Source organism: Helianthus annuus, chromosome 5 (assembly GCF_002127325.2).
Source record: "Helianthus annuus cultivar XRQ/B chromosome 5, HanXRQr2.0-SUNRISE, whole genome shotgun sequence".
In the NCBI taxonomy this organism is placed as follows: Eukaryota; Viridiplantae; Streptophyta; class Magnoliopsida; order Asterales; family Asteraceae; genus Helianthus; species Helianthus annuus.
This window is the reverse complement of record NC_035437.2, coordinates 85,673,612-85,745,700: the sequence shown is the minus strand read 5'-3', so window position 1 is coordinate 85,745,700 and position 72,089 is coordinate 85,673,612. Positions and strand designations below refer to the sequence as shown.

The 72,089-nt window shown below is 40.5% G+C and overlaps 1 protein-coding gene and 2 long non-coding RNA genes across 4 annotated transcripts; all 3 read right to left on the bottom strand.

The window, feature by feature from the left end:
• Positions 1-24,838: 24,838 nt before the first annotated feature.
• On the bottom strand, positions 24,839-27,468 carry LOC110938782. The gene is made up of 3 exons (XR_002591685.2): positions 27,325-27,468; positions 25,652-25,736; positions 24,839-25,007 (listed from the first exon to the last, which is right to left on the bottom strand). It is a non-coding gene; the product is annotated as an uncharacterized LOC110938782 (long non-coding RNA).
• Positions 27,469-39,485: 12,017 nt separating this feature from the next.
• On the bottom strand, positions 39,486-42,371 carry LOC110938783. Of its 2 annotated transcripts, none has more exons than XR_002591687.2 (3): positions 42,219-42,371; positions 40,547-40,631; positions 39,486-39,707 (listed from the first exon to the last, which is right to left on the bottom strand). It is a non-coding gene; the product is annotated as an uncharacterized LOC110938783 (long non-coding RNA). The 2 variants fall into 2 exon arrangements; XR_002591688.2 differs by lacking the exon at positions 39,486-39,707 and adding an exon at positions 39,774-39,885.
• A 22,536-nt stretch (positions 42,372-64,907) lies between these two features.
• On the bottom strand, positions 64,908-69,605 carry LOC110940490 (diacylglycerol kinase 5). Its single transcript, XM_022182025.1, has 12 exons — positions 69,398-69,605; positions 68,948-69,276; positions 68,281-68,409; positions 67,543-67,628; positions 67,339-67,456; positions 67,203-67,251; positions 67,042-67,124; positions 66,880-66,947; positions 66,607-66,681; positions 66,122-66,215; positions 65,487-65,606; positions 64,908-65,398 (listed from the first exon to the last, which is right to left on the bottom strand). The coding sequence occupies exons 1-12, from the start codon at positions 69,588-69,590 to the stop codon at positions 65,057-65,059; spliced, it is 1,686 nt and encodes a 561-aa protein (XP_022037717.1). The 5' UTR covers positions 69,591-69,605; the 3' UTR covers positions 64,908-65,056.
• Positions 69,606-72,089: the final 2,484 nt, after the last annotated feature.

Sequence of the window (72,089 nt, the reverse complement as noted above, 5' to 3'; positions counted from 1 at the left end):
TTGTCCCCAAACATCGCCCCAAAATGGCAAAGCTGAAAGGATGATTCGTCGTCTAAATAATATAGTTCAGGATCTCCTCATACACGCCCAACTACCTCCCGCCTTTTAGGTCGAAGCCCTACACACCACCGCCTATCTTCATAATATCGTTCCCACCACCAAACTAAAATACCTTACCCCCGCCTATGCCCTAGACCAATGTCATCGAGCCTATGCACACTTACGTGTTTTTGGATGTGCATGTTACCCAAATGCTTCCGCTACTCAACCAAAAAAACTCCTCCCTCACTCCACTCGATGCATTTTCCTCGGTTACCCCTAACTTTCGAGGTTATCGGTGCCTAGACCCCACCACAGGCACAATACATATCTCTCGTTATGTGATTTTTGACGAAAGTGATTTCCGGTCACACTTTTTGTCTACACCGCTCAATTTTAATTTCCTAGAGGATGAACCTTATTATTTTTCATATAACACACCACCAACCCACCAATAAATCCCAACCGAAAGCCCTACATCCCCAGCGGCCCACCTTGCCACTCCTCCAGTCCCATCCTCACTTCTGTTCCCGACTCCTCAGTCCACCTCTTCTGGCCCATCTCAACTTTTATCCCCACCCCGTCAGCCACCTACCTCTCCTATCCCTCCTACACAGATGGCCCCCACCTCTCCTTCACATGTACATAACCAACACCACATGTTTACTCGTGCTAAAACTGGTATTATTAAACCCAATCCCAAATTCAACCTTAAAACCACTGTTCCTAACATCTCACCTCTTCCCACATCCTACCAAAAGCCCTTCTAGATCCTAATTCGCAACAAGCTATGATCAATGAGTTTAGTGCTTTGTAGGACAACCAGACATGGGAGTTGGTTCCAAGTGTTAGATCTAGGTAAAAAAACCCCTTTAAAACTCGATTTTACACTAAAACGGACCTAAAATGACATGTATTTCATTCATTGGATAGTGGGACGAAGTAGCTTCGAAACCGCCTTAAATAGGACTCGAAAATACATCTGATTCAAGCGAAAACACCGCTCTGAACGCCAAGAACAGCGACAAATGCGAGCTGGACTGTTTTGTGCGAAGCCCGGCTTCATACGAACGCACTGACTTCGCGCATCACAGCCCGATTCCCATCCGTGACTCAGACACAGACCTCTCCGACTCTAAGTTTAATCAGTAGCTTAAGGTTGGAGGGATGAACACTCGATTTTCCGAAGACAGACGCGAAGAACACTCGATTTTGGACGACGGAAGCATCACTTGTGCGAAGACCCACACAGCTTCGTACGAAGCCTCTGTTTCCCACTGACACTTCGATTTTCGACCGTTTCAGCACTTTGGAGGACTTACGCTTCTGTTCCCATACGCATGCTGATCCGGCACTCCCTTCAGTCCATTTTCAGATCGTGTTTACTTGCTAGACACGCACTGTGAGTATACTCGAACCCATTTTCGTTTAATGCACTTTTGGGTGTTACATACGTTCTCTATAAAAAATACAACACCTAAACGATTTACAAACGCTAGCCGCACTCGCATGTTATACGCGATTAGTTGAATACTTGTTGCTATGTTATACAGTGATTACTTGCCTTCCGCCTTTAGCAACGATAGTACTATAGTTTGGACTTAGCACCTGTTTAGTCAGGGGTTGCTAAGGATCACACACTTTACTTCACTTGTTCGCTTCGGTGAACACGTGTCGCGCATACTCTACTCGCAGTCATGTGGATAGCTAGTATCATTGTGATAGTTACTTGATTCGCCCGTTATGTGTTACATGCTGGTGTCACACCCCGATTTCCACACGTTTTACCGGTGGGCCCGGTGGGGGATTACCGTGACGTAGTTGGAAACAATATAGTCAAACAACACAATATTTAAATGCACAGCGGAAGCATAAAGATAGATATATTTCAACCATCGAATGTAATATCCAAGTATCACAAGTAGTCGAAATAAATCCACAGGGGATCAAAATAAAAATAGAAATATTGTTCAACAGATAGTGGCATCCCAAGCTTGCGAGACTCTAACGATGCTAAGGAGTGGCCAGCCTATTTCGTGTAGAACCTACATTTAATCTTTTTGGGGAAAATACGTCAGTTTACACTGGTAAGTACATTCAACCGACACTTTTGTAAAAGGTTTATTAAAATTGATTTGAATGCACAAGGCACAAACTCTTTATAACTTGGGATAATTAATCAATTAAATCTTGTAAAAGAATTACATGTTCACTATGCGTTCAGTCGTCCGGGTCGTGCCGGGTTTAAGGTTAATTAACACACCACATAGCATAAAACCGTGGAGGGAAAACCAACGGTTATACCTTTATAAATATAGACACATTGTCGGGTGTACGCCTACACCCGCGTGTCAAGGTCGTGGCCATTTCGTAAAATGATGCCAAGGATATCCGGGACATGGTCATTAAGCTCCCAAAAGCGTAAAGCCAACAAAACCAATTTTTAAACGGGTCGCATTGATAATACCCAACTACTAATGAGTTAGGGTCAATTGCCCGACCAAGCGGTATTTTATATACGGTAACCCAAGCCCGTATAACGGAAAATAAGTTAAAAGTATTTACCTGAGCAAGTAATAACCTCAATAAACAAATGCAAGTATCTTTTACTGGTCTCCTATTCTGGAACGAAGGTTTATAACAACCTATTAGAATCCTAACGGGTCTTTAATTTAGCCTTAGCTTAGACCGGTCAGTTTTCGAATGATAAATACGGTTTAATCGCGTGAAAGGCGAAAACCGGGAATGGAATGTGGTTTGGACCCAACAAGTTTGAAGACTTGTTTTATATGGGTGATATAAACTGTCACACCCCAACCGATGGCGGAATCATCGGGGCGCGGCACTGAGCGAAACAGATTGTCCAGAAGTTTCCACAACAACTATAATATAAATTCAGTTTAAATGACACGTCCCATACCGTGTCCCAAATAAATAACAAGTTATCACAGAATGCAATAAGACAAGTAATTCCGTTCTGACAACTCAGATTTAATTATTACAGACAAGTGTTTATTGTTTCTAGACTCCCTAGCCTTGATTTCATCACCATGCACCTAAGCATCCTAGCAACTTAAGCACCTGTCACATACGTTAAAATAAGTCAATACATATAATGTAAAGGTGAGCATACAAGTTTAATAATAGCATATAGAGTTCGAATAGTTTACGCATAACCAGCACGTACACAGATAGCAATGATGCATGTAAATTATCGACATGGACCTATCAATACCAGTGACTGCGGGTTGACTGTCCGAGACAGTTCGCAATACATGATCACCACCGTAAATCATGCAAGTAGATTGTCCTTAACAACCCCCGTGCGAACGGGCGCTGAGTCCAAACTATAGTACTACGTTGCTAAGGCAGGTAGACAGCTTTCCACGTGTAAACATAATAACAAGCATACATTTAATCACGTAATACATGCAATCGGTTAGCGTTCAAATAGTTTGAATAGTGTGATCGATTGTGATTTTGATAAGTAACGTATGTAACACCCAAAAGTGCTAAAGCAAAAGGGGTTCGATTATACTCACAGTGATTGATTATGGATTGAAGGGAGCGCTGAGAGTAAGATTAGCCTGAATAGTTTGATAGCACAACAATGAGTAACGTGGAAAGTAAACAAGTGTGAATGGACCGAATATGCTGGTCGATCGAACGGCAGGTTCGATCGGACGGCCTGTTCGATCGGCTGGTATATCCGATTGGACAGTCCTGTTCGATCAGCCGGTTGGCTCGATCGGCTGGACCATTCGAGTGGATTGTTTCTTCCTCTGGTGTGTTTGTGTTTGAGGATTTGAACTTTTGAAGTTTTCGTTGCAGCATTTGAGAACACTGAAGTGTTCCTACCTTTCAAGTCGATCGATCGAGCGGTTCGCTCGATCGGCTAGCTCACTCGATCGGCTAGGAATTTCAGAAGTGGTCCTCCACTGAATGTCACTCGATCGAACAGTCTGTTCGATCGGCTGGCATTCCCTACTACAAACGAGTTGTGAAAACGATTAAGTGTTGAAGCATAGTATCTCATGATCCGAACAGTAATGTTCACTAATCGAGTGCCATGTTCGATCGAACACTACTTCGTCAATACAATACCTCATAAGATTTTGAAAGTGTGGGACCATGTGCTAGCCGATCGGTTGGCCCGGTCGATCGGCTGGCATGTCCGATCGGCTGGGCTGTTCGAACAGCATAGCCGTTCGGCCAGCATTTCTGACCTGGTCGGCCTTTCGTCTAACACTTGGCTGTTTGTTTATTTGTCATTCTTTCAAGGTATCTTGACAACGTGTTGAACTATGATAACCTTCGTTCCTACCTATTCCCTTGGCTCGAACAGGAATCACCCAAGTCCGGCCGGTGAACGGTTCAGAATGTCGGTTTAGAGTTTAACCCGAAATCGGTAACCTTGTTCATAGAACCCAAATCTTGAACCTTGTAACTATTTGAGTGATTAGTTAGCCGGTTCAAGCTCCGTTTCTATTAATTGAAGGCATTGAGTGTTAAAGAGTTGAAAGAAAGTTGGAGATTCCTTCTTTCAATCCTTCACACCATGGAAATGTTTAGATCTATGATAGATCTTAACTTATTTATGTGGAAATCGGTTAGATCTAAGCTATTCATGGTTGAATGATGCCAAAGTTTGATGTTCTTCAAGAACACCATGATGACATCACCCAAGAACACTTAGATCTTGGTGATTTCACGGTTAGAATCCAAGTTTTGAAAGATAGGAAGGTGTAGAATCAAGTAATGATAAAAAACGTACAAGAATTAGAGTGAAAACTTACCGGGATTGAGAGAAATCTGAGAAAAGGTGAAGAAGATAGCTGGTTCGGTCAGAGCTTTCCAAAAATGGAAAGTATGACAATGACAGCCCTATTTATAGGCTTCCAAAAGGGGAAAGTGGCAGCCGATCGGCTGGGAGCTCCGATCGAGTGGGCTGCTCGATCGGCTGGCAAGATGCTAGCCGATCGGCTGGCCTGTTCAATCAGGATGCTTCCTGTTCGATCCGCCACGCACTACGAGTATTTTGCGATGATTTTCGACGTTTTGATTTTGATGGACGATGATACGAATACGATAGAGTTCCTAGTCAAATTACTTTTAATCCCAACTACTATATCTAACATACAACCTCCTATAAGTCACGTTTCGATGTCGGTTTCGATTGAGTTCGATTGCTTTTCGAGTTTCGATTCGATTTTCGATTGATTTGCTTGAATACCACACCAAACATAAAGTAAACACGCACAAGTAACACATAAGGCACACACACACGTATAACAATACCACAATACCACAATTCGCATAATTCGAGTCTCGAGTTCGATTGATTGTTAGATCGGTTTGATTGCTGATTAGGTTAACTTTATCGCATTGTTACTTCCTATCATTCACAGTGGTAGATCGGTTCGCATTAAAACACATTCGATTACCTCGATTCTTGCTGATTACAACACTTACTCCACATAATACAACTAAAATATAAAATTGACTATCTACAGTCAAAGAAAGTCAAAGTTGACTTGGACTTGACTTTGACTTTGACATTCGAAAACACGGGGTGTTACAGCCTCCCCTTGTTTAGGGAATTTCATCCCGAAATTAGGCTCGAAGGCTACACAACACCGTGATTTACCAATTTGATGCTTCAGATCTATTTATTTAAACAACTGCGGGTACTTGGCCTTCATGTCGCTTTCGAGTTCCCAAGTGAACTCCGCGCCTCGTTTGCCTTCCCATCGGACCTTCACGATAGGGATGCGAGAGCGCCTGAGTTGCTTGGTTTGGCGATCCATGATTTCGACAGGCTTTTCCACGAAGTGTAACGTTTCGTTGACCTGAAGATCGTCGAGTGGTACGATTAGATCATGATCAGCAAGGCATTTTCGGAGGTTAGAGACGTGGAAAGTCGGGTGGACGTTACTAAGTTCCTCCTGTAATTCGAGTCTGTAGGCGACTTTTCCGATTCTTTCCAGAATCCTAAAAGGTCCAACATATCGAGGCGCGAGTTTCCCTTTCTTGCCGAATCGTACTACACCCTTCCAAGGTGATACCTTTAGGAGTACGTAGTCACCAACTTCGAATTCAAGGGGCTTGCGTCTTTTATCGCCGTAACTTTTCTGTCTGTTCCGAGCTTTCACCAAGTTGTCTCTAATCTGGTGGATTTTGTCAGTCATTTCTTGTAGAATCTCGGGACCGGTTAATTGTGAGTGACCGATCTCGTGCCACACAATAGGCGATCGACATCTTCTACCATACAAAGCCTCGAAAGGTGCCATTTGAATGCTGGCATGATAGCTGTTATTGTACGAGAATTCGACCAATGGCAGGTGTTTGTTCCAACTACCGCCAAAATCTATGACACACGCTCGGAGCATGTCTTCAAGAGTACGGATCGTTCTTTCAGTCTGTCCGTCGGTTTGAGGGTGGAATGCAGTACTCAGATTAAGCGACGTACCAAGGGCCGCTTGAAATGTTTCCCACAATCGCGAAGTGAACCGAGCGTCACGATCTAAAATGATGTCACAAGGCGTACCACGATTACGAATGATCTCGTCGGTGTAGATTTTGGCTAGTCGTTCCACCTTGTAGTCTTCTCGTATCGGCAAAAAGTGGGCTGATTTCGTTAGACGATCGACTATAACCCAAATACTGTCGTGACCAGATGGTGTGGGCGGGAGTTTTGTTATGAAATCCATAGCTATGCTCTCCCACTTCCATATAGGTATCGGCGGTTGTTCGAGTAAGCAGGAAGGTCTTTGATGTTCAGCCTTTACTCTTGCACAAGTTAAACAGCTTCCAACGTATAGAGCGATATCCCGTTTCATACCCGGCCACCAGTACTTATAACGAAGATCCTGGTACATCTTGTCCGCACCGGGATGAATAGAATATCGGGACTTGTGGGCTTCGTTCATGATAATCTTTCGCAAATCGGTCCGCTTGGGGATCCAAATTTGGTCCAGATAATAGAATATCCCATCTGATTTGCTTACTAACTGAGCTCCATCGTGATAGATCCTCTCTTTCTTCAATGTACGCTCGTTAAAGCAAGCATGTTGGGCTTCACGAATAAGGGTTCCGAGATTGTGCTGGGCTTGGATGTTTCGAGTACTGAGCACGTAACTTTTCCTGCTGAGCGCGTCAGCAACCACATTCGCCTTGCCTGGGTGATAACGAATCTCACAGTCGTAATCATTAAGAAGTTCTACCCATCGGCGTTGACGCATATTAAGCTCTCTCTGATTAAAGATGTGTTGTAAACTCCTATGATCAGTGTAGATCGTACACTTAGTGCCATACAGGTAGTGTCGCCAAATCATCAATGCAAAGACAACCGCGCCTAGCTGGAGGTCATGGGTTGTATAGTTCTTCTCGTGGATCTTGAGCTGACGAGATGCGTAGGCTATAACCTTGTCTCGCTGCATGAGAACACAGCCGAGGCCAAGGTTAGAAGCATCACAGTAGACAATGAAGTTGTCGCTTCCGTCAGGCAGTGTAAGAATCGGTGCGTTGCACAGCATATGCTTGAGGGTTTGAAAGGCAGTCTCTTGTGCGTTTCCCCACACAAAAGGCTTGTCCTTCTGCGTAAGAGCAGTAAGCAGCACAGCGAACTTGGAGAATCCCTCAATGAATCGTCGGTAATAGCCCGCTAGTCCGAGAAAAGAACAGACTTCTGACGGGTTCTTAGGCGTAATCCAGCTTTTGACAGCTTTAATCTTCGCAGGATCGACATGGATACCCCGACTATTCACTATGTGACCCAGAAACTGAACCTCCTCTAACCAGAATTCGCACTTGGAGAACTTGGCATAAAGTTGGTTCCCCTGGAGTAACTCGAGAACCAAACGTAGATGTTGCGCGTGTTCGGCTTTCGATTTGGAATAAATCAAGACATCGTCGATGAACACGATGACGAAACGGTCAAGGTATGGCTTACACACACGATTCATCAGGTCCATAAAGACCGCGGGTGCATTGGTTAAACCAAAGGGCATAACAACAAATTCGTAATGGCCATAACGGGTTCGAAAAGCGGTTTTAGGAATGTCTTCCTCCTGAATCCGTAGCTGATGATATCCTGAACGTAGATCGATCTTAGAGAAGCATGCTGCACCTTGTAGCTGATCAAACAAATCGTCAATTTGGGGCAAGGGGTATCGGTTTTTGATGGTTAGCTTATTCAATTCCCGATAGTCGATGCACATCCGGAACGACCAGTCCTTCTTTTTGATGAAAAGGACTGTTGCGCCCCAAGGAGAGGTGCTTGGGCGAATAAAGCCTTTTTCGAGTAATTCCTGGAGTTGGTTCGAGAGTTCCCGCATTTCGGATGGAGCGAGTCGATAAGGGGTTTTGGCAACGGGGTTAGCTCCAGGAATGAGGTCGATACGAAAGTCGATATCACGACTTGGTGGTAGTCCGGGAAGATCATCAGGGAACACCTGAGGAAATTCACGAACCACTGGGACATCTTTGACTTCAACTTTCTTTTTCTTTCCCTTCTCCGCTACTACGATGTTGGCCAGGAAGGCTCGGTATTCCTTGCGGAGATACTTGCTGGCTTGAATACACGACATAAGCTTGAGACCTTGCGACGCTGTTTCACCGTATACACATAGGAGATCACCATTCGTGAGCGAGAATCGAATCATCTTTTCAAAGCACACAACTTCAGCATGGTTTTCACGAAGAAAGTCCATGCCGATTATGACATCAAAACTTCCGAGTTGCATCGGAATAAGGTCGATTGGGAAAACGTGATTGTTGAGTTTGAGAGTACAATCGCGGAGTACTGAATTGACGGCAATAGTTCTTCCTGTAGCAACTTCGACTTCGAATGACGAGGATAGATAAGAGCGCTTACGACTAAGGAGCTTCTCGAATTCAAATGACACAAAGCAGTTATCAGCTCCAGTATCAAACAAACATGATGCATAAATACCATTCACAAGGAACGTACCATTAACCACGTTGTTATCCGCCTGAGCCTGGCAGGCATTGATGTTGAAAGTTCGGGCATGGGCTGCTTGCTGCTACTGCTGAGGCTGCTGTTGTTGCTGTTGCTGCTGGGGCTCTTGCTTGACTACCCTGTTCGGACATCTGTTGGCAAAGTGGTTAGGGTCACCACATGCAAAGCAGACTCGAGCATTAGCTGCAGGTGCTTGAGCTGCTTGTTGGCCTTGAGGGGCAGGGAGCAGAGCTTGGTTGGCAGTAGCTTGAACTGGGGCTTGACGGGGACCATAACGGCAGTTCGCAGTGAAATGACCGTACAGGTTGCAGTGAGCGCAAAAACGACAAGCTAGACCCACTGGATGGTGATACGAACATGTCGGGCAGAGTGGGTGGGGGCCTGTGTATGCATGCTTTGCTGGCGGTGCATTGATCACTGGAGCTGAGCGCTGGTGCTGCTGCTGTTGAGCTGGTACAGATTGTAGTGGAGTGGCGTTTGTCGCGGCAGTACAGCTCTTGTTGCTGGAGCCGCTGTTGTTCTTCTTCTTCTTCCTTCTTGAGGACTTGGAGGATTGAGCAGATGAGTCGGTGGGTGTTGCAGTGACTCGGTGCAGAGACTTGGTTTGCTTATCCCAGAAACCAGACTTGACTCGCTTATCGTTGATCTCAGCGGCGAGTAGGTAGGTTTCCTCGATCGTTGCTGGCTTGGCGGCGTGAACAAAGACGGCTACACAATCAGGTAGGGCTCGGATGTACTTCTTGATGGCTTGATCTGAGGTCTTGACTTGATCAGGACAGATAATGCTAAGCTGCTTGAAGCGAGCACTGAGAGCAGCGTTGTCTCCATCCTTCTGCTTGATTCCCCAGAACTCGTCCTCCAGCTTTTAGCGCTCATGAGGAGGGCAGAATTCTTCGATCATAATCGCTTTCAACTCCTTCCATGATAGCCCGTAAGCTGCATCATTTCCGCGCTTGTTTCGTTCGGCCGTCCACCAGTCTAGAGCACGGGACTGGAAGACGCCTGTAGCATTGAGAGTACGGAGATGCTTAGGACATCCGCTCTGGCGCAGAGTGACTTCGACCGAGTCGAACCAGTGAAACATGGCTGTTGGACCATCTTCGCCAGTGAACTCCTTTGGTCCGCATGCTTTGAACTGCTTAAAGCTGAAAGCAGCCTTGCTTGAATCCTTAGGGATTTCAGCTCGTGATTCTTCAGACGACTTGCTAGCGTTTTCATACACCTCACTCACAGCTTTCGCCACAGTTTTGGAGATGATGGCAGCGAGACGTCTGTCCCTCTTTTCCTGGCGGGTAAGTGGGGCTCGGGGTCGGGATCCAGACGATGACATGGTCTGCATTAGACATCGTCACGAGTCTCAACACAACGAAATCGAATCTCACCTCACACGTCTACTACTATCTAAAGCTTAGAATCACGTCGAAATATGTATCACATAAACACATAAGCACATAACCATAGATACACATAAGCACAGAAGCACCTAGAACACAGAAGCACAGAGCACAAAACACAGTCACACGTAAATTACCTAGGCATTTAATCACTGAGGTAGTCAGAAAACAGAAACCTATCCTTCAAAGTTCGCGTGTCGTTCAAATATCGTATCGAATAGCATCGTGTAGTATAGCCTAACTTAGTCGTACAGCATAGTATAGTATGATATCGTCTTAGAGTTGCGATAACTGGATGTCGAATTGAGATAGAACAACAATTGCGAGTCGTGTGTGTCGATAGCAAAATCGAATAATATCCCAAAACATAAGCGTAAAACAAGAAAGCACACATAAACATATAAAATCATCAAGTCATCAGAGTACACAGTTACGGTTCTCAGAATCGAAACACATAGAATCGAGAGATAGATTGTCTGCGGCTACTAGACATCGACTATCCAAGGCAACTCGACTATTCACAGTAGACTTGTCGTCACTTTCGACTCTAGAGGTCGTGTTTCTGCCTCGATTCTTGGGCATTCCACACGCGTTCCCTAGGTCATACTTGTGAGTTTAGGTCGATGGAGTCCGTCGTAGCCTTGGTGAGATGAATAAAATTCCAGAACAAACTGCTAAGGTCAGGGTTTCACTCCTTGGCTTAGCAATTTCTTCCTTGTTTTTAATAGCATAAAGGAGGTTATTCGTCAAAATATGGATTTCACTCCTGATTTGGCATAACCTCCTTGGTTTGTTGGTGAAAATAATGAGATGAGTATGAATAAACGAATAAAATCAGCATAAGTCAGGCAGTTTGGTCAAGAGTTTGCGGCTTTCACACCTATTCCCAACTAAACCTACCGACTTTCATTTGAAAACTCGAGTGCAGTGATAGGGAAGGATCGCAGAATTAAGCACATAAACTTGGTCTAATGGTTCCTAACTATAGTCTAGGTCTATAAGACAGCGACCCGGACTAGGTCGTGTCTGCCTAATTCCCTATAGTTATGGCTCTGATACCAATCTGTCACACCCCAACCGATGGCGGAATGAGTGAAACAGATTGTCCAGAAGTTTCCACAACAACTATAATATAAATTCAGTTTAAATGACACGTCCCATACCGTGTCCCAAATAAATAACAAGTTATCACAGAAAGCAACAAGACAGGTAATTCCGTTCTGACAACTCAGATTTAATTATTACAGACAAGTGTTTATTGTTTCTAGACTCCCTAGCCTTGATTTCATCACCATGCACCTAAGCATCGTAGCAACTTAAGCACCTGTCACATATGTTAAAATAAAGTCAATACATATAATGTAAAGGTGAGCATACAAGTTTGATAATAGCATATAGAGTTCGAATAGTTTACGCATAACCAACACGTACACAGATAGCAATGATGCATATAATTATCGACATGGACCTATCAATACCAGTGACTGCGGGTTGACTGTCCGAGACAGTTCGCAATACATGATCACCACCGTAAATCATGCAAGTAGATTATCCTTAACAACCCCCGTGCGAACGGGCGCTGAGTCCAAACTATAGTACTACGTTGCTAAGGCAGGTAGACAGCTTTCCACGTGTAAACATAATAACAAGCATACATTTAATCACGTAATACATGCAATCGGTTAGCGTTCAAATAGTTTGAATAGTGTGATCGATTGTGATTTTGATAAGTAACGTATGTAACACCCAAAAGTGCTAAAGCAAAAGGGGTTCGAGTATACTCACAGTGATTGATTATGGATTGAAGGGAGCGCTGAGAGTAAGATTAGCCTGAATAGTTTGATAGCACAACAATGAGTAACGTGGAAAGTAAACAAGTGTGAATGGACCGAATAGGCTGGTCGATCGAACGGCAGGTTCGATCGGACGACCTGTTCGATCGGCTGGTATATCCGATTGGACAGTCCTGTTCGATCGGCTGGTTGGCTCGATCGGCTGGACCATTCGAGTGGATTGTTTCTTCCTCTGGTGTGTTTGTGTTTGAGGATTTGAACTTTTGAAGTTTTCGTTGCAGCATTTGAGAACACTGAAGTGTTCTTACCTTTCAAGTCGATCGATCGAGCGGTTCGCTCGATCGGCTAGCTCACTCGATCGGCTAGGAATTTCAGAAGTGGTCCTCCACTGAATGTCACTCGATCGAATAGTCTGTTCGATCGGCTGGCATTCCCTACTACGAACGAGTTGTGAAAACGATTAAGTGTTGAAGCATAGTATCTCATGATCCAAACAGTAATGTTCACTAATCGAGTGCCATGTTCGATCGAACACTACTTCGTCAATACAATACCTCATAAGATTTTGAAAGTGTGGGACCATGTGCTAGCCGATCGGCTGGCCCAGTCGATCGGCTGGCATGTCCGATCGGCTGGGCTGTTCGAACAGCCTAGCCGTTCGGCCAGCATTTCTGACCTGGTCGGCCTTTCGTCTAACACTTGGCTGTTTGTTTATTTGTCATTCTTTCAAGGTATCTTGACAACGTGTTGAACTATGATAACTGTGACAACTCGAATTTCCAAGATTCCTATTTCGCATTTATTGCACGTTCATTGTTTGTGTAGTTAATTATTTGCACAATTAGTGGCTATGGAATTGTATACGTTGGATACAATGAAGTGTATTGTGTGATTGTGCATGGTTATGTGTTAATTGTGATAAATTTGTTAAATGCATAAACTTGGTGGTGAAACTGTGAAACTGTTTGAGATGGTGTACTATTGTAAAATATAATAATTAAGGGTGTGTAGAGTTATTAGTGAAACTTATATGATACTTAACCCTAATCCTTCACTAAACATCACACAAGAAACCAAAGCACGTACATTCACTTTCTCTGGCAATCATCATCACCACCATCATTGGCACAAGACATTCATCACTTTTGATTTCCACATTTTCTCTAGAATCAACACAAGGTAATTGTTTATTGATTGCTTGATTATTATCAATTCTTGATTCTTGATTATGTGTTCATGAAAACCCTAGTTCCTCATACAATATTCTGTGATTTTGATTTGATTCTGGATAATGATGATTATGATGAATGATTAGTTGTATGCCAATAAGATTGTTCACATAATGATTGTTGTAATCATCGATTGATTACTTGTGAATTCTGTAATACGTAGGATTGAGTTGGGTTTTTGATCGTGTGAATGAAAGTTGTAACTGATGCCTTGATTCTGTGCAAAAATTGGAATTTCACGCATTATTGTTAGTCAGAGATTTGGATTGTTATGCTTGTCTGAGTTTCGTAACCCTAATGTAGTTGTCTGAGTTTTAAAGGGGTGTTAAGGTACGAGTTTCTTTTCATCAAGTGTTGTCCGAGCTTGGTGAGACACACTAAGTGTCCGAGTTTTATATCAAACATCAAAGGGTCCGATGTTTGATTAAGTGGGGTCCGACTTTTAGACATGGGAGTAGTGGTCCGACTTTTAGCTTTAACCCTAGTGTTGTCCGAGTTTCATGATCTTTATGTGATGTCCGACCTTTAACTCTTGTCATATGGTCCGACCTTTAACCCTTGTAAAGGGTCCGACCTTTAAAACCCTTACATGGTCCGAGTTTTGGCCCCCAAACCCTTGTCCGACCTTTAAACTTGAAAAGGGGGTCCGACTTTGTGACCCTTGCCCCCTTTTGTCCGAATTTTGATCCCAAACCCCCATGATCCGAGCTTTAAACCCACCCCAATGGTCCGACTTTTGCCAATGGACTTTTGTCCGACTTTTAAACAAGGGAAGCCCCCCCCCCTCACTTCTTGTCCGAGCTTTTAAGAAGGGCAAGGCCCTGTCTGACTTTGTGTATGATTAATATGAGGCCTTGAGTGTACGTTAATTGATGATTGAATCTGTTAAGGTTTGAATGATGTATATGTGTCCAAATTTCATATGTATGATGTGTTGTCCGAGCTGTAAATATATGCACACATGATTCACTGTTGTTAATGTTTGAAAAGACTGAGTTTATGTTGATGCCAAGTTTAGAACTCCGTGTGAAGAACAACATACTACTGCATGCTACTGTTTACTACTGTATACGATTATGTGATACTGTCTGATATGATGCTACGTGTTACTGAATGATACTGCATGTTATTGTGCGATACGTTACCGTATGTTACTGTTTGAACACCAAAGAGTTGTTAACATAACTGAAAGTAAAATACTCACATCGAATCATGTGCAATGTATCCTAGGTCGTGTGTAACGGACTTAGACATTTAATTAACCCTAGAAGCAATAACATACCGAGCAAACCAAGGTGAGTTCACACTCTTTACCAAGGCATGGGATTCCCGGGGATAGGGAATGGGTTGAATGATGGAATTGAGCTATTACGCGTACATACACGGTTACTAGACTATCTACCATGGTCCTCGGGTTAAGCAGGACACTTACGTAAAACCTACGTAAACAGGAATATGCTACTGTCTTCCGGAGTCAGGAAGGACAATTACATAAAACCTACGTAAACAATAACATGCTACTGTCTTCCGGAGTCAGGAAGGACACTTACGTAAAACCTACGTAAACCCCACGCGTACCACTGTCCTCGGGTACAGAAGGACACTTACGTAAAACCTACGTAAAGCTTGTACGTACTACTGTTCTCGGTTGTGAAGAACACTTATGGTTACGAATAGTCTAGTGGTTATACAACATGGGAAGCCCCCACCAATAGATCGTACTATCGGCCCAGTAGAGCCACATGTTACAAACGAACTTACTAATACGCATTTACTTTCTGTGAACTCGCTCAACTAGTTGTTGATCCTCTGTTACATGCCTTGCACGTTGTTAGGTACATGGAGCTTGCACAGGGAGGAGCTGGTCGTTGTGGGCAAGGATCGTGGATGTTTCATTAAACATTTTATGACATTTCACACTTATTTATGTTGGGTTTTTATTTACACGCTTCCGCTAAATAGTGATAACATACTTGTGTTTTGAACACCTTTCAAATTGGTGATTGAATGGCATTTACTTTTACTTATTAATTACATGTTCAATATGATTGGTGGCTTGATCCTGGTCAGTCACGCTCCCAAGCGGTGATACTCCGCAGGTGGATTTTGGGGGTGTGACAGATTGGTATCAGAGCCATTGGTTATAGAGAACTTGGTTTTAATATGGGGAAAACGTTTTTATTAAAACCAGACTATAACCAGTACAGTGCTCTCAACGATCCACAACGACGCTTCACTCGACGTGCAAGACTCAACATCCTAGGTAATAAGGTTTATATTTATTGCCTACATGCTAGAATTGCATAGAACTTTGCTCGTGGTATGCTTAGATTACATTGCTCACTACTTGTTATTGCTTGAGAACACTTGTGTGCTTACACTCTTCTGTCATCGCACTATTCGCGAACCTCTCTCACTTACGTTACATTTGCTATGAAGATAATGGCCGGACATATCAACATGACACAAGCCCAGTTGACGGCTCTCATTAACGAACGAATTGCTGCGGCACTTGCAGCCATACAAGCAGGAGGTCAACACGCTCAGTCACCTGCTTGCACCTTCAAAAATCTCAAGGATTGCCAACCTAGTACCTTCAGTGGAACTGAGGGAGTTGAAGGCCTCCTCCACTGGTTCGAGGGGCTCGAAACTGACTTCGAGGTGCGTGATTGCCCTGAGTCTCGTAGAGTAAAGTTTGCTACTGGAACACTCGAAGGTGCTGCATTAACCTGGTGGGAAGCACAGGTTCAAATGTTAGGGCTGGCAGCTGCTAATGCCACTCCCTGGAATGAGTTCAAGGACCTAATTAAGGAAGAGTTTTGCAGTCGAGAAGACATCCACAAACTAGAGGTAGAGTTTCTCAACCTACAGATGGTGGGGTCTGAAATTGAAGTTTATACGAAGAGATCGAATGAATTAGCCACATTTTGTCCCACTATGGTAGACCCTCCCACCAAACGCATCGAACTGTATCTCAAGGGTCTGGTGCTCGAAATTCAGAGTCATATGACCGCAGCTAATCTTGGCACTATCCAGCAAGTCACTCGGCTTGCTCATCGTCTCACAGACCAGGCTGTAGAACAGAACAAACTACCGAAACGTGCTAAGACTGATACTACATGTGCTTCTAGTGGTAACAAACGCAAGTGGGATGAAAGCCTGAGCAAGGAATTAATTTTGGCCCAGCCTCTGGCGCAGCAGCAAAAGATAGATGACTACCAGAGCCCCAGACAGCAGTTTTCTAGTAGTCGTGGGCAGAGTGGATATCGAGGTAATCATCCAAAGTGTAACAGATGCAATAGACACCACAGCGGTCAGTGCAACAAGGGTCGTTGCCAGCGGTGTCTCAAGATTGGTCATGAAGCTAAGGATTGTCGAAGCTCACGTCCTGTAACTCAAGAACAGCTACGGCCGCCTCAATCTTCACAGAATCAGCAGCAACAACAAAGTTTTAAAGGATGTTTTCAGTGTGATGCTAAAGATCACTACAAGAGACATTGTCCGCATATAAACCAGCACCAGACTCAGAACCACGACCATGGAAACAGGGACGGCAATGGGGATAGCGTTGGGGGAAGCAATGGAAACAATGACGCCGAGGCCGCATGTACGTGATTGGTTAGGGTGACGCAAGGAACGATCCTAATGTAATAATGGGTAAGTTTCTTCTCGACGACTTTTATGTTACTGTCTTGTTTGATTCGGGTGTGGATACCAATTATATGTCCTTGAAAGTTTCTCAAATATTAAAATGTGCACCAACTTCCTTGAACACCAAACCTTTCGTAGTGTTAGCTTATGGTACAAGTCTAGAGGCCATTCATAGTTCAGGGTTGTAATCTTATCCTCGCTGGGCAGACGTTCCCTATCGACTTCATTCCTATAGTTCTGGACAGCACCTATAGCTCGCGCACCGTATCGTTTAGCTCCAACTGACTTGGAAGAACTGTCTAAGCAACTACAAGAGCTCTTGGATAAGGGCTTCATTCGTCCAAGCTCTTCGCCTTGGGGAGCTCCAGTATTATTTGGGAAAAAGAAGGATGGCACTTCCAGGAGGTGCATAGACTACCGCAAACTGAACAAGTCACAGTGAAGAACCGTTATCCTCTTCCTCGTATTGACGACTTATTCGACCAGTTGCAAGGGTCGAGTTACTACTCCAAGATTGATCTAAGGTCCGGTTACCATCAGCTGAGAGTCCGGGATGAGGACGTCTCCAAAACAGCATTCAGAACTCGCTACGGTCATTACGAGTTTTTAGTCATGCCATTTGGGCTTACGAACGCGCCTGCAGATTTCATGGATCTAATGAACAGGGTGTGCAAACCCTATCTAGACAAGTTTGTAATTGTATTTATCGACGACATCCTGATCTACTCTAAGAGTCAGGAGGAACACGAGCAGCACTTACGTCTTATCTTGGAACTTCTTCGAAAGGAACAACTGTACGCCAAGTTTTCAAAATGCGACTTCTGGCTTCGTGAAGTCCACTTCTTAGGCCATGTGGTGAACAGGGATGGGATTCATGTCGATCCATCCAAGGTAGATTCGATCAGGAACTGGCCTGCACCTCGCACACCGACGGAAATACGCCAATTCTTGGGTTTGGCAGGTTACTACAGACGATTTATCAACGACTTTTCGAAAATCGCACAGCCACTTACACTACTGACACAGAAGGGTGTCACCTACCATTGAGGAGATCCCCATGAAACTACTTTCCAGTACCTAAAGGATAGGCTTTGCAGCGCACCTATTCTCTCATTGCCAAAGGGCACGGATGATTTTGTGGTTTATTGTGACGCGTCGATACAGGGACTTGGTTGTGTATTGATGCAACGGGATAAAGTTATTGCCTACGCTTCTCGTCAACTCAAGGTTCACGAACGGAACTACACGACGCACGATTTAGAGCTGGGAGCTGTTGTTTTCGCGCTTAAGATATGGCGACACTATCTGTACGGTACAAGTGCACTATTTACACCGATCACAGGAGTCTCGAGCATATCCTTAAGCAAAAGGATTTGAACATGCGTCAACGAAGATGGGTCGAACTTTTAAACGATTACGAATGCGCCATCAAGTACCACCCAGGCAAAGCCAATGTTGTGGCTGACGCTCTCAGTCGAAAAGACACTCTACCTAGGCGTGTACGAGCTTTGCAGCTCACTATTCAGTCTGATCTTCCTGCACAGATACGAGATGCTCAAGTGGAAGCATTGAAACCAGAAAACGTCAGGGCTGAAGCCTTACGCGGCTCAAGGCAACGATTAGAACCAAGGGAAGACGGAGCCTATTATGTAACAGGACGTATTTGGGTCCCACTATACGGCGGTTTACGAGAACTTGTGATGGACGAAGCTCATAAGTCTCGCTACTCGGTACATCCAGGATCGGATAATATGTACCACGATCTTAGAACTACATACTGGTGGCTTAGCATGAAGGCCCACATTGCTACTTATGTCGGCAAATGTTTGACTTGTGCGAGAGTCAATACAGAGTACCAGAAACCCTCAGGCCTACTGCAACAACCCAGGATACCATAGTGGAAATGGGAAGAAATTTCCATGGATTTTGTTACTGGCCTGCCTAGATCCCAGCGTGGGAATGATACTATTTGGGTGATCGTAGATCGACTCACAAAGTCTGCTCATTTCTTGGCTATTAAGGAAACAGATAAGTTCTCTACCTTAGCAGACGTCTACTTGAAAGAAGTTGTTTCAAGGCACGGAATGCCAACCTCTATTATTTCGGATCGGGATGCACGATTCACTTCAGAACTATGGTAAGCAATGCACAAAGCTTTTGGCTCTCGATTAGACATGAGCACAGCTTATCACCCTCAGACGGATGGGCAGTCTGAGCGAACGATTCAAACTCTAGAAGACATGCTTCGGGCGTGTGTTATCGATTTCGGCAACAGCTGGGAAAAACACCTCCCGTTAGTGGAGTTTTCGTACAATAACAGTTACCACACCAGCATTCAAGCCGCTCCATTCGAGGCATTGTACGGACGTAAATGCCGGTCACCTCTCTATTGGGCAGAGGTGGGGGATAGTCAGATTACAGGTCCAGAAATGGTAGTTGACGCTACTGAACGAATAGCACAGATACGACAACGCATGGCGGCAGCTCGTGATCGCCAGAAAAGCTACGCTGATCTACGCAGAAAACCGCTCGAGTTCCAAGTTGGGGATCGAGTGCTACTTAAAGTCTCACCCTGGAAGGGTGTGGTTCGTTTTGGGTAAACAAGGCAAGCTCAATCCACGGTATGTTGGACCGTTCGAAATCACTGAAAGAATAGGCAAAGTAGCCTACAGACTAAACCTACCAGCTGAACCCGGTGCAGTTCACAACGTATTCCATGTGTCGAATATGAAGAAGTGCCTGTCAGATGAGACCCTCATAATTCCTTTTAAGGAACTCACTATCGACGAGCGGTTGCAGTTCGTCGAGGAACCAGTTGAAATCACGGACCGGGATGTCAAGGTCCTCAAACACAAGAGAATCCCTCTTGTCCGAGTTCGTTGGAACTCCAAACGTGGCCCAGAGTACACCTGGGAACGCGAAGACTAGATGACAGAAAAGTACCCCCAGTTATTCGGAACCAATGCAACCACTACTGAGACTGAAGCTACTACTGCGGAATTTCGGGACAAAATTCCAAATCAACAGGGGGATGATGTGACACCCCGGGAAAATCAGTAAACGATACAACTTACCTAGCTTCCTCAGTAACCGCATGCTAAATTTCGGGACGAAATTTCTTTCAAGTTGGGGATAATGTGACAACTCGAATTTCCAAGATTCCTATTTCGCATTTATTGCACGTTCATTGTTTGTGTAGTTAATTATTTGCACAATTAGTTGCTATGGAATTGTATACGTTGGATACAATGAAGTGTATTGTGTGATTGTGCATGGTTATGTGTTAATTGTGATAAATTTGTTAAATGCATAAACTTGGTGGTGAAACTGTGAAACTGTTTGAGATGGTGTACTATTGTAAAATATAATAATTAAGGGTGTGCAGAGTTATTAGTGAAACTTATATGATACTTAACCCTAATCCTTCACTAAACATCACACAAGAAACCAAAGCACGTACATTCACTTTCTCTAGCAATCATCATCACCACCATCATTGGCACAAGACATTCATCACTTTTGATTTCCACATTTTCTCTAGAATCAACACAAGGTAATTGTTTATTGATTGCTTGATTATTATCAATTCTTGATTCTTGATTATGTGTTCATGAAGACCCTAGTTCCTCATACAATATTCTGTGATTTTGATTTGATTCTGGATAATGATGATTATGATGAATGATTAGTTGTATGCCAATAAGATTGTTCACATAATGATTGTTGTAATCATCGATTGATTGCTTGTGAATTCTGCAATACGTAGGATTGAGTAGGGTTTTTGATCGTGTGAATGAAAGTTGTAACTGATGCCTTGATTCTGTGCAAAAATTGGAATTTCACGCATTATTGTTAGTCAGAGATTTGGATTGTTATGCTTGTCTGAGTTTCGTAACCCTAATGCAGTTGTCTGAGTTTTAAAGGGGTGTTAAGGTCCGAGTTTCTTTTCATCAAGTGTTGTCCGAGCTTGGTGAGACACACTAAGTGTCCGAGTTTTATATCAAACATCAAAGGGTCCGATGTTTGATTAAGTGGGGTCCGAATTTTAGACATGGGAGTAGTGGTCCGACTTTTAGCTTTAACCCTAGTGTTGTCCGAGTTTCATGATCTTTATGTGATGTCCGACCTTTAACTCTTGTCATATGGTCCGACCTTTAACCCTTGTAAAGGGTCCGACCTTTAAAACCCTTACATGGTCCGAGTTTTGGCCCCCAAACCCTTGTCCGACCTTTAAACTTGAAAAGGGGGTCCGACTTTGTGACCCTTGCCCCCTTTTGTCTGACTTTTGATCCCAAACCCCCATCATCCGAGCTTTAAACCCACCCCAATGGTCCGACTTTTGCCAGTGGACTTTTGTCCGACTTTTAAACAAGGGAAGCCCCCCCCCTCACTTCTTGTCCGAGCTTTTAAGAAGGGCAAGGCCCTGTCTGACTTTGTGTATGATTAATATGAGGCCTTGAGTGTACGTTAATTGATGATTGAATCTGTTAAGGTTTGAATGATGTATATGTGTCCAAATTTCATATGTATGATGTGTTGTCCGAGCTGTAAATATATGCACACATGATTCACTGTTGTTAATGTTTGAAAAGACTGAGTTTATGTTGATGCCAAGTTTAGAACTCCGTGTGAAGAACAACATACTACTGCATGCTACTGTTTACTACTGTATACGATTATGTGATACTGTCTGATATGATGCTACGTGTTACTGAATGATACTGCATGTTATTGTGCGATACGTTACCGTATGTTACTGTTTGAACACCAAAGAGTTGTTAACATAATTGAAAGTAAAATACTCACATCGAATCATGTGCAATGTATCCTAGGTCGTGTGTAAGGGACTTAGACATTTAATTAACCCAAGGTGAGTTCACACTCTTTACCAAGGCATGGGATTCCCGGGGATAGGGAATGGGTTGAATGATGGAATTGAGCTATTACGCGTACATACACGGTTACTAGACTATCTACCATGGTCCTCGGGTTAAGCAGGACACTTACGTAAAACCTACATAAACAGGAATATGCTACTGTCTTCCGGAGTCAGGAAGGACATTTACGTAAAACCTACGTAAACAATAACATGCTACTGTCTTCCGGAGTCAGGAAGGACACTTACGTAAAACCTACGTAAACCCCACGCGTATCACTGTCCTCGGGTACAGAAGGACACTTACGTAAAACCTACGTAAAGCTTGTACGTACTACTGTTCTCGGTTGTGAAGAACACTTATGGTTACGAATAGTCTAGTGGTTATACAACATGGGAAGCCCCCACCAATAGATCGTACTATCGGCCCAGTAGAGCCACATGTTACAAACGAACTTACTAATACGCATTTACTTTCTGTGAACTCGCTCAACTAGTTGTTGATCCTCTGTTACATGCCTTGCAGGTTGTTAGGTACATGGAGCTTGCATAGGGAGGAGCTGGTCGTTGTGGGCAAGGATCGTGGATGTTTCATTAAACATTTTATGACATTTCACACTTATTTATGTTGGGTTTTTATTTACACGCTTCCGCTAAAAAGTGATAACATACTTGTGTTTTGAACACCTTTCAAATTGGTGATTGAATGGCATTTACTTTTACTTATTAATTACATGTTCAATATGATTGGTGGCTTGATCCTGGTCAGTCACGCTCCCAAGCGGTGATACTCCGCAGGTGGATTTTGGGGGTGTGACAATAACCTTCGTTCCTACCTGTTCCCTTGGCTCGAACAGGAATCACCCAAGTCCGGCCGGTGAACGGTTCGGAATGTCGGTTTAGAGTTTAACCCGAAATCGGTGAACCTTGTTCATAGAACCCAAATCTTGAACCTTGTAACTATTTGAATGATTAGTTAGCCGGTTCAAGCTCCGTTTCTATTGATTGATGGCATTGAGTGTAAAAGAGTTGAAAGAAAGTTGGAGATTCCTTCTTTCAATCCTTCACACCATGGAAATGTTTAGATCTATGATAGATCTTAACTTGTTTATGTGGAAATCGGTTAGATCTAAGCTATTCATGGTTGAATGATGCCAAAGTTTGATGTTCTTCAAGAACACCATGATGACATCACCCAAGAACACTTAGATCTTGGTGATTTCACGGTTAGAATCCAAGTTTTGAAAGATAGGAAGGTGTAGAATCAAGTAATGATAAAAAACGTACAAGAATTAGAGTGAAAACTTACCGGGATTGAGAGAAATCTGAGAAAAGGTGAAGAAGATAGCTGGTTCGGTCAGAGCTTTCCAAAAATGGAAAGTATGACAATGACAGCCCTATTTATAGGCTTCCAAAAGGGGAAAGTGGCAGCCGATCGGCTGGGAGCTCCGATCGAGTGGGCTGCTCGATCGGCTGGCAAGATGCTAGCCGATCGGCTGGCCTGTTCAATCAGGATGCTTCCTGTTCGATCCGCCACGCACTACGAGTATTTTGCGATGATTTTCGACGTTTCGATTTTGATGGACGATGATACGAATACGATAGAGTTCCTAGTCAAATTACTTTTAATCCCAACTACTATATCTAACATACAACCTCCTATAAGTCACGTTTCGATGTCGGTTTCGATTGAGTTCGATTGCTTTTCGAGTTTCGATTCGATTTTCGATTGATTTGCTTGAATACCACACCAAACATAAAGTAAACACGCACAAGTAACACATAAGGCACACACACACGTATAACAATACCACAATTCGCATAATTCGAGTCTCGAGTTCGATTGATTGTTAGATCGGTTTGATTGCTGATTAGGTTAACTTTATCGCATTGTTACTTCCTATCCTTCACAGTGGTAGATCGGTTCGCATTAAAACACATTCGATTACCTCGATTCTTGCTGATTACAACACTTACTCCACATAATACAACTAAAATATAAAATCGACTATCTACAGTCAAAGAAAGTCAAAGTTGACTTGGACTTGACTTTGACTTTGACATTCGAAAACACGGGGTGTTACATAAACACATTCTGGATTTTTAAGTAAAAACTATAAGGTTTGACCCGTTTCGGCTAGTCTATGTAAACTAGTTACATAACGGAAATGTGCAAACGACTCGGACAAACAACGAACCGGTCACAGAGGGTTATACCATCATGTAACCTGGTCCTAAGAGAGTCCTAAGGCATATCTAAATCATACCATAACGGGTCAGAACTGAAGTCAACGCGAAAGTCAAAGCTTTGCGACTTTCGGTTCCGAACCGGGTCAAAACAGTAAATGGTCGGATCAAACAAGCTTAGACCAGTTATAATACTTATTATCATGTTATATGAGTGTCAAAACAGGTTACACGCCATCTACATTATTGATTATGCATAAAATCGAAAGTTAGCATTCTGTTGACTTTTTCTAAGCAACTTTGACCCGATATTTGGACTAGTTAGAGTGGGAATCTGTAACGCCCATATTTCTTATTCCAAATAAGTATTATTATTTACAAAATTCGGGCATGACCCGTTCTTATAATGAACAATTCCCTGTAAGAACTTAAACATGACGCAGCGGAAAATATGAGCCCAAAAATTTTCTTTCTTATTTAGACCCATTACTTATTTAAAAGCTCAAATACAAATTATAAACATTTACAAAAAAAAGGATTAACAATAACCACATTAAAGTAACACTTCAAGACAATACATAAATTGGACTATGTGGCCGTTCTTCCCGTACAATCATTAATTTGGGGCTCGATCAATGCATGCTTATCTTCGATAGTAGTGCTAGAGATACGTGCAATACATGTGAATATCACATACAACTTAACCATTAGTCATTGACAACGTTATACAACATGATTCTCATATAATCTAATAGTGAATAACATTTAACAATGAAACTTTGATTTATTTAACTATCCTCTCGTATTTTCTTATTCAGAGTTCGACTTCGATACTTCAAGAACCCGGTGTTCATATACCTGCAATGCATTTCAATCTCAAACACACCATTAGAAATCATTAATGCTCGAACATAATGAAACCATTCCGTACCATTCCTTTATACATTTATAACATTTCGCATTCACAAACGTATACATTCCTAATTTTTATGTGCATTCATAGCAACCACTTTCTACTTACATATATTATTTTTTTAATTTTCAGCTCCTTCACCCGGTCGGGTCGGGTTAACCACCCGGCCGTGTCAACTAACCATATATTTTTCACAGAACCTTCACTCGGCCATGTCAGCTCACCACCCGGCCGTGTCAGCTCTGCACTTTTCCTAGCCATTAATTCTTACCAAAACGAACATAACTCTCTCATTTTTGATCCGTTTTACCCGATTTTTTTTCCTACGCGCCCGTAATTTAATTACGAATCCGTTTATCACTTCGGGTAGCATCAATCTGATTTATAAGCAAACGGCTTATAAACCCCTTTATACATTATTTGACCCGTCTAATCCTACTAGTTTACTTTCATTATAAACAACTCCTTTGTTATACTAAAATAATACTTACCTCAATACTTCTCATTCATTACATGATTCTTGCATATTTTTCTACACATAAATATTAAATACTATGTACATACTAAGAAGTGAATTGGAATCACTTACATCGTGTGTCCGAGTTGTGCATAGCTTCTTTATTTACCCTTGATCCGTTAGCCTTCCATTCTTGAGTCCATGTCAATTGGGATTCCTATCATTTCAAGTCATTACGTCCATATCATAGTTAGTATGCATGTTCGTTCATATCACATCCATTCCTAGCTCTTAGCTACATAGACTTTCATTAGTCAAGCTTATCATGCATATGACATGAACCGACAACCACAATATTCAACATTCACTCACTCAAATTTATTATCATACGTACGTACACATAATTGTTCTAACACATATACATGATTCTTTAAAATCTCATAAACATATTCATAAGTCTAATCATGCCACTCGCATATTCGTTGACTTTTTAGAAAGTCAACGGTTATACCTACTTATTCCCAACTTATGAACACACACACAATTATCTTGATATGATAGACTACTTGTAGTATCGTCATACACATTTCATATTCATGTTATGTGGTACATACAACTACATGATTACTTGATTTTATATCTGATGTTCACAAGATCAATTTTACATATAGTAACGCTTTAAACACACCTTAACAACTGTAAACATTCACCTGAAGCAATATTTAGTGTTTAGTAAATCGGTGACTAGAAAATCATATGTTTTAAGTCCATAAAACACATTATTTTCATTGCTGCATTTTTCACGCAGCAGCTGTTCGGGGTCACTTTCCCCCTTTTTAATCACATAATCTGACTTCGACTTTCGACTTTCGATGTTCACAAGAATTGTAATATGCGAAACAACCTTTTCAACGATATAAGGCTCGTTGTCTGACTCCTAATAACGAATGAGATACGGCCTTTACAACATGACTATCTAGGGCTGTCAAAAGTGACGAATTTACTAACTTTTCATGCTGTTTTGACCCACTAAATCTCATAACCAGCCTCTTGTGACCAAATATGAAATGTAATATGCGAAACAACCTTTCCAACGATATAAGGCTCGTTGTCTAACTCCTAATAACGAATGAGATACGGCCTTTACAAAATGACTATCTAGGGCTGTCAAAAGTGACGAATTTACTAACTTTTCATGCTGTTTTGACCCACTAAATCTCATAACCAACCTCTTGTGACCAAATATGAAATGTAATATGCGAAACAACCTTTCCAACGATATAAGACTCGTTGTCTAACTCCTAATAACGAATGAGATACGGCCTTTACAAGATGACTATCTAGGGCTGTCAAAAGTGACGAATTTACTAACTTTTTAACACAAACTTGCATCAATTCAAGTTTCATGTAGGCATTTTATCAAACACTTGATGGGTTTCACATTAATAGAATATATTGTACAAGTATCTTATGTTCATCTTCCTATTCTTGCCTTTAAAAATTCAAATACTATTGAAATCGACCTAAAATCACACCATACTCAAACTATCAAACAAACATTCATCGCATACAACATGCTACATAAATTTTTGAACAAGAATTCGACATAGTTGTTATACCCATGTCGCCACTTTCGTTAGCCCAAGTGGGTTTCATCTTCAAACCTCAATTAACACCAAAATCTTGATAAATTCACAGTCCATATGATAATTCTAACATATATTCGTGCTCGATTTCATAAAATTTCATGAATTGATCATAACCTAATTCATACAAAAATCATCAAATCCAAAATTACCACTTACCATGTGTTTTACAGAGTTGAACAATCAAGAATCTTGTTCATGCAAGTTCGATTTCAGCCAGAATCCATCCAGTTTGGTCGATTAGGGTTTGAGAAGGGGTTTCCCCCTTCTTTCTCTTCTCTGGTCGAACACCCACCTACGCCCAGGTGTGGGTGTGGGGTTTTTAATTTTATTTTTTTATATCTTATCTTTTCACTCATTCAAAACTAACCCCTCATGTTTGTCACTTAATCATAATTAACCCAATTTCATTTCCTTTCTTGTTTTGCTAGGCATTTAATAACCTAGTTATTACATTTCCTTCTTTTAAACGCATTAACATACTGGCAACTAAGTAATTCGAATTTTGGGGCGTTACAAATCTACCCCCCTTAAAGAAGTTTTCGTCCCCGAAACCTCTTTCTTTTCTGCCATAACCCGTCTAGTTTTATTCTCGTTTGTTCATTCATTCGAGTTACATTGGAAGACTTACATAAGCATGTTGTGAGAATTTACACTAGTCACACATCCCATAGTCATCATTATTTCATTCATTTTCGCATACAATCTCGTTCACTCGTACGCATTCAACACATCGTACTCATTCATGCATATAATCATCTAACAATAGACCTACTTATAAACGAGTTTCGTCCCTTCGTACAAATAACATATTTTAACACATTTGTAGGTTCAAGTTCTATTCACATATGGGTTTTATTGTCTAAGGTGAGCTTTCATTTTAAACCCGCCGCAATTTACGGCTATCATCCGTGTCTTGCAGTTACTACTTGTTGGTTAAACTCGTTTCATGGTTTACTTATTAGGCACTAGCATTCATACAGCTCGATGACATTAAGTTCGAGTTGAAATTCATTCCTTGGTCGACCTATAAGAGTCAAACCTTCCTTTTCATGTCACATTTGTGCTATCAATAATTCATACAGAAGTTCAATCATAGCGTAAAATTTTATATTCATATATTAAATAATTTGTTAACCTTACTTCCTTGACGCAGTACTTGGACATGCAGCAACAAGCCGGTCCTCTTCGTCACCATCCATACCATGTTTCGGATTGACCTCATTCATCCGTGTGATGAGCTTTCGCTTATGAACATTCTTTCACTGACCTTACTAGGATTATCACATCCTGGTTTCTTATTTATATATTAATACTTTCTCAACTCCTTCGTAGAACATTGATGCGTTCCACCTGTACAAAACAGGTCCATACGTGACCATTTCTTAACATATCATTTTAGTTGTTTGACCCATTCACGATGGTTCAATACATAACTGTTCTTCCGCAATTCTTTAACTTATTTATCAACTTCTGCAGTTTGACTTTTCAAAGTCAACCTGCCACTTCTTTCTCTTTTATGAATACAAATAACGAAGTACATGTTTGTACTTCTTATCAATTCAAGCATATATTTAATTTCATCACTTTATGCTTTAGTGCTCCTCACGTACACTTGTCCTTTCCATTAAAGCTTAGGTCTTCCGCCCGGGTCGTAACCCGTCATTCACTTTGACTCTCTAGAGTCAAGTATCAACATATTTCACGCTTGTAATTTATCCAATGCTTATTTCTTACGGCTACAACTTCTTGCCACATCAACCGTTTTCGATATTTCATACCTACTTAATGGACCGAACTAATCTATCCATTCTTTATTACTTATTTTATTATTAACAATTCATCTTCATTCGGCTTCTCAAGAGTCAAACTACAATCACCTTTTTACCCGCATTTTATTACTTGCTTTATTACTTATCATTATATTTCGTTTGACCTTCGGAAGTCTACTTTGTAAATACAATCTTACATATGCCTATCGATTATTCTATCCGGACGCATCCATCTCTAGTCGAGTCATAAACTCCTATTAAATGCATAACTTTTATACATACCTGGCACAAGTCGAAATCCATTGACTTGTTATCCATATTTTGCTTGACTATTTCCTTCCCTTTTGTGACATTACATTTTCGTACATCATGCTCACCTACAATTAAATAACTTAACCATTTCAAACATTAATACCTGGTTCAAATGGTACTCACCATTCGACCCGCATAACTCATTTATCCTTTCAGCCATCCTTTCATACAATACTTGAGCGTAATTATATTCATATATTTATATATATATAAGTTCAAAACATAGCAATAATAATATCCGCTTCACAAGGAATATTTACTCTTCTATCTATAATTATTAAAAATTTTGAGCCTTTCACTCTTGTCATCCATTCTTACTTATCTGATTCGTGCCTATTTACAAATTTCGAACTTTTTCATCCTATCATTCATTCCCTTCTATGTTTCGAATTCGTCTCGCGGTTTCTAACATATGATTCATATCATTCATCCCTTTCATGTTTCGAATCCGTCTCGCGGATTCTAACATATCATTCATATCTTTCATTCTTTGAATCCGTCTCGCGGATTCAAACTTTGCATTCATATCTTGTTGATCCGTACTTTCTTACGGATTCAACATTCTTCATTCTTATCACTTATACTTTTTACTCTTACGTAGTATACTCAATTTCCCGAGAGTCTTATTACCCATTTCACCCGCACGCCCACCTGCTACCCAGTTCTACCAGACATACCTGCGATAATTACCACGGTCTCACGAACGTCATATGCTTCTTGCGTACTGGCCAGGTGCGCAATCCACATACTAGTTTCGTGCCTTCGTGTAATCATCGCCTTATGTCCAAGAAGTGGGTTTCAGTTTCGTGCATATTTCTAAAACTTCCCCAAGACCACATCATTGCTTTTGTTTAATAATTACCCTCCCAAGGAGATCTCTTCCTTTTTCTTTTAACATCGGTACCCATACATATTATGTAACACCCCAAAAACATAAACCCGTATATTATAAAGTTCAAAGAATAGATAAACAAGAGTTTACCAACTAGGAATTAAACCTAGTTAAATTCCAAGTCTTGAATTAATGCATGTTATGGTTAAATAATTAAAATTAAAGAAAAATCATAGTAAAGGGACTAAACTTGTCAAAACCCAAAGTTGTATTACTAATAGTAACAAAACTTAAACCAAACCTCCCAAAATTTGGAGTCTGGTCGATCAAGAAACAAGCAGGGGGCGACATCCCCATATCCAAACCCTAACTCAAGCTAAATCTCTTCAATTGAAGCCCTAAATCAGTTCCAAATCGAGCTCTAATCACATATTAGTAAACACCTCATTGTGAGGATCAAAAGGTATGTGAAATTCAGTGATTTTGTTACATCACAAATTCTAGGTTAATTGTGAAACATGAGAAATTTAGTTTGATTGTTGATGCATGATGGTAAATTAGTTAGAATAATGATGATATAGTGTCTAGGAGTAAAACCTAGACAACTACATGTGAATTTATGCCCAAATTCAGGAAATTTCATGAATCCATGGAAGCTAGGTTTTGGGTTTTATAAGATGATGATGAACACTAGGATTTGAATGATAATTCTAGTATAAACTTCATTATAGGAAGTAATTCCTGTGAAATTGATGCTAAGATGTGTGCAAGGTTTACTAATTAAAGTGAAATTTGAGGTTTAATTGCAAGTCACGAACTTGGAAATGACGGTAGGAAAATCCGACCCGTTAGGTGTTTGTTGAAATGCCTAAGTGAGGGTTTTTATGCTAAATTTGATGAAAACGCAGAATTTGACCATGTCTTATAAATGATGTGATTATGGTCGTGAAAAGAATTCTAAACAAGTTAAAAACTGAATTTATTAGGCAAAGAGTCCGGATCATCAAGCGGACAAGCCGGAGAGAATCCACGGGGAAAAGGCGCGCTTTAAAGGTACGAAATTTATTGTTTCGTTACATTATACCTTATTGTTAGTTTTATGTAGTCAATTTTGAAACACGACGACCAAGATTTACCAATACGTCACGAATATGATTAGTGTCTTAAACAAGTAATTGGGTCAAAACAAGTGAAAATGCATGAAATCTTACATATCCGAAATGGTGTGTAAGTTTAACACCCAAACGGGTCAAACAAGTTATGGTAATAAGCACGAAGCATGACATTATTACATAATGCGTGAATTACATGATAAGTATGCCGTGTAACGAACACCATACCCAAATTAAGAAATCTTGTTCTTAATATAGGAGCTAAGGTGCATATCCGATGCATGAAAATAGTATAAACAACCAAATATTATGTCTTGTAATCTAGTGTGTAAGTTGATTTCGTAAGCATGCCCGCTCAAGAATAGTTGAGTAATGTTATAAACAAAACAAGTATGAAGTACTAGCCCAGCCGCGCAGCAATTTATGCGAATTTGTGCTGTTTCGACTCATAGCGAATCAGCAAGAAAACTGCATTTTAAACAAGGGAGTGATGTGCAGAGTCTACCGTAAATTACGGTAGTACCGTAATTTACGGTGGCCTGAAATTCTTTACGGTGAGTCTCTACTGTGTTACGGTAGACCCCAAGTGACCAGAAGCCACCGTAATTTATGGTGACACCGTAAATTACGGTGGAGCCCTGTTTGACAAAAGTTGTTTTGATCATTTTCTCGAATCTGTGTTCGGACCTGATTCGAATACGTAATTTCCAAGAGTGTTAGTACTAATGCTTGTTTTAAATGTTAGTTCTCAGGTACCAAGAAAAAGGATGAAGATCAAGCAAGCGAGTCGAACCGAACACACACATTTTTAGAACGCTTCCGCATCCAAACTTTGTGTTAGAAACTATGTAAATTAATGGTAGTTACTGTCTTGAATGTGGTTTGTAACAACAATACACGAAGGTTGTGTTAATTTTGGGTTTAAACTATGAAAGTTTTTGTAAAGTCGTCATTTTGGCGTTAAATGCAAAGTTTTTAGGTTATTAAATTTGGTAATATAAGCTGGGTCTTACAAGTTGGTAATCAGAGCTTAAGGTTGCCAATAAGTGTTCGGTTCAAGCTTGATCAACATCCGGTAAGAGTTATTGCTTAAGTAAAATTTAGAAGTATAGAAATAATTCACGAACGAATATACATGGAAAAGAGTGTATAAACACACTCAAACACAAGAAAAGCATGAAACAAGAATAATAGAATCAAGAGTGTGTAAGCACACTCAAACACGAGAAAAGCATGAGACAAGAATGATTGAGTCAAGTTGCAACTTGATCAAATCAAAACAAGTAAAACATGTATTACAAATGAAATGTTTAACAATATATGTAAACATTTCAGTATCAAAGATGGCAAGCGGAGGTGACGGAGATGCGGTGCCAAGAGTCACCGAACAGATGAGAATAGTGATTGCCGAAGAAGTTGGAAAGGCGATCGAAAACAGCTTGTCGAACTTCATTGATAAAATCCAAAATACGGTTTTATCAGTGGTAGAAGAAAGAATCAAGAAGCTAGAAGATAATTCAAATCTAGCAAAGGAAAAATCCGGGGAACGAAAACCTTGTTCATACAAGGAATTCATAGCTTGTAAACCGCCTATCTATAATGGGGAAGTTGATCCAATCGTGTGTCAGCGATGGATAGGCGATATCGAGGGAGTGTTCGAGAGAACACATTGTGATGAAAATGACTACGTAGCTTATGGTACGGGTCAGTTAAGAGGTCAAGCGAAGGATTGGTGGGATAATAAGAAGAAAGAGATTGAAAACGAAGCGGCTAAGGCCATGACGTGGGAGGAGTTTAAGAAGCCGTTTCTTAAACACCATAGCCCCAAAGCGGTTATAAACAAGATCAAGGAAGAGTTCATGCAACTCAGACACAAGGGTGAATCCATAGACAAGATCACGGGGGTGTTTATGGACAAAATGAAGTTCTGTGATGATCTGATCACGAACGAAGAACAAAAAGTCTATTACTACCATAACATGCTGAGCGCTGAATATAGGGAGTTCATAACCCCTTCAAAGTATGAGACCCTTACCGAGATTGTCAATGCTGCTCGGGAAAGGGAGATTGAGTTGAAGAAGAGTATAGAGCGGGGTGAACGAAGGGCACAGGATATAAATCCAAGCCCTACCAAGAAAGCAAGAACGAATGAAACGTCAAAGAAATCAGACGCAAAGAGCGGTACGCCAAGTTGCAAAATCTGCGGCAAGAATCACAAAGGTGAATGTCGCTTCAAGGATAAGCCATGTCCTATATGTCGAAAAACGGGACATATGGCTATATCATGCCCGGAAAAAGTGACCGTTTGTTATAACTGTTACCGAACGGGTCACAAAAGATCAGAGTGCCCAGAATTGGCGGGAAAGAAAGAAGGGCAAGACTTAAAAGGTGAAGCCGCAAAAGCCAAAGCAAGATCCTTTCAATTGACCGCTGCTGAAGCAAAGGTCGAACCTGATGTGGTCTCAGGTATATTCACTATAAATTCAATTCCCGCACGTGTGTTATTTGATACTGGTGCGAATAAATCCTTTGTTTCATATGGGTTTATTCGACACCCCTCATTTGTTCTAACAAAATTACCTATGCCTTTAGAGGTAGAGATAGGTAATAATAAAAGCTTTATTGTCTGTGATGTATGTAAAAACTGCACGATGAATATTGATGACGAGGAATATGCAATAGACTTGATCCCGATGTCGATGGGAGAATTCCAAGTGGTAGTGGGAATGGATTGGCTATCCCGTTACCACGCAAAAGTGGTTTGTTTCCGAAAGGAAATAAAACTAACTTCTCCTAGCGGAAAGCAAGTTACAATATATGGAGAAAAGGGAGGTAACCCGGTGATATGCTCAATGCTAGAAGCTCGCAAACTCATGAAACATGGATGCAAGGCCTTTATGGTATATACGAGCGAAACGGAAAAGGAACTCCTCAAAATTGGGGATGTACCAGTCGTGCGAGATTATGAAGACGTGTTTCCGGAAGAACTACCGGGGATACCGCCAGAACGGGAGGTAGAGTTCGGAATCGAGTTGATTCCGGGCGCGAAACCCGTGGCCAAGGCGCCATACCGACTTGCACCGTCGGAGTTACAAGAATTGATGTCTCAAATTCAGGAATTTCTTGACAAGGGATTTATCCGACCGAGTGTGTCTCCGTGGGGCGCACCAGTCTTATTCGTGAAAAAGAAAGATGGCAGTATGCGCATGTGTATCGATTACCGGGAGTTAAACAAACTCACGGTGAAGAATCGATACCCACTTCCAAGAATTGACGATTTATTCGACCAACTGCAAGGAGCAAGTTGGTTTTCCAAAATTGATCTCCGATCCGGTTATCACCAATTGAAAGTCAAGGAGGAGGACGTACCCAAAACGGCTTTCCGTACGAGGTACGGGCATTATGAATTCCTCGTAATGCCTTTCGGATTGACCAATGCGCCCGCGGTTTTCATGGACCTCATGAACCGGGTTTGCAAACCCATGCTAGATAAGTCGGTAATTGTATTTATCGACGACATTCTGGTATATTCAAAGAGTGAAGCCGAGCACGTGTGTCATTTGCGGGAAATATTAGACACACTTAGACGAGAGAAGCTTTATGCAAAATTCACGAAGTGTGCTTTCTGGTTACGGGAAGTACAGTTTCTTGGGCATCTTATTAGTGCTGATGGAGTACTAGTAGATCCGTCAAAGATAGAAGCTGTGACAAAATGGAGCCCTCCAAGAAATCCCTCGGAAATCCGAAGCTTTTTAGGGCTTGCGGGATATTATCGGAGATTCATACAGGATTTCTCCAAAATTGCCTTACCCTTGACCAAATTAACTCGTAAGGAGGAAAAGTTTGTGTGGGGCATTAAGCAAGAGGAAGCTTTCCAAACACTCAAGGAAAAGTTGACCCACGCTCCGGTACTGACCTTACCGGAAGGGACTGAAGACATGGTGGTTTACTCGGACGCTTCTCAATTGGGGCTCGGATGCGTGTTAATGCAACGAGGCAAGGTTATCGCCTACGCCTCGAGGCAATTGAAGATTCATGAAAATAAATATCCGGTTCACGACTTAGAATTGGCGGCGGTGGTGTTTGCCTTAAAGATATGGAGACATTACTTGTACGGAGTAAAGTTTACAATCTTTACCGACCATAAAAGCTTGAAATATTTCTTCGACCAGAAGGAATTAAACATGCGGCAAAGGCGGTGGTTAGAAACCGTCAAGGACTATGACTGCGAAATACATTACCACCCCGGTAAGGCCAATGTAGTTGCCGATGCGCTGAGTCGCAAAACAGATTATCCCCCGATACGGGTACGATCAATGCAACTGTTTGTGACTTCAAGTTTACTAGAACGAATTCGAGAAGCACAAGATGAAGCTGTAAAGGCGGAAAACTGGAAAAAGGAAAGAATTATTGGTCAAGTTAAAGACCTTGAAGTGGGCAGTCACGGCCTAAGAACTCGTTTTAATAGAATCTGGGTTCCTAACACATGTGGTGTTAAGAAGCTTCTGCTTGATGAAGCTCATAAATCCCGTTATTCCATTCACCCGGGGGCGACCAAAATGTATCATGATTTGAAGCAAAACTATTGGTGGCCCGGAATGAAGCGAGACACTGTGAAATACGTGGAAAAATGCTTGACATGCCTACAAGTCAAGGCGGAACACCAAAAGCCGTATGGTAAACTCCAACCGTTAGAAATTCCGGTCTGGAAATGAGAGCAAATCACGATGGACCTATTGACTAAACTACCTAAAACAAGTCGTGGTTTTGATGCTATTTGGGTGGTCGTGGATAGGTTAACTAAAAGCGCCCACTTTATTCCGATTCGTGAAACTTATACATCTGAGAAAATGTCGGAGGTATACACCAATGAAATCATAGCAAGGCATGGGGTACCGATATCCATTGTATCAGACAGAGATACTCGGTTTACCTCGAAATTCTGGCGTGAATTCCAAGAACAGATGGGAACTAAATTGTTCCTTAGCACTGCTTATCATCCACAAACGGATGGGCAGAGCGAAAGAACAATACAAACATTGGGTGATATGCTACGGGCTTGCATTATTGACTTTGGGGGTAGTTGGGATGTCCATTTACCCTTGGTCGAATTCGCATATAATAATAGCTATCACGCGAGCATTAAAATGGCCCCGTATGAGCTATTATATGGCAGAAAGTGTCGGACTCCGGTATGTTGGGGAGAGGTGGGCCCTCGAGGGCTAGCATCAACTGATGTAATCCGAGCTACAAATGCGAAAATTGACATAGTTCGAACACATTTGAAAGCGGCTCAAGACCGACAAAAGGCATACGCAGACAAAAGAAATAGGCCAATCGAGTTTCAGGTTGGCGAGATGGTCATGCTAAAGGTTTCCCCATGGAAGGGTATTATCAGATTCAGAAAAAGGGGGAAGTTAAGCCCGAGATTCATTGGGCCATTTAGAATCATTGAACGAGTTGGTAAGGTAGCTTATCGACTTGAATTACCCGAAGAGTTGAGTGGGATTCATAACACATTTCACGTATCACATCTCCGGAAATGTTTGGCCGACGAGACCGCTCATGTCCACTACGATGATATAGAGGTGGATAACAGTCTCAACTATGCAGTGAAACCGATTGCGATTTTAGATCTTAAAGAGAAAAGCTTGAGGAACAAAGTGATAAATCAAGTCAAGGTTAAGTGGGACCACAGAAAGGGGTCAGACACTACTTGGGAACCCGAAGAGGAGATGCGGCGTCTCTACCCTACATTATTTGGTACGTAATTCGGTTTCGGGGACGAAACCCTTTTTAAGGGGGGTGGACTTGTAACACCCCAAAAACATAAACCCGTATATTATAAAGTTCAAAGAATAGATAAACAAGAGTTTACCAACTAGGAATTAAACCTAGTTAAATTCCAAGTCTTGAATTAATGCATGTTATGGTTAAATAATTAAAATTAAAGAAAAATCATAGTAAAGGGACTAAACTTGTCAAAACCCAAAGTTGTATTACTAATAGTAACAAAACTTAAACCAAACCTCCCAAAATTTGGAGTCTGGTCGATCAAGAAACAAGCAGGGGGCGACATCCCCATATCTAAACCCTAACTCAAGCTAAATCTCTTCAATTGAAGCCCTAAATCAGTTCCAAATCGAGCTCTAATCACATATTAGTAAACACCTCATTGTGAGGATCAAAAGGTATGTGAAATTCAGTGATTTTGTTACATCACAAATTCTAGGTTAATTGTGAAACATGAGAAATTTAGTTTGATTGTTGATGCATGATGGTAAATTAGTTAGAATAATGATGATATAGTGTCTAGGAGTAAAACCTAGACAACTACATGTGAATTTATGCCCAAATTCAGGAAATTTCATGAATCCATGGAAGCTAGGTTTTGGGTTTTATAAGATGATGATGAACACTAGGATTTGAATGATAATTCTAGTATAAACTTCATTATAGGAAGTAATTCCTGTGAAATTGATGCTAAGATGTGTGCAAGGTTTACTAATTAAAGTGAAATTTGAGGTTTAATTGCAAGTCACGAACTTGGAAATGATGGTAGGAAAATCCGACCCGTTAGGTGTTTGTTGAAATGCCTAAGTGAGGGTTTTTATGCTAAATTTGATGAGAACGCAGAATTTGACCATGTCTTATAAATGATGTGATTATGGTCGTGAAAAGAATTCTAAACAAGTTAAAAACTGAATTTATTAGGCAAAGAGTCCGGATCATCAAGCGGACAAGCCGGAGAGAATCCACGGGGAAAAGGCGCGCTTTAAAGGTACGAAATTTATTGTTTCGTTACATTATACCTTATTGTTAGTTTTATGTAGTCAATTTTGAAACACGACGACCAAGATTTACCAATACGTCACGAATATGATTAGTGTCTTAAACAAGTAATTGGGTCAAAACAAGTGAAAATGCATGAAATCTTACATATCCGAAATGGTGTGTAAGTTTAACACCCAAACGGGTCAAACAAGTTATGGTAATAAGCACGAAGCATGACATTATTACATAATGCGTGAATTACATGATAAGTATGCCGTGTAACGAACACCATACCCAAATTAAGAAATCTTGTTCTTAATATAGGAGCTAAGGTGCATATCCGATGCATGAAAATAGTATAAACAACCAAATATTATGTCTTGTAATCTAGTGTGTAAGTTGATTTCGTAAGCATGCCCGCTCAAGAATATTTGAGTAATGTTATAAACAAAACAAGTATGAAGTACTAGCCCAGCCGCGCAGCAATTTATGCGAATTTGTGCTGTTTCGACTCATAGCGAATCAGCAAGAAAACTGCATTTTAAACAAGGGAGTGATGTGCAGAGTCTACCGTAAATTACGGTAGTACCGTAATTTACGGTGGCCTAAAATTCTTTACGGTGAGTCTCTACTGTGTTACGGTAGACCCCAAGTGACCAGAAGCCACCGTAATTTACGGTGACACCGTAAATTACGGTGACACCGTAAATTACGGTGGAGCCCTGTTTGACAAAAGTTGTTTTGATCATTTTCTCGAATCTGTGTTCGGACCTGATTCGAATACGTAATTTCCAAGAGTGTTAGTACTAATGCTTGTTTTAAATGTTAGTTCTCAGGTACCAAGAAAAAGGATGAAGATTAAGCAAGCGAGTCGAATCGAACACACACATTTTTAGAACGCTTCCGCATCTAAACTTTGTGTTAGAAACTATGTAAATTAATGGTAGTTACTGTCTTGAATGTGGTTTGTAACAACAATACACGAAGGTTGTGTTAATTTTGGGTTTAAACTATGAAAGTTTTTGTAAAGTCGTCATTTTGGCGTTAAATGCAAAGTTTTTAGGTTATTAAATTTGGTAATATAAGCTGGGTCTTACATATTAATAGTGTGTACCTGGGGTTAATTTGCCTATTTGCATCTTTGTCTGCCTTAGTATTCATCCTATTCTGCATCCACGGACCATCCTCTTCAAACACTTATGATTACCTTGCACATACAAAACCGTTAGTTTCTTTATTCACATGCATAAATACATACTTACATTCGCTTTTACCTTTAGATCTTGATCGAGTCCTCGATTGTACGGGTTCCTGGTTACAAGAGCACGCAGGTTTGAGTTCAAGTATTTGCTTCCTCATACTTGATTTCCCTCAAACCAGGGCTCTGATACCAACTTGTAAGGCCCATATTTCTTATTCCAAATAAGTATTATTATTTACAAAATTCGGGCATGACCCGTTCGTATAATGAACAATTCCCTGTAAGAACTTAAACATGACGCAGCGGAAAATATGAGCCCAAAAATTTTCTTTCTTATTTAGACCCATTACTTATTTAAAAGCTCAAATACAAATTATAAACATTTACAAAAAAGGGATTAACAATAACCACATTAAAGTAACACTTCAAGACAATACATAAATCAGACTATGTGGCCGTTCTTCCCGTACAATCATTAATTTGGGGCTCGATCAATGCATGCTTATCTTCGATAGTAGTGGTAGAGATACGTGCAATACCTGTGAACATCACATACAACTTAACCGTTAGTCATTAACAACGTTATACAACATGATTATCATATAATCTAATAGTGAATAACATTTAACAATGAAACTTTGATTTATTTAACTATCCTCTCGTATTTTCTTATTCAGAGTTCGACTTCGATACTTCAAGAACCCGGTGTTCATATACCTGCAATGCATTTCAATCTCAAACACACCATTAGCAATCATTAATGCTCAAACATAATGAAACCATTCCGTACCATTCCTTTATACATTTATAACATTTCGCATTCACAAACGTATACATTCCTAATTTTTATGTGCATTCATAGCAACCACTTTCTACTTACATATATTTTTTTTTCAGCCCCTTCACTCGGCCGGGTCGGGTTAACCAACCGGCCGGGTTGGGTTAACCACCCGGCCGTGTCAACTAACCATATATTTTTCACAGAACCTTCACCCGGCCATGTCAGCTCACCACCCGGCCGTGTCAGCTCTGCGCTTTTCCTAGCCATTAATTCTTACCGAAACGAACATAACTCTCTCATTTTTGATCCGTTTTACCCGATTCTTTTTCCTACGCGCCCGTAATTTAATTACGAATCCGTTTATCACTTCGGGTAGCATCAAAATCTGATTTATAAGCAAACGGCTTATAAACCCCTTTATACATTATTTGACCCGTCTAATCCTACTAGTTTACTTTCATTATAAACAACTCCTTTGTTATACTAAAATAATACTTACCTCAATACTTCTCATTCATTACATGATTCTTGCATATTTTTCTACACATAAATATTAAATACTACGTACATACTAAGAAGTGAATTGGAATCACTTACATCGTGTGTCCGAGTTGTGCATAGCTTCTTTATTTACCCTTGATCCGTTAGCCTTCCATTCTTGAGTCCATGTCAATTGGGATTCCTATCATTTCAAGTCATTACGTCCATATCATAGTTAGTATGCATGTTCGTTCATATCACATCCATTCCTAGCTCTTAGCTACATAGACTTTCATTAGTCAAGCTTATCATGCATATGACATGAACCGACAACCACAATATTCAACATTCACTCACTCAAATTTATTATATTACGTACGTACACATAATTGTTCTAACACATATACATGATTCTTTAAAATCTCATAAACATATTCATAAGTCTAATCATGCCACTCGCATATTCGTTGACTTTTTAGAAAGTCAACGGTTATACCTACTTATTCCCAACTTATGAACACACACACAATTATCTTGATATGATAGACTACTTGTAGTATCGTCATACACATTTCATATTCATGTTATGTGGTACATACAACTACATAATTACTTGATTTTATATCTGATGTTCACAAGATCAATTTTACATATAGTAACGCTTTAAACACACCTTAGCAACTGTAAGCATTCACCCGAAGCAATATTTAGTGTTTAGTAAATCGGTGACTAGAAAATCATATGTTTTAAGTCCATAAAACACATTATTTTCATTGCTGCATTTTTCACGCAGCAGCTGTTCGGGGTCACTTTCCCCCTTTTTAATCACATAATCTGACTTCGACTTTCGACTTTCGATGTTCACAAGAATTGTAATATGCGAAACAACCTTTTCTACGATATAAGGCTCGTTGTCTGACTCCTAATAACGAATGAGATACGGCCTTTACAACATGACTATCTAGGGCTGTCAAAAGTGACGAATTTACTAATTTTTCATGTTGTTTTGACCCACTAAATCTCATAACCAGCCTCTTGTGACCAAATATGAAATGTAATATGCGAAACAACCTTTCCAACTATATAAGGCTCGTTGTCTAACTCCTAATAACGAATGAGATACGGCCTTTACAAGATGACTATCTAGGGCTGTCAAAACTGACGAATTTACTAAATTTTCATGCTGTTTTGACCCACTAAATCTCATAACCAGCCTCTTGTGACCAAATATAAATGTAATATGCGAAACAACCTTTCCAACGATAAAAGGCTCGTTGTCTAACTCCTAATAACGAATGAGATACGGCCTTTACAAGATGACTATCTAGGGCTGTCAAAAGTGACGAATTTACTAACTTTTTAACACAAACTTGCATCAATTCAAGTTTCATGTAGGCATTTTATCAAACACTTGATGGGTTTCACATTAATAGAATATATTGTACAAGTATCTTATGTTCATCTTCCTATTCTTGCCTTTAAAAATTCAAATACTATTGAAATCGACCTAAAATCACACCATACTCAAACTATCAAACAAACATTCATCGCATACAACATGCTACATAAATTTTTGAACAAGAATTCGACATAGGTGTTATACCCATGTCGCCACTTTCGTTAGCCCAAGTGGGTTTCATCTTCAAACCTCAATTAACACCAAAATCTTGATAAATTCACAGTCCATATGATAATTCTAACATATATTCGTACTCGATTTCATAAAATTTCATGAATTGATCATAACCTAATTCATACAAAAATCATCAAATCCAAAATTACCACTTACCATGTGTTTTACAGAGTTGAACAATCAAGAATCTTGTTCATGCAAGTTCGATTTCAGCCAGAATCCATCCAATTTGGTCGATTAGGGTTTGAGAAGGGGTTTCCCCCTTCTTTCTCTTCTCTGGTCGAACACCCACCTACGCCCAGGTGTGGGTGTGGGGTTTTTAATTTTTTTTTTTATATTTTATCTTTTCACTCATTCAAAACTAACCCTCATGTTTGTCACTTAATCATAATTAACCCAATTTCATTTCCTTTCTTGTTTTGCTAGGCATTTAACTAGGTTTAATAACCTAGTTATTACATTTCCTTCTTTTAAACGCATTAACATACTGGCAACTAAGTAATTCGAATTTTGGGGCGTTACAGAATCAGAGGGTGCCCTTTTAAGGGTTTAATGCCCACATGATTACCAACATATAACTACCTTTGTTTCGATTAATCACTGGACCATTTGTGATTAACCGTTAAGTCAATCGTTAATTATGACAGATTGACTTTTAAGCTATAACTAAGCAAAAACTAAACCACAAAGGGTCAAGCACACTTACAGAAGTTTGGTACACGACCAGAGATGCTAGGAGAGTGTTCTTGAGCTCTAGAAGTGATCAAGAAAGCAGATTGAGGTGTGAAGAACAATGTTGCAACTTAAGGCCCTTTTATAGTAGTTTAGGCACCTTAGATCTTTGCCAACAAGTGCTACAAGTGTTCCTAGATGATCAACATCTGTCCCTGAGTGCTAGGGGACGTTTAGGGGACGCCCATGCTCATAATAATGGCTACAAAGTCGGTTAAAACAGCAAACAGTGCTTCTGTCCGACTTTTCTGCATCTGGGAGGCTGACGCGGCCCGCGTCCATGATCCTTCGTCCTTTACGCGGCCCGCCTGAATCCTAATGTCAGAGCCCATATCTTTCCTGTCAGCGCGGCCCGCGTAAAGTCCTTTAGTAACCTTTACGCGGCCCGCCCGAGGCCTGTTAGCAAGATTTTCAAATCTTTTTCATTATTGCAGTTGGCCTTTGGCGTTTCGAAGGGGTAACTTTGCGTTTTGGGCCTCTTTTATTTACGTATAAGGGCCTCGTGACTTTTACCCGCGCCGTTAAGTCCTCGGTTAGTTTATTACTACCCGAAAAGTCCTAACTTTCAATGTTGACGCTTTTAACCCCTCGCATACGAATTTGATCATAACTTTCTCGTTTTAAAACGGAACCTTGCGAAATTTATATCATACATTCTAGTGAGCGTAATTTACTGTTACAAAGTCTCGGGTTTGTTAAAGGGTCACTCAGAGGTATAACTTAAACATGTTGACACCTTTAACCCCTGTAGTTTGTAATCTCTCACTTTCTTCCACATTTCGTTCCGTACGATCCATGATTTATTCGTTTGAAGGTACGAGCATCATTTAGGGTTACTATACAGTATATTTATCCCTCGTTGACATTTTGAACCCTCGGATTCACATACTTTCAATGTTTGTCAACTTTAGTCCTTATTTAGCATTCATTACCACGTGTAAACTTATGACACGTGTCAATACATTATAGGACGCAAAATTTCGAGGTGTTACATCCTCACCCCCTTAAAAGAAATCTCGACCTCGAGATTTATTGAAATAAATGAGGGTACTTTTCTTGCATCGTGGATTCTACTTCCCACGTATACTCGGGACCTCTACGGGCATCCCATTTTACCTTCACAATCGTTATATACTTCCTGCGAAGTTTCTTAACCTGTCGATCCTCGATCGACACAGGGTTTTCAACGAACTTTAAGCTTTCATCGATTTGTACATCTGTATGCGGTATAACCAGTGATTCATCAGCGAAACACTTTTTCAGATTACAGATGTGGAACACATTGTGAATACTACTTAACTCTTCTGGTAAGTTTAATTTGTAGGCAACCGATCCGACACGTTCGATTACCTCGAAGGGTCCAATATATCTCGGGCTTAACTTTCCTTTCTTACCGAATCGCATCACCCCCTTCCAGGGTGATACCTTAAGCAATACCTTGTCACCTACTTCGAAGTTGAAAGGTTTACGCTTCAAATCTGTATAGCTTTTCTGCCTATCTCGGGCAGCTTTCAATCGATCGCGAATTTGGACAATCTTTTCCGTTGTTTCAAATATTATATCAGGTCCTGTCATCTGGACTTCTCCAACTTCTGCCCAACAAATGGGCGTTCTACACTTTCTACCATATAGGGCTTCAAAAGGTGCAGCCTTAATGCTCGTATGGTAGCTGTTGTTATAGGAGAACTCGACCAATGGTAGGTGGTTATCCCAACTACCACCTAATTCGATCGCACATGCACGAAGCATGTCTTCCAACGTTTGGATTGTATGCTCACTCTGTCCATCTGTCTGAGGGTGGTAAGCCTTACTGAAGTTCAAACGTGTGCCCAAAGATTGTTGGAAACTTTTCCAAAAGTGTGACGTGTATCTGATATCTCTGTCAGAGATAATAGACACAGGCACGCCATGAAGGGATACAATCTTATCTACAAACAACCGGGCTAATATATCGGAGCTATGAGTCTCCTTTATGGGCAGGAAATGTGCTGACTTGGTCAGTCTATCAACTATTACCCATATTGTATCGTTTCCCTTCTTTGTCTATGGCAACTTGGTGATGAAATCCATCGTCACCATTTCCCATTTCCACTCGGGAAGTTCGGGCTGTTGTAGCAAGCCTGATGGCTTTTGATGTTCAGCTTTTACTTGCGCACAAGTCAAGCACTTTGCTACATAGGTGGCTATAGACTTTTTCAAGCCTATCCACCAAAAGTTTGCCTTCAAATCCTGGTACATTTTATCAGCTCCAGGATGAACGGAATATCGGGAACTGTGGGCTTCCTGAAGGATAACGTCTCGAAGACTGTCACACCCCCAAAATCCACACGCGGAGTATCACCGCTTGGGAGCGTGACCGACCAGGATCAAGCCACCAATCATATTGAACATGCATTTAATATTAAGTGAAATAACTGAAAACCATCCATTCAATACAAAAGGTGATCAAACAAATCATCGTTTCAAAACGTAGCGGAAGCGTAGTAAATAAACCAGTAGTAGTTAACAGTTTTAAGTGTCATAATAGCTCAACAGAAAAGCCACGATCCTTGTCCACAACGACCCGCTTCTCCAGTGCAAGCTCCAAGTACCTAACGATCTGCAAGGCATGTAACAGAATGATCAACAAACTAGTTGAGCGAGTTCACAGAAAGTAAATGCGTAATAGTAAGTTCGTTTGTAACAGGTGGCTCTACTGGGCCGTTTGTATGTTCTATTGGTGGTGGTGTTCCACGTTATGGGTGGTGGTGTTCCACGTTATTGGTGGTGGTGTTCCACGTTATTGGTGGTGGTGTTCCACGTTATTGGTGGTGGTGTTCCACGTTATATAACCACTAGACTACTCGTAACTATAGGTATCCTTCACAACCGAGGATAGTGATCAGTATAAGTATCCTTCACATCCGAGGATAGTGATCAGTATAAGTATCCTTCACATCCGAGGATAGTAATGTGGTAGTCTAGTCATAGTGTCAATAGTGTATCTAATCAACCTTTCAATCCCATTCCCAACACCCCGGGAATCCCATGCCTTGGTAAGAGTGTGAACTCACCTTGGTTTGCTCGGTATGCTAGGTTATGCACTCACAAGAATTTAATCACGTCCTATTGTATGCACGTATAACAAATCAGTTCATGTTCGCAATGATACGCATGCAATTTAATGTTCACATAGCAGTCAGTTAGCATATCGGCACAACACGTATTATTGCACGTATACAAATGTTAACGTTCATCAAGCATGGCATGCCAAATAACTCAAGCATATAATTCCATCCTTCAAAGTAGGTTCATAAATCCCTAGTATCTTTCGAATCCAACTATTATCTTTCGACAACAGTTATCACAATTATCCTTCGGACCGAATGTTATGTTTCGGACCAATGTCATCTTTCGGTCAAAGCTATCTTTCGGTCCAAACTATCTTTCGGTCAAAGTTATGGTTCGGTCCAAACTATCTTTCGGTCAAAGTTACTATGGTTCGAAGGATAGGCATCTTTCGGTTCACAGAAACCATGTTTCGGATAACAAGTATCTTTCGGCATATTGGTTATCCTTCGATAAATAACAGTTACATTTTATTCAAGTTTTCCAAGTTTATCCGATTATCAATTAACACAACTTTCAAGTAATCGGTTACCTAAAATCGATCAAACAGTCAGTTTCATATTAAAACCTTATGAACCCTAATTTAACCGTATGAACAATAATAATACTCAATCATGTGTGTTCCGATTTCATGAACGATAACAATTTCGGATTGCATAAAATCACATCCGATCCACAATCACATCCGATTCACCAAACAGTATCATTAAACATAGTTCACAACAGATCCGATTAGCATACAAATCCGATTAACATCCATATACAATCATTATACATAACCGGTTAACATACAAACAACATATTGACATGTGATTGATAAATCATGAAGTCATATACTTTAGACACTAACCGGGATAGAAAGCAAAAGAATTGATCAGCAAGTAGTCTCCGTAAATTTGTGGTTGCCGTCACAAGTAAAGGTGTTCTAGGGTTTTTAGAAAAACTCCGACTTTGCATGCCATTCACCGTATATAAACATATTACAGGAGTGGGCCGAGCCCATTAGAAGACTGGGCCGAAAGATGTCGAAGGATCTCTTCTTGGCCCGAAGGATATGTTTCGAGACCCTTCAAGCCGAAAGTTGATCTTTCGGATCGAAGGATATGTTTCGTGATCCTTCGATCCTTGAGCCATGTTTCGTGGACATCCTTCGAAGGTTGGACATCCTTCGAAGGTTGTTTGTGTGATGTAATGTGTTTCACACTAACTAGTTTACACATTTACAAGTTTCACAATGTAACAAACAAACAACTATGTACAGTCAAACAATCAAAACGTATAAAATTTCATGGCAACCAAATGTGCAAATAAACAACTAGTCAATACATGATCGTGTAATACATATGAAATCGAATCTTGGAAATTCGAGTTGTCACATTATCCCCAACTTGAAAGAAATTTCGTCCCGAAATTTGGTACGCACTCACTGAGGAAGCTAGGTAAGTTACATCATTCACTGGTTTTCCTGGGGTGTCACATCATCCCCCCGTTGATTTGGAATTTCGTCCCGAAATTCAGTAGTAGTAGCTTCAGCCTCAGAAGTGGATGCATTGGTTTCGAATAACTGGGGGTACTTTTCTTTCATCTGATCTTCGCGTTCCCAGGTATACTCTGGGCCACGCTGGGAGTTCCAACGAACTCGAACAAGAGGGATTCTCTTGTGTTTGAGGACCTTAACATCCCGGTCCGTGATTTCAACTGGTTCCTCGACGAACTGCAACCGCTCGTCGATAGTGAGTTCCTTAAAAGGAACTATAAGGGTCTCATCTGATAGGCATTTCTTCAGATTCGACACGTGAAATACATTGTGAACTGCACCGAGTTCAGCTGGTAGGTTTAATCTGTAGGCTACTTTGCCAATCTTTTCTAAGATTTCGAATGGTCCGACGTACCGCGGATTCAGTTTGCCTCGTTTACCAAATCGAACCACACCCTTCCAGGGTGAAACTTTCAATAAAACCCGGTCCCCGACCTCAAATTCCAATGGCTTTCTACGCTTGTCCGCGTAGGCTTTCTGACGGTCGCGTGCTGCCGCCATGCGTTGACGTATCTGTGCTATCTTTTCTGTGGCGTCCACAACAATCTCTGGACCCGTAATTTGACTATCCCCCACCTCTGCCCAACAGAGAGGTGACCGGCATTTACGTCCGTACAATGCCTCAAATGGAGCGGCTTGAATGCTGGTGTGGTAACTGTTATTGTATGAAAACTCCACTAAAGGGAGGTGTTTTTCCCAGCCGTTGCCGAAATCGATGACACACGCTCGAAGCATGTCTTCTAGAGTTTGGATAGTTCGCTCAGACTGCCCATCCGTCTGAGGATGATATGCTGTGCTCATGTCTAACCGTGAGCCGAAGGATTTGTGCATCGCTTGCCAAAGCTCTGACGTGAATCGTGCATCGCGATCCGAAATGATAGAGGTTGGCACTCCGTGCCTCGAAACAACTTCTTTCAAGTAAATGTCTGCTAAGGTAGAAAACTTATCCGTTTCTTTGATAGCCAAGAAGTGAGCAGACTTTGTGAGTCGATCAACGATCACCCAAATAGTGTCATTCCCACGCTGGGATCTAGGTAAGCCCGTAACGAAATCCATGGAAATTTCTTCCCATTTCCACTGCGGTATCTTGGGCTGCTGAAGTAGGCCAGCTGGTTTCTGATATTCAACCTTGACTCTCGCACAGGTTAAGCATTTTCCAACATAGGTGGCGATGTGGGCTTTCATACTAGGCCACCAGTAAGTAGTGCTGATGTCGTGGTACATTTTATCCGACCCTGGATGTACCGAATAGCGAGACTTGTGAGCTTCATCCATTACAAGTTCGCGTAAACCGCCATAAAGTGGGACCCAAATACGCCCCGTTACATAGTAGGCGCCGTCTTCCTTTTGTTCCATGCGTTGCCTTGAACCGCGTAAGGCTTCAGCTTTGACGTTTTCGGGTTTCAGTGCTTCTAACTGAGCAGTTCGTATCTATGCAGGAAGACTGGACTGAATAGTAAGCTGTAGCGCTCGCACGCGCTTAGGTAGAGTGTCTTTCCGACTGAGGGCATCAGCCACAACATTGGCCTTGCCTGGATGATACTTGATGGCGCATTCGTAGTCGTTCAGAAGTTCAACCCATCTCCGTTGACGCATATTCAAATCCTTTTGCTTAAGAATATGCTCGAGACTCCTGTGATCGGTGTAAATCGTGCACCTGGTACCGTACAGGTAGTGTCGCCATATCTTAAGCGCGAAAACAACAGCTCCCAGCTCTAAATCGTGCGTCGTATAATTCCGTTCATGAACCTTGAGTTGCCGAGAGGCGTATGCAATAACTTTATCCCGCTGCATCAATACGCAACCAAGCCCCTGTATCGATGCGTCACAATAAACCACGAAGTCATCCGTGCCCTCTGGCAATGAGAGAATAGGTGCGCTGCAAAGCCTATCCTTTAAGTACTGAAAAGCGGTCTCTTGCGTACTACCCCGTCTGTAAACGACACCTTTCTGTGTTAACATAGTAAGTGGTTGCGCGATCTTGGAGAAGTCTTTAATAAATCGCCTGTAGTAACCCGCCAAACCCAAGAATTGGCGTATTTCTGTCGGTGTACGCGGTGCTGGCCAGTTTCTGATCGAATCAACCTTGGATGGATCAACATGAATCCCATCCTTGTTCACCACATGGCCTAAGAAGTGGACTTCACGAAGCCAGAAGTCGCATTTTGAAAACTTTGCGTACAGTTGCTCTTTTCGAAGAAGTTCCAAGATAAGGCGTAAGTGCTGCTCGTGCTCCTCCTGACTCTTGGAGTAGATCAAAATGTCGTCTATGAAAACGATAACGAACTTGTCAAGATACGGTTTGCACACCCTGTTCATAAGATCCATGAAGACTGCAGGCGCGTTCGTAAGCCCGAATGGCATGACAAGAAACTCGTAATGACCATAGCGAGTTCTGAAAGCGGTTTTGGAGACGTCCTCATCCCGGACTCTCAGCTGATGATACCCTGACCTTAAATCAATCTTGGAATAGTAACACGACCCTTGCAACTGGTCGAATAGGTCATCTATGCGCGGAAGAGGATAACGGTTCTTCACCGTCACCTTATTGAGTTCGCGGTAGTCGATGCACATCCTGAACGTACCGTCCTTCTTCTTTACAAATAACACTGGAGCTCCCCAAGGCGAAGAGCTTGGACGAATAAAGCCCTTTTCCAAGAGCTCTTGTAGCTGCTTCGACAGTTCTTCCAGTTCGGTTGGAGCTAAACGATACGGTGCGCGGGCTATTGGTGCTGCTCCAGGAGCTAACTCAATCTGAAACTCGACTTGACGATGAGGAGGTAAACCAGGTAAATCTTCAGGAAACACTTGAGGAAAATCACGCACAACTGGTATATCCTCCAGCTTCTTTTCCTTTGCTGACGCGTCAGTGACAAGTGCCAGAATGGCAGTATGTCCCTTTCGTAAACATTTCTGCGCCTTTAAGAAAGAGATGATGCCAACCACAGCACCACTCTTGTCACCTTGTACTTCGAGAGGTTCTTGACTGGAGCGAGGAATACGAATAACTTTTTCCTTGCATAAGATCTCCGCGTGATGTTGGGATAACCAATCCATACCGATGACGACGTCGAAACTACCCAAAACTATGGGTATGAGATCAATCGAGAAAGTCTGACCCACTAGAACAATACTACAACCCTTGACTACCTGTGCGGCTTCTACACTTTTACCATTGGCTAGTTCTACGACGTGTTTGGTGTCTAGAGGTGTTGGTGTACGTTTTAATAATTTACTCATTTTCAATGACATATAGCTTGTATCAGCACCCGAATCAAATAAGACAGTAACATAAATATCGTCGAGAAGAAACTTACCCATAACCACATTGGGATCATTCACTGCATCTCCTCGACCCAACACAAAAGCACGACCACGAGCTTCATTGCCGTTGTTGTTGTTGTTTCCCCCGTTGTTGTTGTTATTATTCCCGTTGCCCTGATTGTTGTTGTGATTGTTGTTCTGGTTTCTGTTCAACTGAGGGCATTGCCTTTTGAAGTGACCCTCTGCACCGCAATGAAAACACCCTTTGTTACCCTGCTGTTGATTCTGCTGTGCTTGAGGTTGCTGCTGATTCTGGTTTGCAGGTCGAGCGCTTCTACAATCTTTGGCCTCATGACCCATCTTGAGGCATCTTTGACAACGAACCTTATTACACTGGCCACTGTGATGTTTGTTGCAGGTGTTACACTTTGGGAGATTTCCTCGATACCCTCCCTGTCTGTGGCTGCCTGAGGAGTGCTGACTTGGACTCTGGTAACTGTCTGTCTTTCGCTGTTGAGCTTGCGACTGCACTGAAGCTGATCCCTTGCTAGAATCCCCATCCCATTTTCTCTTACTTTCACTGGGAGTAGCAAGTGTAGTAGAAGCAGTAGTGGTAGCAGTAGCACTAATACGCTTTGGCAGTTTGTTCTGATCCACTGCCTGATCGGTGATGCGATGAGCGAGACGCTGGATTTCCTGGATGTTGTTGAGGTTAGCCGAGGTAACGTGGCTCTGTATTTCTGGTGCCAAACCTTTGAGATACAACTCAATACGCTTGTATGGAGGGTCCACCATAGTTGGACATAACACAGCCAACTCATTTGATCTCTTGGTGTAGGCTTCGATTTCCGAACCAACCATTTTCAAGTTATACAACTCGTCCTCCAACTTGTGAATGTCTTCTCTAGTGCAGTATTCCCTCTTGATCAGTTCTTTAAAATCATTCCAGGGTGTGGCGTTAGCAGCTGCCAACCCTAAGATCTGCACTTGTGCGTTCCACCAAGTGAGCGCAATCCCTTCAAGTGTGCCAGTGGCGAACTTCACCCTGCGAGCCTCAGGGCATTCACACATTTCGAAAACCGACTCGAGCTTTTCAAACCAGTGGAGGAGTCCAACTGCCCCCTCCGTGCCACTGAACGAGCTAGGACGACAGTCCATGAAATTCTTGAATGTGCACCCAGGTTGTTGCTGAGCGGGTTGACCTGCTTGTGCAGCTGCAACTGCCGCAGCAACGAGAGCCTCTAGCTGGGCTTGAGTCATGGTAATTCGTGCGGCCATTGATCTTCACATCAAAGGCAACATAAGTGAGAAAGGTTCGCGAATAGTGCGATGACAGAAGAGTGTAAGCACATAAGTATTCTCATGCAATGTCAAGTTGTGAGCAAGGTAATGTAAGCATACTACGAGCAAAGTTCTATGCAAATTCTAGCATGTAGGCAATAAACATAAACCTTATTACCTAAGAAGTTGAGTCTTGCACGTGGAGCGAAGCGTCGTTGTGGATCGTTGAGAGCACTGTTCTGGTTATAGTCTGGTTTTAATAAAACGTTTTTCCATATTAAAACCGAGTTCTCTATAACCAATGGCTCTGATACCAATCTGTCACACCCCCAAAATCCACACGCGGAGTATCACCGCTTGGGAGCGTGACCGACCAGGATCAAGCCACCAATCATATTGAACATGCATTTAATATTAAGTGAAATAACTGAAAACCATCCATTCAATACAAAAGGTGATCAAACAAATCATCGTTTCAAAACGTAGCGGAAGCGTAGTAAATAAACCAGTAGTAGTTAACAGTTTTAAGTGTCATAATAGCTCAACAGAAAAGCCACGATCCTTGTCCACAACGACCCGCTTCTCCAGTGCAAGCTCCAAGTACCTAACGATCTGCAAGGCATGTAACAGAATGATCAACAAACTAGTTGAGCGAGTTCACAGAAAGTAAATGCGTAATAGTAAGTTCGTTTGTAACAGGTGGCTCTACTGGGCCGTTTGTATGTTCTATTGGTGGTGGTGTTCCACGTTATGGGTGGTGGTGTTCCACGTTATTGGTGGTGGTGTTCCACGTTATTGGTGGTGGTGTTCCACGTTATTGGTGGTGGTGTTCCACGTTATATAACCACTAGACTACTCGTAACTATAGGTATCCTTCACAACCGAGGATAGTGATCAGTATAAGTATCCTTCACATCCGAGGATAGTGATCAGTATAAGTATCCTTCACATCCGAGGATAGTAATGTGGTAGTCTAGTCATAGTGTCAATAGTGTATCTAATCAACCTTTCAATCCCATTCCCAACACCCCGGGAATCCCATGCCTTGGTAAGAGTGTGAACTCACCTTGGTTTGCTCGGTATGCTAGGTTATGCACTCACAAGAATTTAATCACGTCCTATTGTATGCACGTATAACAAATCAGTTCATGTTCGCAATGATACGCATGCAATTTAATGTTCACATAGCAGTCAGTTAGCATATCGGCACAACACGTATTATTGCACGTATACAAATGTTAACGTTCATCAAGCATGGCATGCCAAATAACTCAAGCATATAATTCCATCCTTCAAAGTAGGTTCATAAATCCCTAGTATCTTTCGAATCCAACTATTATCTTTCGACAACAGTTATCACAATTATCCTTCGGACCGAATGTTATGTTTCGGACCAATGTCATCTTTCGGTCAAAGCTATCTTTCGGTCCAAACTATCTTTCGGTCAAAGTTATGGTTCGGTCCAAACTATCTTTCGGTCAAAGTTACTATGGTTCGAAGGATAGGCATCTTTCGGTTCACAGAAACCATGTTTCGGATAACAAGTATCTTTCGGCATATTGGTTATCCTTCGATAAATAACAGTTACATTTTATTCAAGTTTTCCAAGTTTATCCGATTATCAATTAACACAACTTTCAAGTAATCGGTTACCTAAAATCGATCAAACAGTCAGTTTCATATTAAAACCTTATGAACCCTAATTTAACCGTATGAACAATAATAATACTCAATCATGTGTGTTCCGATTTCATGAACGATAACAATTTCGGATTGCATAAAATCACATCCGATCCACAATCACATCCGATTCACCAAACAGTATCATTAAACATAGTTCACAACAGATCCGATTAGCATACAAATCCGATTAACATCCATATACAATCATTATACATAACCGGTTAACATACAAACAACATATTGACATGTGATTGATAAATCATGAAGTCATATACTTTAGACACTAACCGGGATAGAAAGCAAAAGAATTGATCAGCAAGTAGTCTCCGTAAATTTGTGGTTGCCGTCACAAGTAAAGGTGTTCTAGGGTTTTTAGAAAAACTCCGACTTTGCATGCCATTCACCGTATATAAACATATTACAGGAGTGGGCCGAGCCCATTAGAAGACTGGGCCGAAAGATGTCGAAGGATCTCTTCTTGGCCCGAAGGATATGTTTCGAGACCCTTCAAGCCGAAAGTTGATCTTTCGGATCGAAGGATATGTTTCGTGATCCTTCGATCCTTGAGCCATGTTTCGTGGACATCCTTCGAAGGTTGGACATCCTTCGAAGGTTGTTTGTGTGATGTAATGTGTTTCACACTAACTAGTTTACACATTTACAAGTTTCACAATGTAACAAACAAACAACTATGTACAGTCAAACAATCAAAACGTATAAAATTTCATGGCAACCAAATGTGCAAATAAACAACTAGTCAATACATGATCGTGTAATACATATGAAATCGAATCTTGGAAATTCGAGTTGTCACAAAGACCTCCATAAACAGGAACCCATATCCATCCATTTAATCTCAGAATTCCGTCTTTGCCATAGGATAACTGTTCTTCAGTTACTCCTAGCTTTTCGTTAGGATAGTTAGCTTCTGACACAGCTTCTTTCTGTGCAGCTAACAATCTCTCATTCAGACTGTTCTTGATTTCAATGCTCTTGGCATTGATCCTTATTGGTCTCACTCTTTCTTTTCTGCTCAAGGCATCTGCGACTACGTTAGCCTTTCCTGGATGGTATCTTATTTCACAGTCATAATCGTTCAGAGTTTCCATCCAACGTCGCTGCCTCATATTCAAATCTTTCTGATTGAACAGATGCTGAAGGCTTTTGTGATCAGAATAGATCACAAATTTAATGCCATACAAATAGTGCCTCCATAGCTTTAGTGCAAATACAACGGCACCCAACTCCAAGTCATGGGTGGTGCAATTCTTTTCATGCACCTTTAATTGTCGTGAGGCATAGGCAATCACCTTGCCCCTCTGCATAAGCACACAACCCATCCCGGTGTGCGATGCGTCACAATACACTACAAATTCTTCCATTCCTTCCGGAAATGTCAACACAGGAGCATTGCTTAGCTTCTGTTTAAGGATGTCAAAAGCTTCTTGCTGCTTAGGGCCCCAATTAAACTTTATATTCTTTCTAGTTAAAGAAGTTAGGGGTGCAGCAACCCTTGAGAAATTTTCGATAAAGCGTCTGTAGTATCATGCTAGACCTAGGAAACTGCAAATCTCCATAGGCGTCTTCGGCTCTTGCCAATTCATGACGGCTTCAACCTTGGCGGGATCCACTTGGATACCACGCTCACTGACTACATGTCCAAGGAATTGGACTTCTCGTAGCCAAAATTCACATTTAGAGAATTTGGCGTAAAGCTTTTCTTGATGAAGCAGTTTAAGAATACATCGAAGATGCTTCTCGTGGTCAGCTTGACTTTTAGAGTATATGAGGATGTCATCGATGAAGACAATGACAAATTTATCCAAATAAGGCTTACAAACGCGATTCATGAGATCCATGAATGCGGCAGGTGCATTAGTGAGCCCAAAAGGCATCACTAGGAACTCGAAATGACCATAACGAGTCCTAAATGCAGTCTTGTGCACATCTTCGTCCTTGACCTTCAATTGATGGTAGCCTGACCTGAGATCAATCTTGGAAAAGTAGCTCGCTCCTTGAAGCAGATCGAACAGATCGTCGATCCTGGGCAGAGGATACCTATTCTTGATTGTAACCTTATTAAGTTCACGGTAATCGATGCATAGACGCATCGAACCATCTTTCTTTTTGACGAATAAGATTGGTGCTCCCCATGGAGACGAATTGGGTCTAACAAAACCTTTGGCTAGCAGATCATCTAGCTGCGTCCTCAATTCTCTCATTTCTATCAGCGCCAATCTATACGGTTCTCTTGCAATAGGCGCTGCTCCTGGAATGATGTCGATATTGAATTCCACTTGCCTATCTGGTGGCAAACCAGGCAGTTCTTCCGGGAAAACTTCAGGATAGTCAGAGATGACTGGGATGTCTTCAATCTTGGGTTTCTCCTCACCAATGGTCACCTGTGCCATATAAATGACACATCCCTTCTTCAAACATCTGGATGCCTTTAGCATAGACACTTGCGCAGGCAATCCATGTCGAGTATCTCCCTGAATTGTAAGTGGTTCTCCAGACGAAGTCTTGATCACCACTTGTTTCTTGTTGCACACAATTTGGGCTTGGTTATGCGATAACCAATCCATACCCAATACCACGTCGAAACCAGCTAGCTTAAAGGGTTGCAGGGATAGAGGAAATGAGTGGTTCCTAATGGATATAACACATCCATCTAAGACAGTTGAGACTATTTCCATAGTCCCATCAGCTAACTCTACCTCAAAATTCACATTCAAGGCTCTAACAGGCAATTTTAATAACTCACAAAACTTATTATCCACAAAGGATTTATCTGCTCCAGAATCAAATAACACTCTTGCGAATACATCATTGATAAGAAACGTACCGATTATGACGTTGTCGTTGTCGTTCTGGATAGCCTCTTGAACATTCATCTGAAAGACCCTGGCATTGGTCTTTTTCCCTTCTTCAGCCTTCTTCACTAGCTTCGGGCAGTTAGTCTTGATGTGCCCTTTTTCATTGCAACTATAACAAGTTGCATCTTTGAGTTTCTTGCACTCAAGAGTCCTATGCTCAGAGGACTTGCAAATCCCACATGCCTTCGGCTGGGATTTCTGTTCATACCTGTACCTTCCGAAATGGTGCTTCTTGCAAACATTGCACTTGGGCCTATCGCCCGACTGTCGGTCATTCTTCTTGGTCTCTGATCCCTTCTTGTGGTCATGATTTCCCCGATGCTTCTTGCTTGTCCTACGTGAATCATCATCTTCACGTTTCCTTTTCTCCGTGTCAGCATTTCTCAGAGATCTCTGTCTTACTGCATCCAGTGTGAGAGACAGAGATATATCTGCCACGGATCTAACTGTAGCGGGCCTAGAAGCCTTCACGCTAGCTTTGATTTCTGGGGCCAGACCCCCAATGAAACGTGCGATCCGTTTAGGTTCCGGGGTCACAAGGTACGGAACCAATCTTGACAGGGTGTTGAAGCTTGTGAGATAAGCCTGGCAATCCAGGTTCTTCATGACCAGTGATAGGAAATCAGACTCTATCTTCTCAACCTCATGCTGAGGGCAGTAGTTTTCCTTGATGAGAGCAATAAATTGCTCCCATGACATGCTATACAAAGCAACCTTCCCTGAGGCTTGAACTAATGATCTCCACCATGCTAGGGCTTCGCCCTTAAATGACTGGGATACAAACTTCGCCACATCCCTTTCGGCACAACCACTTATGTCCACAACAGTGTCCATTTCGTCCAACCAGGTCATGCAATCCACAGCGCCTTTTTCCCCAGTAAAATCTCGGGGCTTGCAGGAAACAAAATACTTATACGTGCAACCCTTGGCGCGAGGTGCATCAGTGAACACTAATTTCTTGGGACGGACACTATTCTCATTTGATGAGTGTCGATCGTCATCCTTCTTAGGTTTAGACTAGGACGAGGGTGGTTTTCTGTGATGTTCAGAATGGGTTCTTGGCTTTGAGTGTGGTGCAGATCAGGTCCTGCTTCGAGACTCGCTATATTCTTCATATTGCCGATCTAAGGCCGTTTTAACAGCGTCGTCTACTAAAGCTTTCAATTCAGCGCCCGTTATATTAATTTGGGCGTTATCATTGTCATCCTCCTTTGATTAACTATTAACTCCATTTGGGTCAGCCATTGAGATCTTGATCTGCTACAAGGAATATGACAGAATTTTATTTAGGAGTTTATTATGGAATTGTCTTTTATGGCAATTCATTAACCATGGTAAACATAGACCATATTTGGTTAATTTGTTACTCACTTTTATTTAGGATTTGAATATAGCTTATCCTAATTACAAACAATATTGTTAGTGGCACAAAATCCTAGTCACATGGACGTTTTATCAGCCAAGATTTCAGAGAATCAAGGCATGAAGGTTTGAACCATAGTTCTTTCACCCCTTTCTTGACAGGGAGTCATAGACTACAACTGTCTGTTGTCTTATATGACAATAAGTATGGCCCGTAGGCACTACATCACTAATGGATGTTTGATAAGTGATCATCTTAATTGATGATTTAAACCCATGATTTATAAATCATTAATTTAGGTCTTGGAATCCTTTTGAAGGATTCTTATATAAGAATGACGCGTGTGATTTTAACGAATCACGTCTGCCAGGAGGGTTAACATGTTTACACCGGTTAACCGGAATCTGAATCCTTTAATCAGGTCTTACCATCTTGGCCGGGTCTATAATGACACCAGGCTAGGTTTCACCACTAAGATTCTTTATTTATTAACTGGTAGGCAGATTAATTTAAAAGGAATGATTTTTGATTTATTTATTTCATATAGTTATGCATATAGTGACAGAGATGAAATTTATAAACTTAACATTCCAATATATATAAAAAGTTACATACTGCCCTAAACGGGACTTTTAAACAGACATATTACCTACGCAGAGGTTATACGAAAAACAAGTCCTCACAGGGACCAAATACTAGGATAGATGTCCGCGCAGGGACTAAAAGGCAAGTCCACGCAGGGACTAAAACAAATAAATGTCCACACAGGGACTAATACAAATAAATGTCCACACAGGGACTAATACAAATAAATGTCCACACAAGGACTTGATTAAAATAGGAAATACAGTAGAACATATAAAGACTAATGATCTCGCTTCTTCTTCCCCTTTAGCAGGTTTGCTAAGCCCTTGAGGAATCCACGATTGTTCTTACGTTCTTGCTCAAAATCTCGTTCTACCCTATTTAAACGGTGGAGGATTTCTTCCTGCTCCGGTGGGGAAAAACGTGGCTGCTGCGACGGTTGTTGAACCGGAGGTCTAGTAGGTGTTGGATACCCATGAGCTGAGTATCCTAATCCCCAAGGATTTCCATAAGGTCTTTCGGGATGGAGGGCGTTGTAATTGGCCGCTACCAAGTATGGGTCGGCGTCAGCATAATAATAGTGAGTGTGAGTCGGCAACTCAAAAGGGTTATACGCTGTGGATCCGGCGTATGCAGGTATCGGGTTATCATAGCCGAATAGTGGCGGAGGTGGTACAACTGGTGCAGAATTCACCTCTGCGGGGTGGTTCGAAGGTTCATCCATTTGTGGGTCTTCAGGCAGTGGCGGGAAATGACTTGCACTCGAGTGGTGAGGGGTGCTAAAGTGAAATTCCCCTCCTCGCGTGGACATCCGCGCGCCTGATCTCCTACGCCTTGGCGGATCTAGAGGTGCTTGATGAACTGGTGGCAGTGGAGGCGGTGGCGTAACTGCCACGAAACGCGAATCCTCGGAAGGATCCTGCTGCTGCTGCTGGTGAGGTGATGAATGGTGAGAGGGTGTAAAGTACCACTCGCACTGGTTAAACCTCGCCTGGTAACTGTCTGGACCCTGATAGGGTGTTCCGTGGAAGGATGACCCATCAGAGATCTCGATAGGATGGTTGGGGGTACCTCTTGCAGGTTCGATGGGATCCGTGTCCTCGTCCATATCCATCGCATTGTCTTCGAAGAAATGGTCCTCTGGTCCTAGTGGGTTAAAACCTACTGGTTCTTGGACATAGTCTGCCGGGTTGAACTGGCCTTGGAAGAAAGAGTGGGATCACCATAGGAACGGTGCGAAACAGAACGCTGGAGAGGTATGAATGAAGGTTGAGGGTTACTGGGCTCGTTTTCCGAGTTCGGCCCAAAAGAGTGACGGTATGAAGGCGTCGAACTGTGAGAGGTAGACCGTCTGGCAGGCTCAAAGAGGTTCCTCATACGCCTCTAAGGTTCTTCACTCCTTGTGCTGGAAGGAGCTCGCATATGTGAAGGTCCGGCCTCGTGATCATTGTGAGTAGTGATCGGCCCTTTGCCTCTTCCTCCTCTTCTAATTGTTGGTGGCATATTTCCTGCTTAAGCAATTTTAAATCAACAACAAAAATAAAAGACAAACTAGAACAACAATTCGAATTTGTCCTATGTTCTTGTCTAGACTCAAGTATGTGCAATTGTGTCATTGAGATTAAACACATAAGGATAGTGTATAATTCACTCAACGTTGGCTCTGATACCAACCTGTCACACCTCGATTTCCACACGTTTCACCGGTGGGGGATTACCATGACGTAGTTGGCAAGAATATAGTCAAACCACACAATATTTAAATGCACAGCGGAAGCATAAAGATAGATATATTTCAACCATCGAATGTAATATCCAAGTATCACAAGTAGTCGAAATAAATCCACAGGGGATCAAAATAAAAATAGAAATATTGTTCAACAGATAGTGGCATCCCAAGCTTGCGAGACTCTAACGATGCTAAGGAGTGGCCAGCCTATTTCGTGTAGAACCTGCATTTAATCTTTTTGGGGAAAATACGTCAGTTTACACTGGTAAATACATTCAACCGACACTTTTGTAAAAGGTTTATTAAAATTGATTTGAATGCACAAGGCACAAACTCTTTATAACTTGGGATAATTAATTAATTAAATCTTGTAAAAGAATTACATGTTCACTATGCGTTCAGTCGCCCGGGTCGTGCCGGGTTTAAGGTTAATTAACACACCACATAGCATAAAACCGTGGTGGGAAAACCAACGGTTATACCTTTATAAATATAGACACATTGTCGGGTGTACGCCTACACCCGCGTGTCAAGGTCGTGGCCATTTCGTAAAATGATGCCAAGGATATCCGGGACATGGTCATTAAGCTCCCAAAAGCGTAAAGCCAACAAAAGCAATTTTTATACGGGTCGCATTGATAATACCCAACTACTAATGAGTTAGGGTCAATTGCCCGACCAAGCGGTATTTTATATACCGTAACCCAAGCCCGTATAACGGAAAATAAGTTAAAAGTATTTACCTGAGCAAGTAATAACCTCAATAAACAAATGCAAGTATCTTTTACTGGTCTCCTATTCTGGAACGAAGGTTTAGAACAACCTATTAGAATCCTAACGGGTCTTTAATTTAGTCTTAGCTTAGACCAGTCAGTTTTCGAATGATAAATACGGTTTAATCGCGTGAAAGGCGAAAACCGGGAATGGAATGTGGTTTGGACCCAACAAGTTTGAAGACTTGTTTTATATGGGTGATATAAACACATTCTGGATTTTTAAGTAAAAACTATAAGGTTTGACCCGTTTCGGCTAGTCTATGTAAACTAGTTACATAAACCGAACCGTACGCGCAAATGGCGTAACGGGTAACCGTAGGAGTCCTACACTGGTTTCCTAAGTTAATATGCTCTAAAGAGGTTGTGGTATCAGTAGGATACCTTCCATTATGCCCCATAACGAGTTAAATCCCAATATACACCCCGTAGGGGTATTTCGGTCATTTTAAAGATTATAAAAGAGATTTCCGAGTTCTACAGGAAATCTGAGTTTTCCGAACAGGTTATAAAGTTTAAAATACTTTATTTATTATTTAAAATCAGTAGCAACTGGATTCGGGTTCAAATACCATGTAGAACTCATTTTACGTCCGAAAAGGGTATATTCGGTATTTACCGAATCAATGCCATAACCGCAGGTTATGAGCAGGTTAAAAATAATTAAAAATCTTTAATAATCCCAAAATATTATTTTACATCAGTGTGTAAAAGGGTTGGTGTCGAAATTTGGGTTTAGATAGGTTTTATGCTAATTGCGTCGTTTAATTACTAAAGTTTCCGTAATTGCGCTATTTAGCATAACTCCTATTCTAGCCCTCGGATTGACATGAAATTTTAGGGACATGCTTAGAAATCAGTAACTAAGGTTATTGTCCCTTCACATTTCCAAAATTCTCGTTTTAAAGTTAAAAGGGCATTATGGTCAATATTTAAGCATATAACGGAAATGTGCAAACGACTCGGACAAACAACAAACCGGTCACAGAGGGTTATACCATCATGTAACCTGGTCTTAAGAGAGTCCTAAGGCATATCTAAATCATACCATAACGGGTCAGAACTGAAGTCAACGCGAAAGTCAAAGCTTTGCGACTTTCGGTTCCGTACCGGGTCAAAACAGTAAATGGTCGGATCAAACAAGCTTAGACCAGTTATAATACTTATTATCATGTTATATGATTGTCAAAACAGGTTACACGCCATCTACATTACTGATTATGCATAAAATCGAAAGTTAGCATTCTGTTGACTTTTTCTAAGCAACTTTGACCCGATATTTGGACTAGTTAGAGTGGGAATCAGAGGGTGCCCTTTTAAGGGTTTAATGCCCACATGATTACCAACGTATAACTACCTTTGTTTCGATTAATCACTGGACCATTTGTGATTAACCGTTAAGTCAATCGTTAATTACGACGGATTGACTTTTAAGCTATAACTAAGCAAAAACTAAACCACAAAGGGTCAAGCACACTTACAGAAGTTTGGTACACGACCAGAGATGCTAGGAGAGTGTTCTTGAGCTCCAGAAGTGATCAAGAAAGCAGATTGAGATGTGAAGAACAATGTTGCAACTTAAGGCCCTTTTATAGTAGTTTAGGCACCTTAGATCTTTGCCAACAAGTGCTACAAGTGTTCCTAGATGATCAACATCTGTCCCTGAGTGCTAGGGGACGTTTAGGGGACGCACATGCTCATAATAATGGCTACAAAGTCAGTTAAAACAACAAACAGTGCTTTTGTCCGACTTTTCTGCATCTGGGAGGCTGACGCGGCCCGCGTCCATAATCCTTCATCCTTTACGCGGCCCGCCTGAATCCTAATGTCAGAGACCATATCTTTCCTATCAGCGCGGCCCGCGTAAAGTCCTTTAGTAACCTTTACGCGGCCCGCCTGAGGCCTGTTAGCAAGATTTTCAAATCTTTTTCATTATTGCAGTTGGCCTTTGGCGTTTCGAATGGGTAACTTTGCGTTTTGGGCCTCTTTTATTTACGTATAAGGGCCTCGTGACTTTTACCCGCACCGTTAAGTCCTCGGTTAGTTTATTACTACCCGAAAAGTCCTAACTTTCAATGTTGACGCTTTTAACCCCTCGCAGACGAATTTGATCATAACTTTCTCGTTTTAAAACGGAACCTTGCGAAATTTATATCATACATTCTAGTGAGCGTAATTTACTGTTACAAAGTCTTGGGTTTGTTAAAGGGTCACTCAGAGGTATAACTTAAACATGCTAACACATTTAACCCTTGTAGTTTGTAATCTCTCACTTTCTTCCACATTTCGTTCTGTACGATCCACGATTTATTCGTTTGAAGGTACGAGCATCATTTAGGGTTACTATACAGTATATTTATCCCTCGTTGACATTTTGAACCCTCGGATTCACATACTTTCAATGTTTGTCAACTTTAGTCCTTATTTAGCATTCATTACCACGTGTAAACTTATGACACGTGTCAATACATTATAGGACGCAAAATTTCGAGGTGTTACAGCTGGTTATGCGTGAACGCTTTTCATACTATATGTATGCTAAACTTGTGTACTCACCTTTACATTATTGTATTGACTTTATTTTAACGTATGTGATAGGTTGATGATTATCGTATGCTGCAAATGGATAGGAAGTCTAGAAACCCACAATAAAATCTAGGTTGTCGGACTTGTTTTGTTTGAGAGACATGATATCTGTATGACATTTGTTGGAATGTTTGTTTAATATGGGATATTAAACTTGTTAAATATTGGTAATGAATAGTCGTTATGGATTCTCTCGAGCAACCTATTCGCATCATGCCGCACCCCGATGATTCCGCCATCGGTTGGGGTGTGACATAAATGATTGATTAGTTTTCATCAAGAAGATCTGCTCGTGTTATGTGCCAGTCAGATTCGGTCTTCGGAGCAATACGAAGTATGTGCGAAGATGTGGACTAATGCTGCTACAAATGTGAAAGAGTATCGGCTGAGTGTTGGTACTAACACTAGAGCAGGTGCAGGTGCGAGTAGTGCCTGAGGAAATGCTTGAAGAATGATTGAAGGCTTATACAATAGGGCTAGGGTTATTGATATCTTTGTTAAAATCCGGACTAGGGACAAACAGGTACAGTGTCTTTTCTTATTATTTTAAATTAATTTTTTATGTTTTTGTAACTTGTCTATTTATACTAATAATCGAAGAACAAACGTACATATTATTAAAAGTAACTTACATTAATTATTATTATTATTATTATTATTATTATTATTATTATTATTATTATTATTATTATTATTATTATTATTATTATTATTATTATTATAAGTTGACACTATTTATTGCGTGGGATGTGGATAGTCATTATAATAATTTTTTAACTTTATTTATTTTGTTATTTATTATTATAGCTAATTTGATTATGTTTTTTTTTTTCTTATAACTTTTAAGGTACGGTTAGGTATGAGCTCGGTACCGTACTAATACCGAAAGTACCGATCCTGAAAATCGCAAAAAATGGGTACCAATTCTGGTACTGTAAGTGCTCGGTACAATACCATATCGAAAATACCAATCCCAAAAAACGCAAAAAGTGGGTACTGGATTGGTACCAAAAATGGCCCGTAAGGTTTGATTTCGGTACCGCGTACCATTTGCTGATCCCTAGGTACGATGCCTTATTAAATTTCCAAGTATGCCGTTTTGGCATGCCGATTTTTATATATGTCTCGATATAATTTTGTTTTTTGAAAACCGCGTTGTGAGTCGTATTCCAAGTAAAAAAAATAAGAAAAAAAATGTCTTACTATGTTCAAAAAACTAAGTTTGTCCACATTTTTGAACAAGGAAAAATTGGGTTTTTTTTAAGCAGGAATTGTGCTATTCTCCCAATTTCCAAGTTTGAAATTTGAGTAATTAGCAAACAACACACTATTGAAGTTCTCCAACTGCTATTTATAAAAGATCTTTAAGTTATCTTCAATCAACAAACATCATGTAGGTTTATTATGTTTTATATCCAAACTTGAACAGAGGATAATCACATGCTAACTGTCTCGCATAAGGCATGAAGAATCCAAACTAACTGATGCGAGAAATGTCGACATCTTCCAGCATCTTAAATGTTTCTGCAGCACCAAACTTTCTCCACTCTTCACCTGAAGGAGTAGCATGTTCATTATCACTGTCATCATCATAAACGCCTTCATGTTCACCTTCAGAATGAGTTGTTGATGGATCTTTAACACTTTTTGAAATGCAATTTTTTGTTGCAAGCATCTTCACCCGTCCATGGTGTGAGATTTCAACAGTCGTGTCGCTGTTCTCGTCTACTGGGAGAGGTTGTTTCCAAGGTTCCCCGTCCATCCGCATGTATGTGCAGTCTGCGCCGCCCTTATGGAACTCAAATCTTACTCGGTGTGTCTGAACACAGACAAAAAACAAAAACAAAATCAAATCAAATTTTGTTTTCTAATACTTAAATACTATAAATTTTGGACGCGATCATAACCTGCGCAAGACGTGTCCCATGTCCCTTTCCCTTAGGTGCAAGCAGAAAGAGCCCATGCCATGCGTCTCTGAATCCAACAATCTCTATAAGTCCGTCATCAACATATGGTGGTGTAAGAACCTGAAAGAAAACATTAAATAATATGCCTTTAAATTTTTGAAGACCACGTGGCCAACAAAAGGTGTGTTTACATAGGATTCGGATCAACGGAAAACTCCTACGAGTTATGAGAACTTAGAGATCTCGGCCTTCCCGTGCGAGTTTTGCCCCCATTTTTTTCACACCCATAGATTAAAATGTTACAAAGAGGGCCGTAAAAAAAATTCAAAGTAGTAATGTTTTTCGGCCCCTTACAGCTAGCATTTTCCTATTTGTGGTAAATCTAACTTGATTTTTTTTTTCTTTTTTTTTTATTTGGAAAAGTTGATTTTTTTTCCAGGATTTTTGGTAAAAAAAAATGTGAAAAACCTTTCGTAAGGCCAATTCTCTAAGTTCTCACAACTCATACAAGTTTTAATTTTACCCTAACCCTATATATATAAAGTCAAAAAGATAAGAAGGGGAGAGGTACAAAGACAATCAAGTTAGGTTTATCACAAATAGGAGTATGGAAGAATAGTAAAAATGATACTAACCTCACCAGTTTTGTTTTGTTTTGGATTTGGTGTTCCCCAAGGATTTAGTCCCCCAGAGAAGCTAGGCAAGTTAAGGCATAAAATTGACCTGATACTGCAAGTCAACAAGGATAATGTTACGTTGGAACAATAGTTAATTAAATAAACATATGCCAGAAATCAATTGACCAGTGCACCAAAAATAGTAGGTAAACTTTCGTTTTGCTCCCTGTGGTTTGGTCACTTTAACGGTTTTGCCCCAAACCTTTAAAAATAGCCATTTTCCTCCAATAGCTTGCTATGGTTTTTTCATTTTGCTCCCTGCTGCGGGGAGCAAAATGGAAAAACAGACAATTTGGATGGAGTTAGAGGCGGGGAGCAAAATGGAAAAACCATAGCAAACTATTGGAGGAAAATGGCTATTTTTAAAGGTTTGGGGCAAAACCGTTAAAGTGACCAAATCACAGGGAGCAAAACGGAAGTTTACTGTATATATTATTTATTACCTATGATGTATCTTGAGTTCTTTCCATCCCCCATGCCTTTGCATAATCTTAACCTTCATAATCTGGGCTATATTCCTGTCATAAAAATAAATTATCATAAGTTAATATTTCATAATACCCAAATCAACCTACTTAGAAAACAAAAACTAGCCAAATCAACTTATTTCTTGAAGGATGAGTCATGATTGCCACATATACAATATATTAACCAACCCAATTGCATCCCTAGTCTCCTTTTATATTTCATGAAACGAGCAATGTTTAAGAACTCACTTTGATGATGGTTGGAAGAGAGGCGCCGCAAACCAACCTTGAGCGCAACCGATCTTTGCATATGTGCTCTACAGAGAAAACCACATGATCACTATGGAGACATAGTTTCCCTGCACACGCACATGGATACCTGTATTAAATGATAAAATGCTTATATCATACCTGATTCGTCAACTGGTTTTTGAATTTTTCTGGATGCAACTTGCGCTCACAATGAAATGCATACGATACTTGAGCATCCATGCCTATGTACCACAGATTTTTACAAATTAAATAAGTGATTTTATAAGATTTACCACAAAAAGACTCAAGAGTTGACTTACCCATGCTGAAATAGTTCCAGAATCCACCACGAAATGTGTTATAACCTGACTGAGAACATTTACCAAGTGCATGTGAATAAAAATGCAACAAGCAATTTTCAAATTTTACAGAACAAAAACAACTTTTTATTATTACCACATTAAGTTCATCAGTATCAGACACGCGATTGAATGCATGCAAAGAATGTGGTAACTCGAGGGGTGCAATGGGATCACAAGAGCCGGCAGATTTCATCCTCATAAGAATGTGCCAGCTGCATTTGCGTTATATGGAAAGTTGATTGCAAATATAAAGTTTATTCATTTCGAAATCTATCGATAGAAGAAAAAATAGGGATACCTGTCTATCTCCATTTCTTTTCCTTCAGAAACTTGCTCCAAGAATTTTAAAACAGATCCACGATCGGTTCCTGGATTCTTCTTTCCCTGAATCTCAAAACATCATAGTTAAATTTTTTTTAAAACAACAAAGGATTTATACTTTATAACAGAAAATGTGTTAAAAGTGTGCACATTACTGCTTTATAGAACAGGTAACCTTAAGTTGAACTGATATTAATTATTAAATTAAGTTAACTATTGTTAGAGGTGACAATTCAGGCTATACTTTGACTCCAACAGGTCAACCAAGTATTCTGTTAAAGATTAAATAAAATGGAAACAGGTTGAATAGGTCAAACGGGTCGAAAGTCACTCAATGTCTATTTAAAATGCATAGAACACCCTAATTTTTTTTTTAAAAAAGAATGTAGGTCACCACTTTAACAGTATTGCTTTTAAATTCTGTAAATGTACATATACATACATATGTAAAACTTTTAGAAAATAAAACGAAAAAAAGTGTTTGTGGGTCAGTTGGACCCACTAAAAATTAGCCCTCCGGACCTGAACCGGAACCCAAACCCGATTTGACCTGTTACCCAACCTGTCTATTTTGCTACTTGTAGCTATTACAGAAGAAGGTTGTAAATAGAAGCACGCCTTCCAATTTATGATCGACCTTGATCATATTATACACCTGCAAGTTCCATCCTTTATTCGCCCTAAAGAATTAAAAGATAACCAAGGTAACTCTTACCCAACCAAATGCAAATGGGAGATTGTTTCCGGTCCCTAAAGGCACGGTTGCTATTGGTGGCGGATAGGGTAATTTCAGATCACTAACAACTCCAAGCAGCCAACCAGCAGTTCCATCTCCTCCAGCAACCTGTCCATGTCACCATTATTCATTTTAAACATAGATACAATCTTGGTTTTAAAGGTTGCGCTTGGGGAGCTGGAAAACGCCTCATGTATTTCTCTGGTCAAAATTAGAGTTGTTCAAAAAGCGTGGCTCGCTCGCTTAAACCAATTTATTGTTCTTGTTTCTTACAACTATCCAAAATTTTTGTAGATAAAAAGAATTTGTTTGATACAAGAACAATAAAGAATATCTCTTTGTTTCTGATATTATAATAGAAATGCACGAGCTGGCTATAGCTTTTTTGGAAGCCGAACTTGAGCTCAACATTTCGGCTCGTTTAACATCGATCCCAACTTGGCCTGGCACGACTCATCTTGTTTACAACCCTCGTCAAAATCAGGGTTTGTATCATATGCAAAAACAATCAAAGGATATTGATTAAAGTTTATTCACTTTTGGGACTTGAAAGCCTCAGAGCAAGTCGCGCTTTTTCAATCTCGAATAAATATGTAACCTACACAATGCAATGCAATGCAAATTCAATTTGGATAAACAAACTCACAATTACTCGCAACTGCTTCTCAATTTTAGCAGCCAATTTATCTCCATCAACTTTGAGCTTTTCCAAAGTTAGGTACATTCTACGCAACACTTGATCAGGAGCATCTTCACCCAAATCAAAAACCTGATTTTGATTCAACACAGAACGGTATGTAATAAGAAGTTGGCCACCCAACTGACCACCACTTTTGGAGTTGATAAACACGAGTGTCGGACATGCAGGTGGTTCAGAAAGATCCTCAACAGTTCCACCGGCAACAAGTATGTAATCCGGAATGTAGAATTTGTTTAAAAACTCCTTTTCAGAAGACGGATGCTGGTTCTTCATTTCTGGAAGCAAAAATCATACGAAAATGAGTTGTAAAGTAAACACAGGTTCAAACAATTTGAAATTCGGGATTTTAAGGAGCGAAGTAATTTAGGTCAAACTTTGGGGGAATCATTGACGTACCTTCCAGCTTCGGAGACGAGATGAAGAAGGTGAGTGTTGAAGTTTGACTTGAATCTTTGATATTTTTTTTAATTGTAGTCGCTGCCAATTCGTGAAGAGATTCTGAATAAAAGAAGATGCAGAAGTATGTATAGTGTGGTGGGGTGGATGCCACTGATTGATGATGGTGTAATTTAATGGCAGGGTCAAACATGTGATGAAAGAGAAATTGACAAAACTAATACATTTAGATATTTGTAGTTTTTTTTTTTTTTTTTTTTTTTTTTTTTTTTTTTTTTTTAACTTCGGCTCTGTATACATAGGAACATGGGTGTCCATGTTTCGGTTTGGTTTTATTATTATTATTATTATTATTATTATTATTATTATTATTATACGTATAAAAATAAACTCTTGATAAATAGTATTTTATAAATATTTATTATTTATTTTTATTTGTAGTAATAAATTAGATTGTATAATTTGTTTTTTAGTAAAAAAACTCTTAATGAATAGTTCTTTATAATTTTTTAAATTTGTTTTTTATTTGCAGTAATAAATTTTATTATATAATTTATACATATAAAAATAAACTCTTGATAAATGGTACTTTACAAATATTTATTATTTGTTTTTATTTGTAGTAATAAATTTGATTGTATAATTTGTTTTTTAGTAAAAAAAAAACTCTTGATGAATAGTTCTTTACAAATTTTTATATTTGTTTTTTATTTGTAGTAATAAATTTTATTATATAACTTTTTTAGTGATAAATAAACTCTATATGAATAGTACTTTACAATTTTTTATAATTTGTTATTTATTTGTAGTAATAAATTTTATTATATAATTTGTTTTTAGTGATAAATAATAGTTGCTAATATTTAAGTTTTTGTTTTTTTTTACATTTATTATTTAGTAAATTACTTTTTGAGTCCCTGTGTTTTAGTGGTTTTAACTACTTGAAACCAAAAAAAAAAATTTAACGCCCTGAGACCCTAACCCCTCATTTTATAACGTTTTGAGTCCAATTTATATCATGTGTACTTTTTATTTTGGACTCAAGTGGTTAAAAGCACTAAAACACAAGGACTTAAAACGTTATAAAATGAGCGGTTAGGGACTAAGGGCGTCAAACTGTTTGATTTTGGACTCAACTGTTAAAACCATTAAAACACAAGGACTCAAAAAGTAATTTACTCTTTATTTTTTAATTTGTTTTTTTAGTAATAACTTACGTTCGTTAACTTTTTAAAATATATAAAACTGTATCTATGCTTATTTATTTTTAACATTCTAAGTTATTTGGTCGTGTGTTGTGACGATGTGTTACTGTGGACATTGTATCGGTTCGGTTCGGTTCGTTACAATACTGATACGATACATGCACTCTGTATATAAATCAATATGTGATTTACATTAATCGAAAACGATGAAGACGAACATCGGTACCGACACCGATGGATCAATCAGTTCAGATTATCACGATACTTGTACTGATATTCGTTTATTGTTGTGGACAGAGTTGTATAAATGATTTTTTTTAAATCCGTAAACCACAAAAATATTATACATATGAAAATAAACTCTTAATTAATAGTACTTTGCAATTTTTTATTATTTGTTTTTATTTGTAGTAATAAATTTTATTATATAATTTGTTTTTTAGTGATAAATAATAGTTGCTAATATTTAAGTATTGTTTTTTTTTTAACTTTTATTATTTATTATTCATTTTGTTTTTTAGTAATATCTTGTGTTCGTTAAGTTTTTAAAATATTTAATTCGTATCTATGCTTATTTATTTTCTAACATTTCAAGTTATTTGGCCGTGTGTTGTGACGATGCATTACGGTGGGCGTTGTATCGATTCAGTTTGTTACAATGTCGATACGATGCATACACTCTGTATAGAAATCAATACGTGATTTACATTAGTAAAAAACAATAAAGACGAACATCGGTACCGACATTGATGGATCAATCGGTTTATATTATCACGATACTTGTACCGATATTCATTTATTGTTGCAAACAGAGTTGTATTAATGTTTTTTTAAACCGAAAACCACAAAAATGAATACAAGTACTGGCATGCATGTTGTTTGATATGGTAGCGATATTGTGTCAGTTTATCAAAAGAAAAATGAAAAAAAATTATTGTTACCCAAACCAATGTTGTTCACTTAGTTCACTACGGTAGCTGCACGATATCCGTTATTAAACAAAAAACCGTGAAAAGAATACATACAATTACCGATGTTGTTCGGTTTGTACGGTATGGTATGATAGCGACACAGTGTCAGTTTATCAAAAGCAAAATCAATAAAAATAAATACAAATACCAATATAGATGATGTTCAGTCGGTTTCGATACGGTTTGGTACAATAGCGGTACCCGCTGCGAAGCGCGTTAGAATCTCGCTAGTTAGTATTAATCGAAACTGTAATCTAAGTCATCAGTTAATTTGTTGGTTTTCGGTTCGATGAGGTTAATAACCAAATCAAACAATAGCTAAATTTTTACTTAGAAATACATGTAATGGAGTGTAAGGCCGCCTACGTACCTTGAACACATGAATAGGATCTATCGCTCCAACAACTGACTCACGTGGGGTGCGAAATCCACCACGCGAAGCGTACCGCTGTGTAGGTCAAGAAACAGAAGGTGTAGAAGAACAGAGATGAGATTCAAATTGTAAATACACCAATG

Coding starts and splice junctions, on each gene's coding strand:
- LOC110940490 (XM_022182025.1), bottom strand. CDS start 69,590: ATGTTTGACCCTGCCATTAAATTACACCATCATCAATCAGTGGCATCC. Junction 67,125..67,202: donor CTGGAACTATTTCAGCATGG/GTAAGTCAACTC, acceptor TGTGGTACATAG/GCATGGATGCTCAAGTATCG. Junction 66,682..66,879: donor CTCTTCCAACCATCATCAAA/GTGAGTTCTTAA, acceptor TTTTTATGACAG/GAATATAGCCCAGATTATGA.